The 71,546-nt window shown below is 50.0% G+C and overlaps 2 protein-coding genes across 2 annotated transcripts; one reads left to right on the plus strand and one right to left on the minus strand.

Annotated features, from left to right (window-relative positions):
* The first annotated feature begins 19,357 nt into the window (after positions 1 to 19,357).
* On the plus strand, positions 19,358 to 21,270 carry tomm6 (translocase of outer mitochondrial membrane 6 homolog (yeast)). The gene is made up of 3 exons (XM_078420484.1): positions 19,358 to 19,700; positions 20,330 to 20,434; positions 20,892 to 21,270. The coding sequence occupies exons 1-2, from the start codon at positions 19,513 to 19,515 to the stop codon at positions 20,421 to 20,423; spliced, it is 282 nt and encodes a 93-aa protein (XP_078276610.1). The 5' UTR covers positions 19,358 to 19,512; the 3' UTR covers positions 20,424 to 20,434; positions 20,892 to 21,270.
* A 5,804-nt stretch (positions 21,271 to 27,074) lies between these two features.
* Positions 27,075 to 52,493, minus strand: LOC144605607 (ubiquitin carboxyl-terminal hydrolase 49-like). The gene is made up of 7 exons (XM_078421046.1): positions 52,379 to 52,493; positions 52,123 to 52,265; positions 44,820 to 46,310; positions 34,812 to 35,010; positions 34,099 to 34,207; positions 32,682 to 32,902; positions 27,075 to 31,629 (listed from the first exon to the last, which is right to left on the minus strand). Exons 3-7 carry the CDS (start codon positions 46,245 to 46,247, stop codon positions 31,436 to 31,438), a joined length of 2,151 nt encoding a protein of 716 aa, XP_078277172.1. The 5' UTR covers positions 46,248 to 46,310; positions 52,123 to 52,265; positions 52,379 to 52,493; the 3' UTR covers positions 27,075 to 31,435.
* Between the last annotated feature and the right edge of the window lie 19,053 nt (positions 52,494 to 71,546).

The following is a 71,546-nucleotide window of genomic DNA, read 5'->3' on the forward strand; positions in this document are numbered from 1 at the left end:
GGTCTCTGTGTTTCTTGGCAGTAGCTACACGCATCGTTACAGCTGTCTTCATCTGTAATTTGGGATATTTTAGCGTTGCATTTGTTCTAACACTGGCACGAATCCAGGACAAAGTTTTGCAGGAACTAGGAAAAAGACTGCAGAACACAAGGACTGAGAGCAAAGAGGGAAGCGTTTTCACAATCACAATCATACTTTATTGGCCAAGTGTGTTTTGCAACATACAAGGGACTTCATTTGCCGTACAGTCACACCAATAAAAAGCACCAGGACCCACACAATACATTTTAACATGAACATCCACCACAGTGACTCCTCCACATTCCTCACTGTGATGGAAGGCGAAACAAAGTTCAATCTCTCCCCTTCTTTGTCCTCCAGCGGTCGGGGGCCTCGAACCTTCCGTTGACGGGACGATCTAAACTCCTGTGGCCGGCGGCAGGTCTTCCTCATCAGGGCGATCAAGCTCCTGCATCGGTGGGGGGGATCTCAGCTCCCCCGCGCCGGGCGAACTTGTCGAACGTCGTGCGGCTTCTGGAGCTCCCGACCGGTCTCGACCCGAGACTGCGAGCTCCGCGATGTTAAGGCCGCAGGCCGCGGTTTGGAGCGTCGATCCCAGGCAGGAGATCACGATGTTTTCACATTGCCCCAGGCAGCAGCCAAACACTTCAGCATTTGCTAATCTCTGGCCCAGTTTTATCCTTGTGCCTCTGAGACAGTGTGAATTGAGCTGCAGTCACCCGGTACAACAAACAGCCCTCCAACATCCAACACAAGGAGCAAAGAACCACAGACAGGCACGAAAAGCTGGAGTAACTCAGTGGCTCACGGTCACAAGGAAGAGGAGTAGAATTAGGCCATTCGGCCCATCAAGTCTACTCCACCATTCAATCACGGCTGATCTATCTCTCCCTCCTAACCCCATTCTCCTGCCTTCTCCCCATAACCCCCGACACCCGCACTAATCAATGTGTAGGAAAATAACTGGTTCAAATCGAAGGTAGACACAAAATGCTGGAGTAACTCAGCGGGTCAGGCAGCATCTCTGGAGAGAAGGAATGGGTGACGTTTCGGGTCGAGACCTTTCTTCAGACTGAGTGTCGGGGAAAGGGAAAACGAAAGATATAGAACAAATGAATGAAAGATATGCAAAAAAGTAATGCCGATAAAGGACACAGGCCATTGTTGGCTGTGGGCTAGGTGAAAACGAGTTATAGACAATGAGACTCAACAAGATGACTTTGAAACTAGTACAACGACTTGGGAGGGGGAGGGACGGAGATAGAGGGGATGCGAGGGTTACTTGATGTTAGAGAAATCAATGTTCATACCACTGGGGTGTAAGCTGCCCCAGTGAAATACGAGGTGCTGTTCCTCCAATTTGCGTTTGAAACGGTGGCGCAGCGGTAGAGTTGCCGCCTTACAGCGAATGCAGCGCCGGAGACTCAGGTTCGATCCTGACTACGGGCGCCGTCTGTACGGAGTTTGTACGTTCTCCCCGTGACCTGCGTGGGTTTTCTCCGAGATCTTCGGTTTCCTCCCACACTCCAAAGACGTGCAGGTTTTGTAGGTTAATTGACTGGGTAAATGTAAAAATTGTCCCTAGTGGGTGTAGGATAGTGTTAATGTTCGGGGATCGCTGGGCGGCGCGGACTCGGTGGGCCGAAGGGCCTGTTTCCGCACTGTATCTCTAAATCTAAACTATAGACACTGGTCATACATCGATATAGCTTGGAAACAGGCCCATTGACCCAGCCTGCGCACACCGGCCAACATGTCCCAGCTACCCTAGTCCCACCAGCCTGCGTTTGGCTCATATCCCTCCAAACCCGTCCTATCCATGTACCTGTCTAAATGTTTCTTAAACGATGGGATAGTCCCTGCCTCAACCACCTCCTCCGGCAGCTTGTTCCATACACACACTACCTTTGGTGTGAAAAAGTCTCCCCTATTAATCCTTCCCCCCCACCCCCCCACCCCCCACCCCCCCACCCCCGGTTCCGATAAAACTTATTTAGTTTGCATAGAGGATGCAAATGTGCCCTTTGCCCACTGAGTCATTCCCACTCTCACATCCACTCCCTACACACTAGGAGCAACTTACAGAGTCCAACTAACCTGAAACCCGCACGTCTTTGGGGTGTGGAGGAAAACCAGAGCACCCAGAGGAAACCCACGCAGTCACAGGGAGAACGTGCAAACTCCACACACAGACACACAAACAGCGCCCGAGGTCAGGGTTGAACCCGGGTCTCTGGCCCTGTCAGGCAGCGGCTCTACCCGCTACGCCACCGTGCCTCATTGGTGGGGTCCCAATCCTCAAATGAAAAGTCTAAGATGCCCACAGGGGTGGCACGGTGGCACAGTGGTAGAGTTGCTGCCTCACAGCGCTGGAGGCCCGGGTTCAATCCCGACTACGGGTGGTTTGTACGTTCTCCCCGTGACCTGCGTGGGTTTTCTCCGGGTGATCCGGTTTCCTCCCACACTCCAAAGACGTGCAGGTTTGTTGGTTAAGTGGCTTCTGTAAATTGTCCCTAGTGTGTGCAGGATTGTGTTAGTGTACGGGGATCACTGGTCGGTGCGGACTCGGTGGGCCGAAGGGCCTGGACTCGGTGGGCCGATGGGCCTGGACTCGGTGGGCCGAAGGGCCTGGACTCGGTGGGCCGATGGGCCTGGACTCGGTGGGCCGAAGGGCCTGTTTCCGCTCTGTGACTGTAAATTAAACTAAAAGCTCTGAATAAGGGTGTCTCAACCCGAAACATCATCCATTCCTGCTATCCAGAGATGCTGGTAGACACAAAATGCTGGAGTAACTCAGCGGGTCAGGCAGCGTCTCTGGAGAGAAGGAATGGGTGACGTTTCAGGTCGAGACCCTTCTTCAGACTGATTCAGAGCATCCAGAGAGGCTGCCTGTGCCATTGAGTTACTCCAGCTTCTTGGGTCTATCTGTCGGTGTAAACTAAGAGCTATTTCTTTCTTGCACCGTGGGAAACACAGCCATGAGTACAGAGCAAGGTCACACAATCAGTAACAGGATAAGATCAGGCGGAGGGAGGGAGGGAGGGAGGGAGGGAGGGAGGGGTGAGTGAGGATGGTCCGAGCTGGTGCAGAATGCTGACACAGGCCCAACAACAACCTAGTACAGTAGCAGCCTAGTCCACTACAACCTCCCCAGAGAGGCAGCAACTCCTGCAGAGTCAGACAAATCCAGCAGGGAAACAGGCCCTTCAGCCCATCCAGTCCTCATTGACCAGGCTCCCCTCCATTGACTCAACCTACACTTCGCCCTGCCTCTGAACAGCAGGCCACATAACCAGAAGGGTCTCGACCCGAAACGTCACCCATTCCTTCTCTTCCTGAGATGCTGCCTGACCCGCTGAGTTACTCCACTTTGTGTTTGAACCAGCATCTGCAGTTCCTTCCTACACCAAATCAAAGGGTGTTTTAAGTTTAGTTTACTTTAGAGATACAGCGCAGAAACAGGCCCTTCGGCCCACCGAGTCCAGGCCCTTCGGCCCACCGAGTCCGCGCCGACCAGCGATCCCTGCACACTAACACTATCCTACACACACTCACTAGGGACAATTTTACATTTATACCAAGCCAGTTAACCTACAAACATGTACGTCTTTACGGTGTGAGAGGAAAGCGGAGAAAACCCACGTGGTCACGGGGAGAACGTGCAAACTCCGTACAGACAGCGCCCGTAGTCAGGATCAAGCCCGGGTCTCTGGCTCTGTGAGGCAGCAACTCTACTGCTGCCCCACCTTGCTGCCCTAAGGTAAAGATTGATAAGTTCTTGATTAGTAATGGGTGTCAGAGTTTACAGGGAGAAATCAGGAAAATGAGGCCAAGATGGAAAAGTAAATCAGCCATGATTGAATGGTGGAGTAGATGGGCTGAATGGCCTAATTCTGCTTCTATGTCTTATGGTCTAAAGACGTGTCCCGCTCCGGTCATTCCCTCTTCTCCTCGCTCCCGCCCGGCAGAAGGTACAGAAGCTTGAAAGCGCGCACCACCAGACTCAGGAACAGTTTCTTCCACTCTGTTATCAGGCTTCTGAACGGCCCTTCCATAAGCTAGGGTGCTGTCCGATTCACCTCTACCCCATTGCGGACATTGGACTTTGTCTGTGGAACTGATGCGCTACAACGCTGAGAACTATATCCTGCACTCTGTATCTTCCCCTCTGCTCTGTCTATTGGACTTGAGTTCGACTTGATTGTATTTATGCTTTTTACTGTACCTCGGTACATGTGACAATAAAAACCAAAATATAGAGCATAGAACAGGCAAGAGGGACACAAAATGCTGGAGTAACTCAGCGGGGCAGGCAGCATCTCTGGAGAGACTACATTTTCCTTGGTCTACTTCCCCTTTGATATCTTGTTTTCACACCTCACGCTTCCTTACCTCCGTGTGTCCCTCTCCCCTGACTCTCAGTCTGAAGATGGGTCTCGACCAGAAACATCACCCATTCCTTCTCTCTCCAGAGATGCTGCCTGTCCCGCTGAATCACTCCATCAATTTGTTGTCTATCTTCGGTGTAAACCAGCATCTGCAGTTCCCCGCCACTTAGAACAGTGCAGCACATAAACAGGCCCTTCGGCCCGCAATGTAGAGGGGGGGGGGGGAATTAATGCAGGCAAGTGGGATTTGTATAGATAGGCATTGTGGTCAACAGAGACACGATGGGCCGAAGAGCCTGTTGCTGTGCATGTCTACGCCAATGGGCTATGTGGTGGCCCGTCGGTCTATCAAGCAGCACATCCATGGGACATGGGAGGAAAATAAATAGACATAAAGTGCTGGAGTAACTCAACGGAAGATACGAGGATCAGACATGTGAGGCTCACAACATGCTCACAGCACCAACTAACTCCCCCCCCCCCCTCCATCCACCCCCCCCCCAGTAATAAAACCATGAACACAGGGAGAGACAGAAACACAGACAGAGACACACACACAGACACAGACATGCACAGAGACAGCGACACAGACACACCCAGACATTGAGACACACACAGGCACAGAGATACACACACACAGACAGACACACACACACACACACACACACAGAGACACACACACACACAGAGACACACACACACACAGAGACAGACACACAGAGACACACACGGACACACAGACAGACACACACACAGAAAAACACAGGCACACCGACACGCATAGATATTGAGACACACAGACACACAGGCAGACACAGAGAGACACACACAGGCAGACACACAGACAGACACAGAGACATTGAGACACAGACACACAGGCACAGACACAGAGAGACACACACACACAGACACACACAGACAAATGCAAAGCATTAAACTCTCTACACCTGCAGTGAACAAGTTTAAAATAAGTAAAGAGGAGAGAGAACTGGGGATTTAAAAACACAAAGCAACAAGCTGCCTCCCCTCCCCTCCCCTCCCCTCCCCTCCCCTCCCACAGACAGTTCCCCATTCCCTTCCAGCCGGTGCCCTTCATCTCTCCGCTCACCTCGTCCAGCCTGGTGAATGGGGCTGTCTGTCTTGTGAATGGGACCTTTGTGAATGGAGCGCACCCCCTGGTCAGATGGTCCCAGCACACAAACCCCACCCACCTGTGAGAGACAGGATGATTAAACCCAGAGACAGGATGATAAAAATTTAACACTGCCTTTGTTAAGACACTGAGAGAATTATTGTGGACAGAGATAAGCTACACAATCAGCCACAATCTTAAGAAGGTGTCTACGCGGCAGGAAAGGGTTAAAATGAGTCATGTAGATAGCTACTGCGCTTGCTTAATGAGGTAAATGAATATTGCAAATACGCCCCTGATCCTGAAACTGCTAATTACCATTTACATGCGATGTATGACAATAGACAATAGACAATAGACAATAGGTGCAGGAGTAGGCCATTCAGCCCTTCGAGCCAGCACCGCCATTCAATCTCAATCAGTACCTCGTTCCTGCCTTCTCCCCATACCCCCTCACTCCGCTATCCTTAAGAGCTCTATCTAGCTCTCTCTTGAGTTACCCTGGGCGGTACAGAAGATTGTGCACCTCAGTGCTCTGATTGGAAGGAGCCCGAAGGGGAGGGGGATCCAACGAAGGGGAGGGAAATTCAAAGAAATAATATTGTATAAAAGAAGACACTGTCTGTGTCTCGGTTTGTCTCGATTTGGAGAGGCACTTGGCTCTGCAGACTCGTAAATAAATATTTCTTGTTACCACGACTTTGTCTCTGGCATCGTGATTGTGAACACTCACATTTACATCTCACAAGCTTGGGGGCTCGTCCGGGATCGCCACTCCGGCCGCTTGGCGGAGGCACGGATGGAAGGGAAGGTGCTTGCCATCAGCGGTTTGAGCGAGTAATATCCGGACAAGAGACTCGTGGAAACAAGAGGGAATCCGGAGTAAGGAAGGGATCAATCGAGCAATTTCTGTGCACAGGACCCGGGTAAGAAAAGTGACTATCAAGTATTACTCGGGCGATTGGGTTCTGTCGGACGGGAGAGGTCGGACAGGGAGGATGTGTTAAGCATAATGACCCAGGAGATAAACAATGTACTAAGGGAAAGGGACCAAGGGAAGAGGGTCCTCACATTCCACCCGATAGTCCGTTGGGGCGAATGTTGCAACTCTGGGGGGAAGGTGGCACTGGGGGTAAAAATAAGGAGACGATGATTAAGTTCTGTTATTTCGATTGGCCAAAGGAACCAATAAGAGGGAGTTCAGTCTGGTGGCCACGACTGGGCTCCGATGAGGATTGGGTGCGGCAGGCACTAAATGTGTTCGTTAATTCAAACGTTTCCCCTAATCTGGAGGAAAGTTGTTATGCAGGCTGTTGGGTTCCCCAGGTACGTTTACTAAAATTGACAGACAAGCAAGAACCAAATGCTCCCAAATGGAATCCTTTGGAACATTTGCCACCACCCTATACGGTCAGAAAAATATGAGGGAACTCCGGGAAATAATAATCAAAGGAATAAGGGAGGCCGTGCCAAAGGGACAAAATTTTGAGCGAGCATTTGAGAACCAGCAGGCGAAGGATGAGGCCCCCAGTGCCTTCCTACAAAGGCTAAGAAAGAACATGCAGCAATATTCAGGGGTCGACCCGGAGTCAGACGCCGGCCGGGCAACAACTTTTGAGGGCGAATTTTGTGACCAAATCCTGGCCTGATGTCCGGAAGAAATTAGAAAAAAATAGAGGATTGGAATGAGAAACCATGAAACCAATTATTAACAGAGGCACAGAGAGTATATGTGCGACGGGGTGAGGAAAGGCAGAAGGGGGAAGTCAAAATGACGATGCAGGCGGTAAAGCAAGTGGTTGAGCAAGACCGAGAAAGGGGACAGACGGAAAGAGACCAATAGAGGAAGAGGAAGAGGAAGAGGAATGAGGGGGAGAATGGGAAGCGAGAGGAGAGACATGGGACGCGATGGGGCATGGAGAACAGGACCTTCCAGGTGTTATCACTGTAATGAAGAAGGACATTTTAAAAGGGAGTGCCAAAAACTAAGGAGAGAAGTTCAGTCGTATTCCCTGATGGAAGAGGAATAGGGGGGTCAGGGGTTCCCCTCCTTGGGGTTAACAGGACACAAACGGGAACCCCTAGTAAATTTTAAAATGGGACCCCAGGGAGAGGACACAGTGTTCATGGTGGATTCGGGAGCTGAGAGATCAAGTGTGACCAGAATACCTGAAGGGATGGCAACTGGGAAAGGGGCATGTGCAGATTTCTGGAGTAGGAGGGAAAGCGATGATGGCCCCGGAGATAGAAGGAGTAAAAGTAAAGTACGAAAATAGGGAGGCGGTGGAAGATTTGATTCTAGTTCCACAGGCCGGAGTAAACTTAATGGGACGGGATCTGCAGATCCAGTTGGGAATAGGAACAGCACCTGTGGAAGGGCGGATAGTGGTCCAATTATATAAACTAAAAGAAGAAGACGAACAGAGGATCAATGATCAGGTCTGGGCTAAGGAAGGAAATAGGGGGGGGGAACTGAGGATACCACCCCTCCGGATAGTCCTCAGGGAAGGGCATGACACCGTGCGAGTCAGGCAATACCCCATCTCCATCGAGGGTCGAAAGGGGCTCCAGCCGATCATAGAGAATCTATTGAAGGAGGGAATATTGGAAAGTTGCATGTCCCCTTATAATACCCCGATCTTTCCCGTACGGAAGACGGACGGAACATTCCGGCTTGTACAGGACCTCCGAGAACTAAATAAGGTGGTCCGGACTAGGCATCCGGTGGTCCCCAACCCAAACACGATTATGGGACAGATACCCTCCAGTCACAATTGGTTCAGTGTAGTAGATCTAAAAGATGCATTCTGGAGTTGTCCCTTAGAAGAGGGGAGCCGAGACATGTTCGCTTTTGAATGGGAAAAACCCGATAACTAGAAGAAAGAAACAATATCGCTGGAAAGTACTTCCTCAGGGATTTACTGAATCTCCAAACCTGTTGGGCCAAATCTTGGAACAAGTGTTAGAGGAATACCCATGTCCCTTCCAGATCCAGCTCCTGCAGTATGTGGATGAACTCTTGGTCTCCGGAGAGGGAGAAGGGGAGGTGAGGGATGCCACTATAATATTACTAAATTTCCGGGGGAAAAAAGGGACTGAGGGTATCGAGGAATAAACTCCAGTTTGTGGAACAAGAGGTGAAGTACCTGGGCCACCTAATTAGTGGGGAAAACGAAGAATAAATCCTGAAAGAATCGCAGGAATCACAGGCTTGCCGATGCCTCGGAATAAAAAGGAAATTAGAACATTTCTGGGGCTAATTGGGTACTGTAGACTCTGGATCGATGACTACGCCAGGCAAGTCCGGTTCTTGTATAACAAGCTAGGAGATGAGAAAGATACGGTGGAATGGGACCCGAAAGAACGACAGGATTTCCACCAGCTGAAGAATAGCTTGATAACCGCCCCTGTCTTAGCCCTGCCGTCAATAGGCCAGCCCTACCATCTGTTTGTAAATGCGGAAAACGGAATAGCCCTCGGAGTATTGACTCAAAGGAGGGGGGGAAACCGGCAGCCCGTGGCATTTTTATCAAAAATATTGGACCCAGTGTCACGAGGATGACCTGTCTGTATACAGGCAGTGGCATCCACAGCGGTCCTAGTGGAGGAGAGCAGGAAATTGACCTTCGGGGGGGTTTTGGTGGTCTCCACCCCACATACGATGAGAACCATATTGACACAGAAATCTAGTAGGTGGTTGACAGACTCGAGGATATTAAAATATGAAGCTATCCCGATGGAAAGGGACGATTTGACCCTGATTACGGACAAAAACTTAAATCCATCTCAGTTTCTGTACCTGCCCGAAGAAAAAGAGAAGGAGAGAGGGAAGCCAGAACATGATTGTAGCGAAGTAATAGAACTACAGACCAAGAGTAGGGAAGACCTGGAGGAACAGCCTCTGGCCGAGGGAGGCCGATGGTTCATAGATGGGTCATCTCGGTGCATGGATGGATGGGAAAAGACACAGTGGATATGCCATAATTGACGGGAATACGTTAAGTGATACAGAGGCTGGGCGATTACCTGGGAGTTGGTCAGCCCAGTCTTGTGAGCTCTATGCCCTGATGCGGGCATTGGAGTTACTTGAAGGCAAAGAAGGTACCATATATACTGATTCAAAATATGCCTTTTGGGTGGTGCATACCTTTGGAAAGATTTGGAAGGAAAGGGGAATGATAACAGCAAGGGGGAAAAGAGTTAGCACATGAACAATTGATTGAAAAAAAACCTTGGAATCATTAACGAAGCCGGAGCAAATAGCAGTAGTACATGTAGCGGGACATCAGAAGGGAAATTCTCTAGAGGCCCGGGGAAACAGAGCCGCGGACGAAGTGGCAAAACGGGCGGCTCTACAGGGGACGGTAAAGATGATGTCTCTGATACCTCTCAGGGAAGGGATGGAGAAGATACCCGTGTTCTCCGAATTCGAGATAAATAGGATGAATGAGCTGGGAGTGAAAATAACAAACGATGGTATGTTGGCATTCATAGCAAGAGGATTTGAGTTTAGGAGCAGGGAGGTTCTGCTGCAGTTGTACAGGGCCTTGGTGAGACCGCACCTGGAGTATACTGTGCAGTTTTGGTCTCCTAACCTGAGGAAAGACGTTCTTGCCTTAGAGGGAGTACAGAGAAGGTTCACCAGATTGATCCCTGGGATGGCGGGACTTACATATGAGGAAAGACTAGATAGACTGGGCTTGTACTCGTTGGAATTTAGAAGACTGAGGGGGGATCTTATAGAAACATATAAAATTCTTAAGGGGTTGGAGAGGCTAGATGCGGGAAGATTGTTCCCGATGTTGGGGGAGTCCAGAACCAGGGGTCACAGCTTAAGGATAAGGGGGAAGTCTTTTAGGACCGAGATGAGAAAACATTTCTTCACACAGAGTGGTGAGTCTGTGGAATTCTCTGCCACAGAAGGTAGTTGAGGCCAGTTCATTGGCTATATTTAAGAGGGAGTTAGATGTGGCCCTTTTTGCTAAAGGGATCAGGGGGTATGGAGAGAAGGCAGGTACAGGCTACTGAGCTGAATGATCAGCCATGATCATATTGAATGGCGGTGCAGGTTCGAAGGGCCGAATGGCCTACTCCTGCACCTATTTTCTATGTTTCTATGTTTCTATGATGGACGGTGGTGGACGATGGGAAACAACTGCTAAATAAGGAGGTTATCAGAGAATTATTAGGAAGATTACATTCCCAGTCACACTGGGGGGCTCAGGCATTATGTGATACTCTTTTACGTACGTATGCTTGTAGGGGGATATACACTCTGGCTAAACAAGCAGTCTCAAGCTGTGTCATCTGTCAGAAGATAAATAAGAAAGTGATGAGGGCAACGCCGAGGGGAGGTCAACAGTTAGCCATCAGACCATTCCAGAGAGTACAGGTAGATTTTACTGAACTCCCCAGGATACAGAAATGGAAATACCTCCTCGTGGTGGTGGATCACTTTACCCGTTGGGTGGAATCCTTTCCCACAGTAAATGCCACTTCTCAGGCTGTAGCCAAACATTCTATTGGAACAAATAATCCCGCGTTACGGAATCATCGAATCTCTCGATTCAGATCGAGGAACCCATTTTGCATCAAAGGCCCATTTGCTCATCTGTGATGCCCTAGGGATAAAATGGAAGTTGCATACTCCCTGGCACCCGCAAAGTTCGGGAATGGTGGAGAGGATGAATGGCACCCTCAAGACACAAATTACCAAACTAATGGAGGAGACTAGACTACCTTGGACTAAGTGCTTGCCGATAGCCTTGCTTAGAATTCGAACCGCCCCACGAAAGGATATAGCAGTATCCCCCTATGAAATGTTGTTTGGGTTACCTTATTTGGGAAAGATAGAAGGAATACCCACCCTAGAGGGTGGTGATGTTTTCTTAAGGAACTATCTACTGGCAGTCTCTCGTTCTATTACAGAATTAAAAACCAAGGGGCTGCTGGCACAGAGTCCCCCTCTCGACTTTCCAATCCATTCCGTGAAGGCGGGAGAGTGGGTTCTTGTGAAATCGTGGAAGGAAGAAAAATTGCAACCCCGTTGGACTGGTTCGTATTTGGTACTGTTGACCACGGAGACTACAGTGCGGACAAAAGAGAAAGTGTGGACACACGCAGCGCGAATAAAGGGACCAGTGGAACCTCCAGCTGAGGAGGACTGGACAGTAAGGCAAGGGAGGAAACCACTGACTCTGATCTTTGAGAAAGGACAATTGAACTAGAAGATTACAATGCAGTGCATGGCACTGGTGCTCATGATGGTCGTCACTCTAAGTAAATGTATGGACAGCTGTGATAAATGTTACCACCCCATCAGGTATGGCGGACAAACCAGAAGGTCTTTTACCTATCATTCCCATGTGCATGACTCATGTTATACCCATAGGACCAGAACCAGCTGTAAGGAGGGGGGAGTAGAATACTACTTAATGCAGAATTTGGGATACACAGGAATGAGGATGTATAGGATCTGCCCCAAAGGACAGAGATGGCTTTGCTTATGGAAAGCCAAGCAATGGGGGATGGGGTCCCAATTGGGGAAGGAATATTCAGACAGGGAAAAGGAAATCCTAATAAACAGGCTAAAAGGAAAAGGGATGACCCAACCAGCCCCACCAGCCCCAACTAAGAGACCTCCAGTATCTGTATCCTTGTACGAAGAGATACAGAAGCAGATAGAAATTCCTGAATTGGGAGGGAATCTCTTTGTGGACCTGGCTACCAGGATTGCTCAGACTCTGGGTGTCAAGGACTGCTGGGTTTGTGGAGGACCTCTTATGAGTTCTCGATGGCCTTGGAGGGGATCAACTGTCGAAGTGTGGGACCTGTTTGAGTGGAACATCACGAAAGGGAGAGATCGAGGCCCCCAGGAATGGCTTTTGACTGACACTCCAATAGGGACGGAATGTATAGCTCGACCAAGGACTCCGGGGAAAGAAGAAGTCGGCATCAGTCCTTGTCAACGCATCTTAACCTTGTGGGAGAACCAGACACGGACCTGGTGGCCTGAGGAACCTAAATGGTATCTGGCCCACGAAGACTGGGGGAACTGTATAAACATCACCCCAGTCAGAAACAAAACAGACAATGAAAGTCGAATCTGGAACTGCACAGGGAACAACCCATATCAGGGGTTACCAATCTTACGGGACCTCTGGGAAAGTGACACGGTTAATGGACCTGCTCCAGAGGGATTACTCTGGATCTGTGGACATAAGGCCCACTCAGTACTCCCGGGGAGGTGGAGTGGAGCGTGTTTTATTGGGTTAGTGCAGCCAGGATTCTCTTTATTGCCAGCTGAAGGAGGACGAATGCTGGGCACCCCAGTGTTTGATGACCTACACCTACAAAGAAAGAAAAGGGAGTTAGAGATAGGAACCTGGGAGGATGATGAGTGGCCTCCGGCCCGAATCATTTCATATTATGGGCCAGCCACCTGGGCTCAGAATGGTTCCTGGGGATATCATACCCCAGTGTACATCCTAAACCGGTTAATACGCTTACAGACGGTATTGGAGGTGATCACTAATCGGACGGCTGCCGCACTAGAGATGTTGGCAAAGCAGCAAACGCAGATGAGAACAGCAATATACCAAAATCGATTGGCCCTGGACTACATCCTAGCCGAAGAAGGAGGGGTATGTGGGAAATTCAACCTCTCTAATTGTTGCCTGAATATTGACGATAATGGACAGGCAGTAATGGACATATCTGAAGGAATCCGGAAATTGGCACATGTTCCAATACAAAGGTGGAACTCATTTATGGGCGTTGGATGGTGGAATTCCCTTCTGGGAGGATCCTGGTGGAAAACGGTGGCACTGGTGATCTTATGTGCACTGGCTGGGCTGATCTTTATCCCCTGTTGTATACCTTGTCTTAGAGAGCTTATAACCAGGAGCATAAGCCAGATGCAGGCTGTAGCGATACCAATGGGGGCAAGAGGGGAGGAGCAGAAAATTATGATAATGCGACCAGGGGAGGTTCTGGATTCACAGAGAAAGGAAATTAGGAGAATGCTACATCAGTTGGAGAAAAAGGGGTTCGAAAATGGGGTTTAATCAAGGAAGCGTAGCAAAAGAAAAAGGGTGGTTTGTGAGAGACAGGATGATTAAACCACCAGAGACAGGATGATTAATACCTGAAGGAATGAAGGGGGGGGGGGGGGGGGGACTGAGGGTTTGTGAGAGACAGGATGATTAAACCTGGGAAGGTCTGAAGAAGGGTCTCGACCCGAAACATCACCCATTCCTTCTCTCCCAAGATGCTGCCTGACCTGCTGAGTTACTCCAGCTTTTTGTGAATAAATTGATTAAACCCAGAGACAGGATGATAAAAATTTAACACTGCCTTTGTTAAGACACTGAGAGAATGATTGTGGACAGAGATAAGCTACACAATCAGCCACAATCTTAAGAAGGTGTCTACGCGGCAGGAAAGGGTTAAAATGAGTCATGTAGATAGCTACTGCGCTTGCTTAATGAGGTGAATGAATATTGCAAATACGCCCCTGATCCTGAAACTGCTAATTACCATTTACATGCGATGTATGATCTGGGAGTTACCGTGGGCGGTACAGAAGATTGTGCACCTCAGCGCTCTGATTGGAAGGAGCCTGAAGGGGAGGGAAATTCAAAGAAATAATATTGTATAAAAAGAAGACACTGTGTCTCGATTTGGAGAGGCACCCAGCTCTGCAGACTCGTAAATAAATATTTCTTGTTACCACGACTTTGTCTCTGGCATCGCGTGATAGTGAGAGCCAAAGTTACATCCTGATTTCTCCAATTACAGGCAATCTCTCTCTCTCTCTCTCCCTCTCCCTCTCCCTCTCCCTCTCCCTCTCTCTCTCTCTCTCTCTCTCTCTCTCTCTCTCTCTCTCTCTCTCCCTCCCTCTCCCTCTCTCTCTCTCTCTCTCTCTCTCTCTCTGTGAAATTAGAGAAGTCACACATTCTCAATCGTCTGCACATTCCCTCCCCCACCCCCAGTCATCGTACTAGTCTCACTGTTCGTGTTCCATCGTTGTTACCTCTTCCACAGCCAACAATGGACCATTGTTGGCTCCTCCGCTCCTGAGTCTTCGGTGCGGGCTCTGATTTAGTTTAGCTGTTTAGTTTAGAGATACAGCGTGGAAACAGGCCCTTTGGCCCACCGGGTCCGCGTCAACCAGCGATCCCTGCATATTTAACTCTATCCTACACCCACTAGGCATTTTTACCCAGCCAATTAACCTACAAACCTGCACGTCTTTGAAGTGCGGGAGGAAAGCGAAGATCTCGGAGAAAACCCATGCAGGTCACGGGGAGAACGTACAAACTCCGTACAGACAGCACCCATAGTCGGGATCGAACCCGGGTCTCTGGCGCTGCATTCGCTGTAAGGCAGCAACTCTACCGCTGCGCCACCGTGACTGCCCTTTGTTCTGAACCTTTTCATATCTCCAGGAGCAAAGAAGACTGCAAAAAGCGGTGGACACTGTCCGTTCCATCACGGGTACTGACCTCTCCACCATCGAAGGGATCAAAAAGGCAGCTAGCATCACTACCCTGGCCACCCTCTCATTTCACCCCTGCGATTGGGAAGAAGGCACAGGAGCCTGAAAACTGTAACGTCCAGGTTCAGGAACAGCTTCTTCCCTGCACCCATTAGGTGTTCCAGCCTCCAAATAAACTCTGAACTACATAGACTTGGGGGCATTGGTTTTGGCTTTTGGTACTATTATTGTCTTTTTTATGTGACTCAGCGGGCAGGCGGCATCTCTGGAGAGAAGGAATGGGTGACTTCTTGGGTCGAGATCCTTCTTCATATATGCATTTGTATGTATGTATGTATATGTGTGTATTATGGCGAGTCCGAAACTTGTTGGTTGTGGAAGAAGTTTATTGCAGCCGCAATACTCGAATACAGAGTTTAAATAACAAGGTAAAGGACAACCAATACAAACTTACTGTCTTCCTTGAAGACTTCGCCGAACTGACTAAATCGGGCGCCAAACGCGCACATGACATCGCTGGCCAATCAGCGATGTCGCTCTCTGGACCAATCCCCATGGTCGCGTTCCCACGTGACCTCGCTGGCCAATCCGAGGGTTCGACGACCTGGACCATTCTCTATGGTCGCTACATGACCCCCCCCAGAACCCGAGGTGCGGAACCTAGCAGGGAGCCGGATTTCGCGACCATAACGAGTACGGAGAGGGACAGCCTGAACCACAGGAGCCGGAGGTTCCGGACTTGGCGGAACAGCCGGAACGAGAGGTTCTGGAGGAACTACCGGAACGGGGGGTCCTGGAGGGACTGCCGGAACGGGGGGTCCTGGAGGAACTGTCGGAACGGGGGGTCCCGGACTGAGCGGAACTAACGGAGGTCGGCCTCTCCTAGGGGTTTGACCGACCAGGACTGGTTGATCCGGGTCCAAATGGGCAGGTTTGAGCCGGGACACCGAGACGAGCTCACTCTTGCCGCACATGTCTACGGTGAAGGTAGCCGTTCCCTTACGTAAAACCCGGAACGGCCCTTGATAGACCCTCTGCAACGGGGCGCGATGGGCATCTTTACGCAGAAAACTCAACCGGATTCCCTGCAAGGCATTGGAAAAGCGGGCGCATGACTCGCGCCGCTGCCGGAACGAACCTATGGTAGAAATTAACCATGCCTACGAACTCCTGCAGCCCTTTTACTGTGGTGGGCCTGGGAAATGCCCGGATAGCCTCCACCTTCTCGGGCAAAGGGGAGGCGCCGGCAGGGGTAATTCTGTGCCCTAGAAAATCAAGAGCAGGAAGGCCGAATTGACATTTGGAGGGTTGGATAATGAGCCCGTGGTCTTGGAGCCGCTGGAACACGGTCCGCAAATGGGCCTGGTGTTCCTGCACTGAGGGGCTGGCGACCAGGATGTCGTCTAAATAAATAAACAAAAAGGGTAAACCCCGGCCCACGCGGTCCATCAGTCGCTGGAAAGCCTGTGCCGCGTTCTTTAAACCGAAAGGCATACGCAACCATTCAAACAACCCGAACGGAGTAATAGTTGCAGTTTTCTGTATGTCCTCCGGTCGCACCGGAATCTGATGGTATCCTCGCACCAAATCGATTTTGGAAAACACCACCGCTCCTTCCAGCCCAGATGAAAAATCCTGTAGGTGCGGTATGGGGTAGCGATCAGCCGTGGTGACAGCATTGAGACGCCGATAATCGCCACATGGTCTCCACCCCCCAGATGCTTTGGAGACCATGTGTAACGGCGAGGCCCACGGGCTATCAGACTGACGGACAATTCCCATTTCCTCCATCTTCCTGAACTCCGCCCTTGCCACCACCAGTTTGTCTGGCGGTAGTCTCCTGGCCCGAGCGAAAACGGGAGGGCCTTCGGTGCGGATGTGATGGACCACACCGTGCTTAGCCGAAGGTGTGTCAAGACGTTGGACGAGCAGCTCTGGAAATTCTGCCAGAATCGCAGCATACGAGTCGGGGGCCGCGACGACGGCCTGGACAGTAGGGCTGGGCGAGGAGGCGATTGTCGGAGCGACGTGCTCATCTTCGGCAGAGGGTCGGAGGTCGTTACCGCGGACATCAGGAACCAGTGAAAAAGCCCAGAGAAAATCTGCGCCCAGGATCGCTTGTTTGACGTCGGCTATGATGAATGGCCATTCGTACGTGCGGAGGCCTAACACAAGGGACATCTTCCGTGTACCGAAAGTGCGAATTGGGCTGCCATTAACCGCGATGAGGGTGGGACCTGTCTTACCCGATCTGGTTTCGAGGTCGGTCGGCGGCACTATGCTGACGATGGCTCCCCTGTCTACCAAAAATTCTGTGTCCGTGAATCGATCATGGACATAGAGGCGCCGGTTCTGGCCAATCGTAACTGCCCCTATGTACGATCGGCCGAGGCATTTCCCGCGAAGGTACAAGGCAAACGACAGTTGCGGGATTCGTTACCCCATCGTAGGTGATAATAGCACCAGCCGCGCTTGTGCGGATCTTTTTGGCGGGCTTTCGGAGAATTGGCGGGAGACGTGGCGCCATCTTGCCGCCGCTGTGGCGTGGTCACTGATGTCGAGACTTTGTTGATTGAACCACTTGCCTTGTTTTTTGCCGCTATGAGCGCGTCCGCTTTCGCTGCATATGCTTCGGGGTCCTTAAAAGAACAATCCGTGAGCAGCAGTCGGACATCCTCGGGAAGTTTCTCGCGGAATGCCTGTTCGAACATAGGGCAATCCGTATGCTCACCGGCTAGCATCATCATTTCGGCCATGAGGACGGAAGGCAGTTGGTCTCCAAGATCCGGTAGGTGCAGAAGTTTTGCCGCACCACCATGCTTATTAAACCCGAAGGTTCGCAGTAATACTTTCTTCATGGCCTCGTACTTGTTTTCCGCAGGTGGATTCACGATGAACCGCATCACGCGCTTGGTTGTGTCCGGCGATAGAGCGCTGACGAGGTAGTAGTACATCGTGGATTCGTCCGACACCTTCTTTAAATGAAATTGAGCCTCGGCGCGGATAAACCAAGCTTGCGGTGCGTGCGTCCAAAACAACGGAAGATGAACGCCTGCCGCGCCTGACTCCGGTGTGCCCTGCTCGGTCATCGTCAACGAGGCGTCGGGTTCCTGCTCAGTCGGTGATCGTCCAGATCACGTCGGGGTCACCAATATGGCGAGTCCCCGAAACTTGTTGGTTGTGGAAGAAGTTTATTGCAGCCGCAATACTCGAATACAGAGTTAAACAACAAGGTAAAGGACAACCAATACAAACTTACTGTCTTCCTTGAAGACTTCGCCGAACTGGCTAAATCGGGCGCCAAACGCGCACATGACATCGCTGGCCAATCAGCGATGTCGCTCTCTGGACCAATCCCCATGGTCGCTTTCCCACGTGACCTCGCTGGCCAATCCGAGGGTTCGACGACCTGGACCATTCTCTATGGTCGCTACAGTATATGTATAAACATACACACGCTGAACTTTATTATATTGTCTACAGTGTACCATGTTTACATATTCTGTTGTGCAGCTGCAAGTAAGAATGTCATTGTTCTATCTGGGGCACATGATAATAAAACACTCATGACAGGGGGAGAGAGGGGGAGGGAGAGAGGGGGAGGAAGGGAGAGAGGGAGAGGAAGGTAGAGAGGGAGAGGAAGGTAGAGAGGGGGGGAGAGAGACAGGGGAGAGAGAGAGAGAGGGGGAGGAGGAGAGAGAGAGAGATAGGTAGAGAGGGGGAGAGAGAGAGGCGGGAGGAGGGAGGTGGAGGAGAGGAAGGTGAGAGAGAGAGAGAGGGAGGGAGAGAGAGATAGGGAGGTAGAGAAGGGAGGGAGAGAGAGAGGAGAGAGGAGAAGGGAGGGGGGAAAGGGGGAGAGAGAGAGGCGGGAGAGAGAGTGGGAGAGAGATAGGGAGGTAGAGAAGGGAGGGAGAGGGGGGAAGAGGGAGGGGAGAGAGAGAGGGGGGGGAGAGAGAGGAGGTAGAGCTGGGAGGGAGAGAGGGAGGGAGGGGGAGAGAGGAGGAGAGGAGAGGAGAGGGAGATAGGGAAGAGAGGGGGAGGGAAGGGAGGGAGAGGGAAGAGAGGGAGAGGGAAGAGAGGGAGAGAGGAGAGGGGAGAGAGGGATGGAGAGGGGAGAGAGAGGTTAAGTGAACACCATTTGGCAGTTGAAAAAGGAAGACAGAAGTTTTTTAATTGAAAAAATTGAATTGAGGAGAGAGAGGAGGGAGGCCGGAACGTGAGTGCGTGGCACGGGTTTCCCTGCCGGCGGAGCGCTGTTTGTGCGGGGCACGGGTTTCCCTGCCGGCGGAGCGCTGTGTGTGCGGGGCGGTGCAGGGCGGCGCGGTCCGGCGGCTCAGTCGTCCCCGGGCAGCGGCGGAGCGCTGTGTGTGCGGCGCGGTGCAGGGCGGCGCGGTCCGGCGGCTCAGTCGTCCCCGGGTAGCGGCGGAGTGGGGATCGAAGCTTCCAGAGCTCCTGTGTTCTCTGTGCTGGCGATGGCGGCGGCGGCAGCGGTGATGGGTCGGCGAGGCGGCGGAGAGGTGGCAGCGGCGGGAGGAGGAGGAGGAGGCGGTGGAGGAGGAGGAGGAGGAGGAGGAGGGACAGAGGGAGGCCGGGGCCGCGGGCTGATGGCGGCGCTCAGGGCGGCGGCGGCCGCGGCCACCGACAGGAGCGACTTCCGCAGGTGTGTGGGGCTAGTATCGAGTGGCTGGGCCGAAGAGCCGCCCCACTCACTCACTTGCTGCAATTACTATCACATTAATACATAAAATATAACATTAACATAGAAAATATATTTTAAATTAATATATAAAATCTAACATGAAAAATTATATAAAATTATAAAATTAGTGTTTAAAATTAGAGTATAAAATGTTTTCTGTTAATTTTATATAATAATTTTATATAATTGTTACATTTTATATATAAATATGATATATAAAATGTTATCTGTGTTAATTTTATATTTTATATAATATAATTTTATATAATAATATAACTTTATATAATTTTCTACGTTAAATTTTATATATAAAATGTTTTCTGTGTTAATTTTATATTTTATAAATATAAAATTTAACATAGAAAATTATATAAAATTATGATATAAAATTATATAAAATCAACATAGATAACATTTTATATATAATATATGTATATATAAAATATAAAATGTAACATAGACAATTATAGAAAATCATATAATGGTTACCTCCACAATGGTCAGCATGGACCTGGAGGGCCGAAGGGCCTGTCCATGCAGTATCTGTCAACCAGTCGATTCTGACGTGAACCTTTCCTCTATCCCAACAGGAATCTAATTGTGAACATTGGGCTGTTTGCGGTGGGGGTCTACATCGCCCGGAACCTGTCTGACATCGACTTAATGGCCCCACAGCCCCTGTAGTAGAGAACTCAGTGAGTACCCCAGCAGTCAACCAGCATGACGTCGAGAGGGAGGGAGGAGTGGGGCAGGGAAGGGGGAAGTGGGACGAGAGGGGAGAGGGAGGAAGGGGCAGAGAAGGGAGGAGGGGGCAGGGAAGGGAGGGGGCAGGGAGGTAGTGAGACAGGAGGGGGTGGGAGGGGGCAGGGAAGAGGGTGGGAGGGGGCAGGGGAGAAAGGGGGTGGGGGTAGTGAGACAGGAGGGGGAGAGGGGGCAGGGGAGAGAGGGGGTAGATGGTGGGTAGTGAGAGGGCTGTGGAGGCCAAGTCAGTGGATGTTTTAAGGCAGAGATAGATAGATTCTTGAGTAGTACGGGTGTCAGAGGTTATGGGCAGAAGGCAGGAGAATGGGGTTAGGATGGATGATTGAATGGCAGAGTAGACTTGATGGGCCATAATGGGCTAATTCAGCTCCTACAATTTATGACCTTCAGTTTCCAGACACTGGGGATCAGTAGAAGCTGGAAGATCACCGTTATCAAGTGCTGAACACGAGAACCATCACTGCTGCCGACTGTGTGGAGGAGCCTTTGTCTTTTGACTGGAGCAGAGACTGAGATTCAGGATGAATAGATGTGCTTTTCAAGTGGCTTCTACTTTCTATTGACGATGTTTAAAGCAGGCACAATAATGACTGACACAAACTGCTGGAGTAACTCAGCGGGTCAGGCAGCAGCATCTGTGAGTTGGGTCAGCCTGAAGAAGGGTCCCGACCCGAAACGTCACCATTGCTTCCTCAATAATTTCCATTTTCTGGAATGTTGTCGAATAAATTAAATGGAGCAAATAATGAAATAAAGTAATTGAAACCAATTGTTGTTTGCAACCTGAGCTTAACACAAAATGATGTTACATGTGGGGCACAAAGATGCAGCGGTAGAGCTGCCAGAGACCCCGGGTTCCATCCTGACCACGGGTGCTATCTGTACGGAGTTTGTACGTTCTCCCCGTGACCTGCGTTGGTTTTCTCAGGGTGCTCCAGTTTCCTCCCACACTCCAAAGACGTGCTGGTTTGTAGGTTAATCGGATTGGTAAAATTGTCCCTAGTGTGGGCAGGGTAATTAATGTTAGTGTGTGGGGATTGCTGGTCGGTGCAGACTCTACCCCATTGCGGACATTGGACTTTGTGGAACTGCTGCGCTACAATGCTGAGAACTATATTCTGCACTCTTATCTTCCATTTGTTCCTCCTATTGTACTTTTGGCTGGACTGTGCTTATGTGCGGTATTACCAGATCTGCTAGGATAGCATGCAAAACAAAGCTTCTCACTGTATCTACAAGTGCTGTCTGCACGGAGTTTGCACGATCTCCCTGTGACCACGTGGGTTTCCTCCGGGTGCTCCGGTTTCCTCCCCCATCCCAATGACGCGCGGGTTTGTTGGTTAATTGCCATCTGTAAATTGCCTTTAGTGTGTATGATGGGAAAGCACAGAACTAGTGTAGACACAAGATGCTGGAGTAACTCAGCGGGTCAGGCAGCATCTGTGGAGAGAAGGAATGGGTGACGTTTCGGGTCGAGACCCTTCTTACAGATAGAGATCTTAGTGTATCTTACAGATAGAGATCGATGGTCAGCATGGACTCGGTGGGCCGAAGGACCTGTATTTCTAACCTGAACCAAAAGCTAATAGAACTTGCCGTGGGACTGCCGAATAGAATAGAATAAATTCTTTACACACAGGCATTCTATTACTGTTAAATTCTAAAGTTGTACTCTTTTATTTTTTTTTCTTCATTAGGAACTTTTCAACTTACAAAACAATAGGTGTAGAAAGACACGTTTAGAAAAATCATTTCTATTTAAAAAAAAATCATTTCACAGGATATGAAATGCAGGCTGGTTGATGTACCAAGACAGAACAGGTATGAGGCCCCTGATTCAGTGTGCCGTAATCTTTAATACCAAATCACATTCGCTAACACGTGAACAAAGTGCCCTAATCTAACATTGAAAACTCCTACCGAGACATCCAACATAACAGTAAGATCCATGAGTTCCAGCCACACCTTCGCTACCACAAATACCTTCAATGGACTTGATGGCATTATCTATCTTTTTTTTTCAAAAAACAACAAAAGAAAAGTTCATGCATGTGCTTAAAATAATTCTTTTTCCTCTTCTCAAAAAAAAAAGGACATTTTCCCCAGCCCCATTTACACAGGCATTTTATAAATATATTAGCAAACCTTGTCAGCCCGAATGGAGATTGGAATATGGAGTGTTCCTTCATGTTGTGTTGACAAGCCTAACTATCCCGATACACCGATTGTTCTGTGATTCAGGCTGGAGTTTTGATTACTTACTGCAGTTTAATTTTTAATTAACATATGATGAGCCTTTGAAGGCACTGGGTCTGTACTCGCTGGAGTTTAGAAGGAGCTCATTGAAACGTGAAAGGCCTGGATAAAGTGGATGTGGAGAGGATGTTTCCACTAGTGGAAGAGTCTAGGACTAGAGGACACAGCCTCAGAATTAAAGGACGTACCGTTAGAAAGGAGATGAGGATTAATTTCTTCAGTCACAGGGTGGTGAATCTGTGAAATTCATTGCCACAGACAGCTGTGGAGGCCAAGTCAATGGATATTTTTAAGGCGAAGATTGAGAGATTTTTGATTAGTGCGGTGTCATGGGGTGAAGGCAGGAGAATGGGATTGAGAGGGAGAGATATAAGAACATAACTGCAGATGCTGGTACAAATCTAGAGGGAGAGATAGATCAGCCATGATTGAATGGCGGAGTAGACTTGACGGTCTGATTCTGCTCATGGAACCCATGGACTTTGCTGCTGTGCATTTTTTTAAATTGCTCCCCTAAGCTTGTCCTAAAACTTCTCCTCAGCTAGAACCCTCTCAAACGCTCAAGAAAACAACCCTGAAGCAAAATCCTTGTAGCTTGAAAGCTAGTGTAAAGGTGTACCGTCCCTAGTTGGGGGATAATCCAGTTAGCCCTGCCTGTGTGCGGGATTAGCTTTCACGACTGATGCATCTATTTGAATTTACCTCGTCTTTTGCAGCTTTCAAACGCTTTTGAATATCCAGATCCTGACAAACTCCCAATTTATTTCTCACAGTGTCACTGGTAGGATTGCAAGTCATTGTTGTTTCTGGGTTACTGTGTGCACCTGAACACTGTGCGCCGATCCTGGTGGGTACGAGGGTGGCAAATACAAAAAGGAAAAAGGGAAGATTCTTTGCCCGACTAGAATGAAATGCAACGAATGGGTTTTTTTCAGCACAATGTTCCCCATGTTGGGGGGAGTCCAGAACCAGGGGTCACACAGTGTAAGAATAAGGGGTCGGCCATTTAGGACTGAGATGAGGAAAAACTTTTCCACCTAGAGAGTTGTGAATGTGTGGAATTCTCTGCCACAGACGGCAGTGGAGGCCAATTCACAGGTGTACTCAAGAGAGAGTTAGATTTAGCTCTTAGGGCTAATGGAATCAAGGGGTATGGGGAGAAAGCAGGAACGGGCTACTGATTGTGGATGATCAGCCGTGATCACATTGAATGGCGGTGCTGTCTGGAAGGGCCGAATGGCCTCCTCCTGCACCTGTCTATGTTTCTATGCCTGTGTAACTGGGGCTTCATACATGCAGGGCAACAACAGAACAATTGGAAGGGACTTAAACAGCTTCTCCCAGTCGACCTGCTAACGAAAGAGCGAGCCTGAGTTTAAAAAACTTTTTGCTTTTATAAAAACAAATGACATTTAAAAAAAACAGGACAATCTCTTGTTTCTTCTCTTAAAAAAAACGATCTTCGTGAATATATTACATTATGAAGTTCACAAAAAAATGTACACTAGGATTATAGGTGTTCTTTTTCTTTAAAATCTGCTGGTTATGAAGTTTATTGTTATCGATGCATTCAAGCAAGTCGGTACCATCACAGTAATGTGTTGTTGTTGTTGCTGCAAGAGTCCCGTGAAAGTCGAGTTGAAAGGAGGTGAAACTCGAGTTGAAAATCGAGGTGACACTGGGGAGGGGAGGGGAGGGGAGAGGAGGTTCTCCTTCAAAAAAAATCCGTCTCTTCCAGTCCAAACACACGCTGATCTCAGCTGCCCGTGGTATAGAGTGCAAGTGCATGAAAATAACGCAAGACAGTCTTCCAAACAAGAGACGTCACAACATACAATATAACCTGTAAAATATACCGTTCTCTCCTCTTTGCTCCAATTGTTGTAGTGTTCATGACGACGGAAACACTTAAATAAAGACATTTTTCCAACAAAAAAAATAAATCAAAACATCTACAAACTTTTAACCAAAAAATAAAAATAAAGTAGGAAAGGTTTCAGATGCCGAGAGGGAGCGAGAGCACAATTATACAGAGACCCGCAGGGAACCGAGACGTGCGACTGTTACCCAGATTATGTGGTGGGTGGGCGGTCGGTGTTGGGGGCAGATTTTCAATTTAGTCGTGGGGGTTGAGTGGGAGGCAGGGATGCATGCCCGTTAGAGATACAACCCAAGTCACCATTATCCGTCTGACCAAAGACTGGTCACCTTTCTTAAACCAACGTGAAGGCGCTAATGTGGTGGGAAGGAACTGCAGATGCTGGTTCAGATAGACACTAAGTGCTGGAGTAACTCAGCGGGTCAGGCAGCATCTCTGGAGAGGAGGATTGGGCGACGTCAGTCTGAAGGAGTTTCGGGTCCAGACCCCTCTTCAGACTGCAGAGTCAAAAGGCGATAATTCTCAGTTAGATATCAGTTTATACATCAAACAGTTTAAAGACTGCCATCCTCCACCGCAAGACCCGAGAGACGGGTTTAACGTGAAGGAAGGAACGGCAGATGCCGGTTTAAACCGAAGATAAGACACAAAATGCTGGAGTAACTCGGCGAAACAGGCAGCATCTCTGGAGAGAAGGAATGGGTGACGTTTCAGGTCGAGACCTTTCTTCCCATTGAGCTACTTGTCTAAAACGAGTTTAATATTTGGGTTTAATATACGGCTGTCAAACATTGTATTCCAAAAGACAGAAGGTGCTGGAGTAACTCAGCGGGTCAGGCAGCATCTGTGGAGAACATGGATAGGTGATATTTCACAATGTCAGTGGACTGGTTGGAACTAGCAACTCCAGATTCTTGTTTCAATCAGTCTGAAGAAGGGTCCCAACCTGAAACGTCACCTATCCATGTCCTCCAGAGACGCTGCCTGACCCGCTGAGTTACTCCAGCACTCTGTGTCCTTTTGTGTAAACCAGCGTCTGCAGATCCTTGTTTCTACACTCCAAGTATTGTCTTCGGGTGGGTAAGTGGGACTACCTTCCTCACTATGGAGCTTTGGGGACGAAGAGAATTAATCGCTGCGTTAATCTAACAATCAGCACAATGTCTTTCGTCAGAGGTAGGTAGGTAGAAGTCATCAAATCCATGATTCAATGCTCTTAATAGAGAGGAGAGGAGAGAGAGAGAAAGGAGAGAAGGGAGAAAGGAGAGAGAGACAGAGAAAGAAAGAGAGAGAGAGAGAAAGGAGATGAGACAGAAAGAAAGAGAGAGAGAGAGAGAGAGAAGGGAGAAAGGAGAGAGAGACAGAGAAAGAAAGAGAGAGAGAGGGGAGAGAGAAAAAGGAGAGTGAGAGAGAGAAATGAGAGAAAGGAGAAAGAGAGAGAGAGAGAAAGAAAACACGGAGAGAGAGAGAGAACACGGAGAGAGAGAGAGAGAGAGAGAGAGGGAGAGAGAGAGAGAGGAGAGAGAGAAAGGGGAAAGAGAAAGTGTGAGAGAGCGTAGAGGAAATCTGTTAAATAACCAATAAGGCCAGGCTCCCGATTGTACACTATGTTGTTAGTAATCAATACGGTTCCACCACTGAACCCTCGGTTCCATAGCTTTGCTGGAGTGTCCGTGTTGCCGGACCATCTACAGAGGTCAGGGTCTCCGAGAGGAGTCCCTCGGTACCTGAACGTTCCCCCTGGGCCGCCGAGGGGCCTCGGAGGTCGGCTATGGGAACGGATCTGCCGGCTCGGGCCGGGCCGGAGTTCCAGAGCCCCGGCCACAGGGGGCAGATTCCACCCGCCGATTGGACAAGGCGCCACATTGTCGGGGGGGGAGGGGATTTCAAGCCTTAATTAAACGGGGTCATTGATGCCGGATTAAAGGTGCCCGGCCACCAGTTGCTGGAAGGTCGGTGGTGGAAGCTGTATTATTATTATTGCTTTATCACACAGAACTTAGAAAGTTCGCTGCTGGCACTAAGTGGCCGAGATTATAAATCACAATGTTCCTGGACGATTTCTGTTTATAGGTGAGCCGCCCTTCTCCTTATGTATCTATCTACCCATCACTTGAGTAAAGCACAGAGTGCTGGAGTAACTCAGCGGGTCGGGCAGCATCTGTAGAGAACACGGATAGGTGATGTCCCGGGCCCCTTCTTCAGTCTGAAGGAGGGTCCCGACCCGAAACGTCGCCCATCCACGTCCTCCAGAGATGCTGCCTGACCCGCCGAGTTACTCCAGCACTCTGTGCTTTGCTCAGGGTTCCAGCGTCTGCAGTTCTTTGTGTATCCACCTATCACTTGCCTAGCTTTGTCTCGCCTCAGCCCCCAACCCCACCCTTTCCAGCTTTCTCCCCCCCCCCCCCAATTCAATCATTCTGAAGAAGGGACCCCCAACCAAAACATAACTTATCCAAAAGGCAAACTGGTTGTAAAACTATTGACATTGAGGAGGTGCAGAAAGTGTTAGTTTTACACATTTGTTTCAATGTCATGTACAAACTGAGACCATGATAAGCTTTAGACAGACTCAATCTCGAGCACCTGGCTTGTATCAAAGGTTTTGAAAGGTCCACCATCTCAATCTCAGTCTGTTGCCTCAATAAGCTGCTGCCCACCAACATTGTTTTACTCTGGGCGGCAGGCTGGAGATACTCAGCAGGTCAGGCAGCTTCTGTGGAGGGAATGGGCAGATGACATTTTGGGTGATAATCCCACTTCAGATGGATTTCACGAGGATGTTGCCAGCACTAGAGTGTGTGAGCTACAGGGAGAGGTTGAGTAGGCTGGGACTCTATTCCTTGGAGCGCAGGTGGATGAGGGGTGATCTTATAGAGGTGTGCAAAATCATGAGAGGAATAGATTGGGTAGATGCACAGAGTCTTTTGCCCAGAGTAGGGGAATCGAGGACCAGAGGACATAGGTTTAAGGTGAAGGGGAAAGGATTTAATAGGAATCTGAGAGATAGCGTTATCACACAAAGGGTGGTGGGTGCATGGAATGAGCTGCCGGAGGAGGTAGTTGAGGCTGGGACCATTGCAATGTTTAAGAGGTATTTACACAGTTACATGGACAGGACAGGTTTTGCCGGATATGGGCCAAACGCAGGCAGATGGGACTAGTGTAGATGGGACAGGTTGGTTGGTTGGGCCGAAGGGCCCATATGACTCTATGAAGGGTGCCCCAACGTGAAACATTGCCTGACCATTCCCTTCGCAAACGCTGCCCGACCCGCTGAGTTCCTCCAGCACTTTGCGTTTGGCTCAGGATTGCAGTATCTGCAGTCTCATGAGTCAGCAAGTGAAATTAAACATCGCTCTCCTGGAACACTGAACTCCCTTCCCTGCACCCGAAACGTCTTGCATTATCATACTTTGTGTTTAGAAGGATGAGAGAGGGGAGGGACACACACGACCTCATTCAAACTCACTGAATAGTGAGCGGCCTGGATAGAGTGGATGTGGAGAGGATGTTTCCACCAATGGGAGAGTCTAGGACCAGAGGGCACAGCCTCAGAATGAAAGGATGTTCCTTTAGGAAGGAGATGAGGAGGAATTTCTTTAGTCAGAGGGCGGTGAATCTGTGGGATTCTTTGCCGCACGAGGCCGTGGAGGCCACAAGTCAGTGGATATTTTTAAGGCGGAGATAGATTCTTAAATAGTACGGGTGTCAGGGGTTATGGGGAGAAGGCAGGAGAATAGGGTTAGGATGGAGAGATAGATCAGCCATGATTGAATGGCGGAGTAGACTTGATAGGCCGAATGGCCTGTTTCTTCTCCTATCACGTACGAACATGAGCATGAGCTTTGGGATGGAGATGAGCGAGGGGCATTGCCTGAAAACTATTTATCGGATAGTGTGGCCTGGCATCAGGTAGCCTCAGGTAGTGGGAGGTGTGGGATCGCAGGTACAGCGTGGCCTGGCATCAGGTAGCCTCAGGTAGTGGGAGGTGTGGGATCGTGGGCTCAGTGTAGAACTGACTTTGGAGTTGGAGAACCAGACTTTGAATACTGAAGAAGTCTGAACAGTCTGACGAAGGGTCTCGACCCGAAGAAACGTCACCCATTCCTTCTCTCCAGAGATGCTGCCTGACCTGCTGAGTTACTCCAGCATTTTGTGTCTACCTTTTGAATGCCATAAGACCACTTCAATAACAAATTCAAAATAACATTTGGAAACCCGGATAATTTTATAGTTAAACTAGCAGCCGTGAGAGACGTGAAGTTTGAGATTCATTGATCGTGCACTAGCCCACTCCCAAAACCAATGTGTGGCCGGAGGGCTTATTGATCCGAGCCGACACAGCCAGGGACCTGCAGATTCCCCAACTTCCACCTTCCCACTGGGTCTCCCGGCCTTTCTGTACGGTGCAGACAGCCGCCTGAGGCATCCCTGCCCGCCTGGGCCTGGCTCGCCGCTGGTTAACCCAGCCTCAGGCATGGCACACACCCGCCCCCCTCTCTCTCCCTCGCCACCCCAGTTTATCCCAGCATTAGGTATACCGGCTACAAAGCCGTCTCATTGAGTCTCATTGTCTGTAACCGGTTGTCACCTAGCCCACGGCCAACAATGAATGAACCGTTTCCTTTATCACCGTTACTTCTTTTGCATGCAGGTGTTCCCCGGCTTACGATGTTTCGACTTACGATATTCTCGGTTTACGATGGGTTTCTCCGAACGGAACTCCATCCATCGTAAGCTGAGGAGCACCTGTACTTTCATTCCTTTGTTCTCTATCTCTCTACATCACCGTCTAGGTCTCTCGTTTCCCTTTCCCCCTGACTCTCAGTCTGAAGAAGGGTCTCGACACCAAAACGTCACCCGCTCCTTCTCCCCAGAGATTTTAGATACAGATTTAGAGATACAGCGCAGAAACAGGCCCTTCGGCCCACCGAGTCCGCGCCGCCCAGCGATCCCCGCACACTAACACTATCCTACACACACTAGGGACAATTTTTACATTTACCCAGTCAATTAACCTACACACCTGTACGTCTTTGGGGATGCTGCCTGTCCCGCTGAGTTACTCCAGCATTTTGTGTGTGTCTAACTCCAGCCTTTGGGATACAAAGCTCAACGCCCTTTTGCTTTACTCAGTCTTTTACTTTAAAAGGTGATCGGGGCAGTAAAAAAAAAAAACGTAGCGTCCACTGTTTTGCTCTGAATGACGAGCTCTGCATTTTCTTTTTACAAAAATCCTCCAAGTAAACCGAAAAAATATACCGAATGCAGACTCTGGGTATTTCAGAAACAAACCCGGGGGGTATACGCACACGGTGGTATACTCCAGCATTGAGTGTCCACCTTTAATCTCCCCACATTTATTTTCAAAGAAAGTCTTAATTTACAATTGCAAAGCAGCGTGATCAGCTTCACACTCACTGCCGGTGGGGCAGAGATCCAGGACGACTCCTGCTCTCAAGACGAGTACCTGGTTGAGCCACCGTCAGCAGCAGGAGTGTGTGTGTGATACTTGGACCGCGCGGTTGGTTAGAAGCACGGCTGACTTGTGCTTCTCCTCGGGAGGGGATATCCCTGCGTGTTGTTTGGGAAACGGCCGCCAATGATCCCAAGTGGGAAGATCACAGGCGAGACGGTGATTCTCCACGACATCAATCCCTTAAACAATATATTAAACTGGTGTACCGGGGAGAGGAGATGGGGCGAGGGATATCTCTGCCTGGTTTCTTACTAGATTGGATGCAAATCGCAATGGAGTGTTGGGGGGAGGGGGGGGCAGAACGGACCAGTGGACGGTCGGCAGGCAAAAGCCGGGCGGCTCCGGCTGGATCAGCGGCCGCGGCGTTTCCAGATCAGTTGAAGGCCAGCTCGGTTTTGGGTTTTTTTGCACCACGAGGGGTGGGGGTGGGGGGGGAGAGAGCGTCGCTCAACGCGAGGAAGAGGGTCGGGCGCGCATACCTTTGACACCTGCGTACCTGTGTCACCTGCGTATCTGTGTCACCTGCGTACCTGTGTCACCTGCGTAACTGTGCCACCTGCGTAACTGTGCCACATGTGTACCTGTGTCACCTGCGTACCTGTGTCACCTGCGTACCTGTCACCTGCGTACCTGTGTCACCTGCGTACTTGTGTCACCTGCGTACTTGTGTCACCTGCGTACCTGTGCCACCTGCATAACTGTGCCACCTGCGTACCTGTGTCACCTGCGTACCTGTCACCTGCGTACCTGTCACCTGCGTACCTGTGCCACCTGCGTAACTGTGCCACCTGCGTAACTGGTCGCCTGCGTAACTGTGTCACCTGCGTACCTGTCACCTGCGTACCTGTGTCACCTGCATACCTGTGCCGCCTGCGTGACTGCGCGAACCGAGCGGCAAAGGAAGGCACCTTGCGGGAGGTAACGGGCGAGCCGTGGAGGAGTGCGTGGGGAGAGAGAGCGGACAATAGACGCCTGGTGGCGAGGCAAGAGAGGGCCACTCACGGCGGGCAGCAACACCTGGCGACGCCATGGTTGGCAGGGCGGGAGGTGACATCGACCTGTCCCGGGGCAGGCAGGCAGACAGTTTGAACAAACCACTTTAATTGACAAGTATGGAATTAAACCCTACCATAATATGCATAGGAAAGTTATATATGCTTCGGTTAAGGTGACGCAGGGCACCTACATGAGAACACAGCAGGGCTCAGACGGCTGCCAGACCGATGCCACTGGCTGGCGGGCGGGCGGGCGGGCGGGCGCGAGGTACGGAGGGGCTGGTTTGGGGGAATTCCAGTCATGGGTTGCGATCCCTGTCCTTTACGGGAAGGGCAGTCTCCTGCTCTTGTCCGCGTTTCTGCTTGGCACCTGAGGTTCAGAATGCATCCCGGTTACAAACTGGACGCTGCTGCGCACGGTTCTTTGAGTGTAGAAGAGAATGTAGGCCTGTGTCTTGCACACTTCCTCCACACTGCACACGTTCAGCTTCGAGTCGTTACAGTGGACCCAAAACTCTTGAGAGAAAAACACAAAAGCAGAGAGAAGATTAAAGGCACGCCACGTTCCTCCTGCACTTTGCATTTTGCTCAAGAGCACCGCATATTTCACTCAGCGGGTCAGGCAGCATCTCGGGAGGGAAGGAATGGGTGACGTTTCGGGTCGAGACCCTTCTTCAGACTGATGACAAATGTCCCGCCCCCTCCCCTGACATCAGTCTGAAGAAGGGTCCTCGACCCGAAACGTCACCCATTCCTTCTCTCCTGAGATGCTGCCTGACCTGCTGTGTTACTCCAGCATTTTTGTGTCTACCTTCGATTTAAACCAGCATCTGCAGTTCTTTCCTACTCGTATTTCACTTGGGCAGCTTACACCCCAGCGGTATGAACATTGACTTCTCTAACTTCAAGTAACCCTTGCTTCCCCTCTCTCTCCATCCCTCCCCCATCCTCCCATCCCAGTGCGTTGCCTGTGTTGTTAAAGCAATATTGTTCTCTGCCACGCTGCACTAATATCCTCCCGTAGAGAACTGTGAACAGCCTCCACTGCCTTCTGTGGCAGGGAATTCCACAGATGCACAACTCTCTCTCTGGGTGAAAAAGCTTTTCCTCATAGTCCTAAATGTCCCACCTACCCCTTATCCTTAAACTATGTGTGACCCGTGGTTCTGGGGACCCCTGGATCTGGGGACCCCTGGCTGTGGAGACCCCTGGTTCTGGGGACCCCTGGATCTGGGGACCCCTGGCTCTGGGGACCCCTGGATCTGGGGACCCCTGGCTGTGGAGACCCCTGGTTCTGGGGACCCCTGGATCTGGGGACCCCTGGCTCTGGGGACCCCTGGATCTGGTTCTGGGGACCCCTGGTTCTGGGGACCCCTGGATCTGGTTCTGAGGACCCGTGGTTCTGGAGACTCCTGGAGACCCCTGGTTCTGGGGACCACTGGTTCTGGGGAGCCGTGGTTCTGGGGACCCCTGGTTCTGGGGACTCCTCCCAACATGGATGGGGAAGGTTTTCCCTGCGTCTGGCCTGTCCAGTCCCTTCGACGGTGCCTTACGGGCTGGGAACTGACCTCCTTCGGTGTTGTAACAGTAGGCCGTGTAATGCCCTGAGCCGAAACCTTTCCCGTGATGCATCACCACTGCGGAGAGATCGTAGATGAAGCTTTCTCGGCCGAGGGAGGAGGAGGATTCTCGGCGACAGTAAGGTTCCATGTTTAACACCTGGTCAAAGCTGACATGCACCCCTATCTTCTCTCGATGGTTGCGGCCAGACCACCTAAAAACACAGTAGCTGCATCAAGGGGGAAATAAGGAACACGAGTATAGTGCATCAGTTCCCTGTAAAACACAGCTTCATATTCTATACACACACAGATAACACAACATAGCATCTTACACAGTAAACCTTCCTTATAACCGATCACAGTGGGGGGGGGGGGGGGGGGGGAGTGGGGGGGTGAATGGTGTCTGTAATTAGCGATCGACCACAATTTACAGGAGTAGAAAACGTGAGAGGAATAGATCGGGTAGACGCACAGTCTTTTACCCAGAGTAGGGGAATCGGGGACCAGAGGACATCGGTTCAAGGTGAAGGGGACTAGATTTAATAGGAATCCGAGGGGTAGCTTTTTCACACAGAGGGTGGTGGGTGCATCGAACGAGCTGCCAGAGGAGGTAGTTGAGGCTGGGACTATCCCATCGTTTAAGAAACAGTTGGACAGGTACATGGATAGGACAGGTTTGGAGGGATATGGACCAAGCGCAGGCAAGTGGGACTAGGGTAGCTGGGACATTGTTGGCCGGTGTGGGCAAGTTGGGCCGAAGGGCCTGTTTCTACACTGTATCACTCTATGACTCTATGAGTAGAATCAGGCCATTCGGCCCATCGAATCCACTCCGCCATTCAATCATGGCTGATCTCTGCCTCCCAATCCCATTTTCCTGCCTTCACCCCATAAACCTTGACACCCGTTCTAATCAAGAATTTGTCTATCACTGCCTGAGTTGGCCCCTGTAGCATCTGTGGCAATGAGTTACAATATCCGCTACATTTGTCCCGCCCCCCTCCCCTGACATCAGTCTGAAGAAGGGTCTCGACCCGAAACATCACCCATTCCTTCTCTCCCGAGATGCTGCCTGACCCGCTGAGTTGCTCCAGCATTTTGTGTCTACACTAGTGTGTGTTTCCATGCTGTGTGACCATGTGTGTGACCATGTGTGTGACCATGTGTGTAGACACTTTTTGTGTCTACCTAGTGTGTGTTTCCATGCTGTGTGACCATGTGTGTGACCATGTGTGTGACCATGTGTGTAGACACATTTTGTGTCTACCTAGTGTGTGTTTCCATGCTGTGTGACCATGAATCTATGTGTGCAGTAATGAAGTGACGATTGTTTTGTGGAGTGCTGGATTGGTACCAGGGTGACTGACGGTGGATGGGCACATACAGGTAGACAAGCGTTCGAAGCTGCACAGGTGCATCCTACCTGAACCGTTTAAGGTGCAATCTGAGGACCTGAGGTAGTCGGTATATCATTAGCTGTTTTTGAGCTTCTGTCAGGACAAGAGGCTTTGGTGAGGATTTCCGTCGTTTGCCTAAGGAACAACAGCAAGCGTTTTATCTTACAACCATAGCAAGAGGCCACTCGGCCCGACGTAGTACTGATGGCCAAAACGTCCCACCTCCCATCTCCAGTTCATGGAGTCATAGATACAGCGTGGAAACAGGACTTTCGGCCGAACTTGCCCACACCGGCCAGCAATATCCCAGCTACACTAGTCCCAACCTGCCTGCGTTTGGCCCATATCCCTCTAAACCTGTCCTATCCATGTACCTGTCCAAGTGTTTCTTAAACACTGGGATAGTCCCTGCCTCAACTACCTCCCCTGGCAGCAGTTTGCTCCATACACCCACCACTCACTGTGTGAAAAAGTTACCCCTCAAATTCATATTAAATCTTTCCCCCTTCAACTTAAACCTATGTCCTCTGGTCCTCGATTCCCCTACTCTGGGCAGGAGACTGTGTGCATCTACCCGATCTATTCTTCCCCTGACGTCAGTCTGAAGAAGGGTCTCGACCCGAAACGTCACCCATTCCTTCTCTCCCGAGATGCTGCCTGACCCGCTGAGTTACTCCAGCATTTAGTGTCTACCTGTTCTTCTGATGATTTTACACAGCCGATCGAAGAATACACTTACTGTTACACTGGTCGCAGGCGTAAATCCTCCCCTCCAAAGCCTCGGTTTCTGTAAACTTTGCCAGCATCTCTGTCAGCGTGCATTCCTTATTCGGTGCAGCACCTTTCTGTAGACAATGGTAGCGCTCCGGGAATTCCAAGGACAGATCCCAAAAGGGTTCCACAGTGTTGGATTTGTAGTTACACGTCAGGCACGTGACCTGTGGTGAGGAATAAAATAATGATCACCGCGAACGTGGCTAATGTTAGCTTAGAGTCATCGAGTCATGGAAACAGGTCCTTCAGGCCCATCTACACTAGTCCCACCTAGGGCGGCACGGCGGCGCAGCGGTAGAGTTGCTGCTTTACAGCGAATGCAGCGCCGGAGACTCAGGTTCGATCCTGACTACGTCTCCTGGTGCCGTCTGTACGGAGTTTGTACGTTCTCCCCGTGACCTGCCTGGGTTTTCTCCGATATCTTCGGTTTCCTCCCACACTCCAAAGACGTACAGGTATGTAGGTTAATTGGCTGGGCAAATGTAAAAATAAATAAAAAATTGTCCCTAGTGTGTGTAGGATAGTGTTAATGTGCGGGGATTGCTGGGCGGCGCGGACCCGGTGGGCCGAAGGGCCTGCTTCCACGCTGTATCTCCAAATCTAAAAAATGTACGGAGTTTGTACGTTCTCCCCGTGACCTGCGTGGGTTTTCTCCCACACTCCAAAGACGCGCAGGTTTGTAGGTTAATTGGCTTGGTGTAAATGTAAAAACAATTGTCCCCAGTGGGTGTAGGATAGTGTTAGTGTGCAGGGATCGCTGGTTGGCGTGTGACCGGTGGGCCGAAAGGGCCTGTTTCTGCGTCTGGGCCCATATCCCTCTAAACCTCCCCTATCCATGTTCCTGTCTAAATGTTTCTTAAATGTTGTGATAGTACCGGCCTCAACTACCTCCTCCGGCAGCTTCTGTGTAAAAACGTTGTCGGTCACGATTCCTATTTAACCTTTCCCCCCTCACCTTTCAGGTAACATCTGCCCGGTACCGATAAGACTTATTTCAGTTGCAGGCACAGCATGCAAACATGCCCTTCGGCCCACCGTTTCATGCCAGCCATCCATCACCCGTTCACACCCGTTCTATGCTTTGCATCCACTCCCAACAGACTTTGGGGGCAATTTAGTGATGTGGGAGAAACCCCAGGCGGTCACGGGGAGAACGTACAAACCCCGTACAGACAGCACCCGAGGTCAGGATCAAGCCCGGGCCTCTGGTGCTGTAAGGCAGCAACTCTACGAATGCGCCACTGTCTCGCCGAGTTACTCCAGCACTTTGTCTCTTGTTTTTGTAATTGTCCAGTGTAAATTGCCCCTGGTGTGTAGGGAGCGGATGAGCAAGTGGGATAACAGGCCACTGGTGCGAGCGGGGGATCGATGGTCGGCGTGGGCTGAGGGGCCTGTTTCCAAGCTGTGTCTTTCATACGTTCTAGGGGTAGCATAAGGCCATTCGGCCCGTCAAGTCTTCTCCGCCATTCAATCATGGCAGATCTATCTTTCCCTCTCAACCCCATTCTCCTGCCTTCTCCCCATAACCCCTGACACCCGCACTAATCAAGAATCTGTCAAACCCCATCTTAAAAATATCCATTGACTTCCACAGATTTACCACCCTCTTTGACTCATGAAATTCCTCCTCATCGCCTTTAATTCTGAGGCTGTGCCCTCTGGTCCTAGACTCTCCCACTAGTGGAAACATCCTCTCCACATCCACTCTATACAGGCCTTTCACTATTCGGTAAAAGTTTCAATGAGGTCCCCCCCACCTCATCCTTCTAAACTCCAGCGACTACAGGCCCAGTGCTGTCAAATGCTCATCATACGTAAGTTAACCCATCCATTCCTGGGATCATTCTTGTAAAATTTTAATCAATCATTAATCAATCAATCATCAATCAATCAATTAATCAATTAATCAATCAATCAATCAATCAATATCAACCAATATCAATCAATCAATCAATCAATCAATCAATCAATCAATCAATCAATCAATCAAAAACCAGCAAAGGGTGTCCACATCAAATCAATGATGTAATCCATCTGGCTGTAAAAGTTCACGATTCAGTTTGCAGGAAAGCAGGAAGAAAATGTTTGCTTTCCAGCCACTGCAGTTCGTGGTGTGGCCAGCAGAAGGCACCTGTGAGTTGTTTAAGGCAATGTGCTCAATGAAGGTGGATGGCGATTTAAAATGCAAGCTCATCGGATTTCAGTCCATTGAGTTCAGAGATATCACAGCAACACAGAGTCGTTCAGTTCAGCATCTCTTACTTCACCCACGCCGGCACGTTACTTGTTTGTCGAAGCAAACCAGCCTTGCTGGTAACGAGCATAGCTGGTCAGCACGGACTCGGTGGGCCGAAGGGCATGTTTCCGCGCAAAATCCCTAAACTAAACTAAACTAATCAGGCGGAAGAAGGGTCCTGACCAGAATCGGCCGCCCATTCCCTTCACAAGTGCTGCTTGACACGCTGAGTTCCTCCTGCAATTTGCATTCTGCTCAAGAGCACCTGATGGATATTAACTTCAAGGTACCTTTGCTTTCCCTCTCTCTCCATCCATCCCCCATCCTCGCGCGTTACTTGTTATGTTGAAGCAATATTGTTCTCAGTCACGCTGCACTAATTTCCTCTCAAGAGGGAACAGTGATCCAGGGAATACAAGGAAATGCAGACAAAATGTGCAGGAAGGAACTGCAGATGCTGGTTTACACCGAAGATAAGACACAAAATGCTGGAGTAACTCAGCGGGTCAGGCAGCATCTCTGGAGAGAAGGAACGGGTGACGTTTCGGGTCGAGACCCTTCTTCAGACTCAGGGGAGAGGGAACCGAGAGATATGGAAGGGTAAGGTGTGAAAACGACAGATCAAAGGGGGCGAAGCTCAAGGAAGATGAAGGATAGATCATTGTTAACTCGGGGAAGGTGACATCGAGGCGTACAAAGATAAAATGATAACATTTAATCAGGAGGACAATCAGGCTGGTTGGAGAACTAGGATGGGGGGGGGGAGAGAGAGGGAGAGCAGGGGTTACTTGAAGTTAGAGAAGTCAATTATCATACCGCTGGGCTGTAAGCTGCCCAAGCGAAATATGAGGTGTTCTTGAGCAGAATGCAAAGTGCAGGAGGAACTCAGCGTGTCAGGCAGCATTTGTGAAGGAAATGGGCAAGGATTCTGGTTGGGACCTTCTTCAGACCGATTAGTTTAGTTTAGAGATACAGTGTGGTAACAAGCCCTTCAACCCACCAAGTCCGCGCTGACCAGAGATCCCCGTGTATTAGTGCTGTCCTACACACACTAGGGACAATTTACAATTTTTACCAAAGCCAATTAACCTATAAACCTGCACGCCTTTCGATTGTGGGAGGAAACCAGAGGAAACCCACACTGTTACAGGGAGACAGGGAGTGTACTGTCTGTTTACAGTGTATTATGTTTACATGTTCTGTCGTTCTGCTGCAAGTAAAATTTCTGAAGAAGGGTCTCGACCCGAAATGTGACGTAGTCTTTTTCTTCAGAGACGCTGAGTTACTCCAGCTTTCTGTGTCTATCTGCAGGTCCTTCCTCTCCAGTAAACTTTCATTGGTCTTTCTGGGACATATGACAATATGTACAGACAGCACCCGTGGTCAGGATGGAACCCGGGTCTCCGGCGCCATGAGGCAGCAGCTCTACCGCTGCGCCACCGCGCCTCATCAGCATTTCAGGCCGGGTCTGAAGGAGGGCCGAGGTTGGCTGGAAGAGGTGCCCCTCCCTCCCCGTGACACAGAGGCGTGCTGGCGGGTGAGGGTCGGTGGGCTGAGCCCATCGAGGGTGACGGAGGAGGCCCGGCAGCAAGCCTGGGGCTCGCCTGGATCAGGGGCCGCTCCAGCACACCCAGCACGTGGACCGGACTTTGGACTTTGTGTAAATGACGCCAAAATGTGGCGAAATTCGTGCATGTGTGGGATATGCAAAAAGGAATTTCACCGTGCGCTGCCCACATGACAGTAAAGCACCATTGGACCACTAACCCACATCACAGGGGAGACGAGGAGAGAAGGCATCAGGAACACAGGCAGCAGAGGATGCATGCCACAGATCAAACCACAAGCTAAACCCCACAAGAAACACACTGCCACTTTTGGGCCACCTTTAAAACCATTTGTGACTTGATAGAATCCTGAATTAGCAAGTCCCAAGAGACAAGAGACACTAGAGTGTTTAATTGTCACATGTGCTAATAAGGGAACAATTACATTTTACTAGCGGCAGTGGTAACAGGTCTGTAAATACAATGCACACACACACACATAATATAATGTGTATGTGTGTGTGTGTGTGTGTGTGTGGGTGTGTGTGTGATATGTCCCAGATAGAACAATAAAATTCTTACTTGCTATATATATATACTAAGGTATATAGCTGTACCTTAGTATAAGAAAAGAACTGCAGACACTGGTACAAATCGAAGGTATTTATTCACAAAACGCTGGAGTAACTCAGCAGGTCAGGCAGCATCTCAGGAGAGAAGGAATGGGTGACGTTTCGGGTCGAGACCAGACTGATGTCAGGGGGGCGGGACAAAGGAATGATATAGGTGGAGACAGAAAGATAGAGGGAGATCTGGGAAGGAGGAGGGGAAGGGAGGGACAGAGGAACTATCTAAAGTTGGAGAAGTCGATGTTCATACCACTGGGCTGCAAGCTGCCCAGGCGAAATATGAGGTGCTGTTCCTCCAATTTCCGGTGGGCCTCACTATGGCACTGGAGGAGGCCCATGACAGAAAGGTCAGACTGGGAATGGGAGGGGGAGTTGAAGTGCTCGGCCACCGGGAGATCAGTTTGGCCAACGCGGACCGAGCGCAGGTGTTGAGCGAAACGATCGCCGAGCCTGCGCTTGGTTTCGCCGATGTAAATAAGTTGACATCTAGAGCAGCGGATGCAATAGATGAGGTTGGAGGAGGTGCAGGTGAACCTCTGTCTCACCTGGAAAGACTGTTTGGGTCCTTGGATGGAGTTGAGGGGGGAGGTAAAGGGACAGGTGTTGCATCTCGTGCGGTTGCAGGGGAAAGTGCCCGGGGATGGGGTGGTTTGGGTAGGAAGGGACGAGTGGACCAGGGAGTTACGGAGGGAACGGTCTCTGCGGAACGCAGAGAGGGGAGGGGATGGGAAGATATGGCCAGTGGTGGGGTCCCGTTGTAGGTGACGGAAATGTTGGCGGATGATTTGTTGGATCTGCTGGCTGGTGGGGTGGAAGGTGAGAACGAGGGGGATTCTGTCCTTGTTGCGAGTGGGGAGAGGGGGAGCAAGAGTGGAGCTGCGGGATGTAGAAGAGACCCTAGTGAGAGCCTCATCTATAATGGAGGAGGGGAAGCCCCGTTTCCTGAAGAATGAGGACCCTAGTCTGTGATCTACTTAAAGAGGTTACAGGGAGTTCTGATAGAGATAGTTTTAAATTATGAGGTGTTGATCCGCCCCCTCCCCTGACATCAGTCTGAAGAAGGGTCTCGACCCGAAACGTCACCCATTCCTTCTCTCCCGAGATGCCGCCTGACCCACTGAGTTACTCCAGCATTTTGTGTTTACCTTCGATTTTAACCAGCATCTGCAGTTTTTTTCCTACACAAGGAACTGCAGAAGCTGGTTTATACCGAAGAGACACAAAGTGCTGGAGTAGAAAGATGCTGCCTGACCCGCTGAGTTACTCCAGCACTTTGTGTCTATCTTGAACAAAGTTATCCTGACCCCACAAGCTTCTCTAGGCTGCTGAGGGAGTTAAGGTGGAGGGTGGAGAATGATTTGCCACGATCTTCCAATGGTCCTGAGATAAACGCCCGGTACTAACGGACTGGACAATTGTGAATGTGACACTCTTGGTCAAGGTGGAGTGCTCGGACATGCCTGATACAGAGAGCAGAGAAACTGGCCCTTCGGCCCAACTCATCTATGCTGACCAGAGCAGGGGAACAGACCCTTCGGCCCAACTCATCCATGCTGACCAGAGCAGGGAAACAGGCCCTTCGGCACAACTCATCCATGCTGACCAGAGCAGGGAAACAGGCCCTTCGGCCCAACTCATCCATGCTGGCCAAGATGCCCCCAGCTGATCTCGGCCCATTTGCCTGCGTTTGGCCCGTATCCCTCTAAATCTTTCCTATCCAAATTTGAAAGTTTTAGTTTAGTTTTAATTTTAGCCATACAGCATGGAACCAGACCATTTGGCCCACCGTGTCCGCGCTGCCCACCAATCGAGGGCGGCGCGGTGGCACAGCGGTAGAGTTGCTGCCTTACAGCGATTGCAGCGTCGGAGACCCGGGTTCGATCCCGACTACGGGCGCCGTCTGTACGGAGTTTGTACGTTCTCCCCGTGACCTGCATGGGTTTTCTCCGAGATCTTCGGTTTCCTCCTACACTCCAAAGACGTACAGGTATGTAGGTTAATTGGCTGGGTAAATGTAAACATTGTCCCTCGTGTGTGTAGGATAGTGTTAGTGTGCGGGGATCGCTGGGCGGCGCGGACCTGGTGGGCCGAAGGGCCTGTTTCCGCCCTGTATCTCTAAACTAAACTAAACTAAAAATCATCCCAGACACTAGTCCTATCCCACACTCCAGGGATAATGGAGAGAAGCCAATTAACTTACAAACCTACACAGCTTCGGGCCGTGGGAGGAAACCCAGCGGTCACGGGGAGAACGTACAAACTCCACACGGACAGCACCCGAGGTCAGGATCAGTAGACAATATCATATCATATCATATCATATCATATCATATATATACAGCCGGAAACAGGCCTTTTCGGCCCACCAAGTCCGTGCCGCCCAGCGATCCCCGCACATTAACACTATCCTACACCCACTAGGGACAATTTTTTTATTTTATTTTTTAACATTTACCCAGCCAATTAACCTACATACCTGTACGTCTTTGGAGTACAGGAGGTGCAGGAGGAGGCCATTCGGCCCTTCGAAGCCGGGGTCTCAGGCGCTGAGAGGCAGCAACTCTACCGCTGCGCCACCGTGCCGCCACCCTATGTTATCCCACTTTCTCATCCACTGCATGCAGGACAGGAGAATTGCGGGGCTTGGGTCGGCCCGCTGCGGATCTTTCACCGTCCGGCGCGGCCTGGAACGCGGCAACTTCAACAGCCTGACCGCGGGAGAAGACGGCAGAGGAAGAGAAAAGACATTCTGGCCTTCCATCACAGTGAGGAGGTGACTGGAAGATACTCACTGTGATGGATGGTTCTTTTGTTTGGTGTTGGTTTGTGATTGTGTGTGTTATTGCTTATTTTTATTGCTCTTATTATTGGACTGTGGGTAACGGGATTTTGTCCAAAAGACTTGTTTTTTTAGGTTATTAGACAATAAAGGTTATTCTGATTCTGATTTAGAGGCCAATTAACCCACAAACCTCCACATCTTTGGAATGCAAGAAGAAACCAGAGCACCCGGAGGAAACCCACGCGGTCACAGGGAGAACGTACAAACTCCATACAGGCAGCGCCCATAGTCAGGGTCTTGCCCGGGACTGGTGCTGTGAGGCAGTGGCTTTACCAGCTGCGCCCGTGGTCTGTTTGAAGTCTCCGGACTGCTTGAAGCTTCTTGGCAGCTGCAATGTTTGAACATTGTTTTTGTGGGGACAGTGCCAATTATCACACACAGAGGGTCACAATGTTGTGATCTCCAGCACCCAAGACTTGCTTCTATGCTTCGCCCTCTGGACCTCAGATCAAAAAAACAACCTGCTTTTACATTTCTGAAGTCACTTCAACTTGTGCCATTAAGCTGGAAAGGGAGCAGAGAAATCCTGCAAGAATGCTGCCAGGACTCGGGGGCCTGAGCTGTAGGGAGAGATTGGACGGGCTAGGACTTTATTCCTTACAGGGCAGGAGGTTGCCATCTTATAGAGATGTATAAAACCATATATGTTCCAAGAGTGCAGCCAGTTGGGTCCAGGCAACATCCTCGTAAATCTTCTCTGCACTCTGCCCAGCCTAATGACGATTATAGACAATAGACAATAGGTGCAGGAGGAGGCCATTCGGCCCTTCGAGCCAGCACCACCATTCAATGTGATCATGGCTGATCATTCTCAATCAGTACCCCGTTCCTGCCTTCTCCCCATACCCCCTGACTCCGCTATCCTTAAGAGCTCTATCGAGCTCTCTCTTGAATGCATTCAGAGAATTGGCCTCCACTGCCTTCTGAGGCAGAGAATTCCACAGATTTACAACTCTGAGTGAAAAAGGTTTTTCCTCATCTCCGTTCTAAATGGCCGACTCCTTATTCTTAAACTGTGGCCTCCTGGTGCTTTGCTTTCCCGCCACATCCCAAAGAAGAGTGGATCCGGAGCTTAATTGTTACCTGTAAAACGAAAGCTGCCCCTAATAGAGATATAGAGTAAGTTTGTAGCGTGTGGGAAGTGGATGAGAAAGTGGGATAACACAGAGCGAGAGTGAACCAACCGGTGGTCGGCACAAACTCGGTGGGCCAAAGGAGCTTTTAGTTTAGTTTAGTTTAGATATACAGCGCGGAAACAGGCCCTTCGGCCCACCAAGTACGTGCCAACCAGCCATCACCCCGTACACTAGCACTATCCTATGCATGAGGTTACAATTTACAATCTTTACCTAAGACAATTAACCTACAAACTTGAGTGTGGGAGGAAACCGGAGCACCCAGGAAAAACCCACACGGTCATGGGGAGAACGTACAAATTCCATAGACAGCACCTGAGGTCAGGATTGAACCCGGGTCTCTGGCGCTGTGAGGCAGCAGCTCTACCCGCTGAGCCACTGTGCCGGCCTTAGTACCCCAGCATTCTTTAAATGCCAGATCTCCAAACTAAAACTAAAAATTATAATCGGTTTCAGTTCGATTTCTGAAAAGGCTAATTACTGAAAAATCGAAACCCAGAAACAGATGATAAAAAAAAACAAATCGAGGTTTCAACATAAAAGAACCTTGAGAGTTTGCACTGCAATTTGACAGAAGGCAACAGTAGAAGGAGAAAGCTTTGACTTTGGTTCTTAGCGCAGGGGGGCTTGGCACGGCGGCACGGTGGCGCAGCGGTAGAGTTGCTGCCTCACAGCGCCAGAGACCCGGGTTCCATCCCCACTATGGGCGCCGTCTGTACGGAGTTTGTGCGTTCTCCCCGTGACCTGCGTGAGTTTCCTCCGAGATCTTCGGTTTCCTCCCTCATTCCAAAGGCATACAGGTTTGTAGGTTAATTGGCTTGGTGTTAAATGTAAAATTGTCCCTCGTATGTGTAGGATAGTGTTAATGTGTGTGTGCGTGTGTGCGTGTGTGTGTGTGTGTGTGTGTGTGGGGGGGGGGGGGGGGGGGGGGCAGGAGAGGGTCGCTGGTCGGTGCGGACTCGGTTGGCCGATGCTCTTGTTTCTCTGCACCGCTAAACTAAACGAAAAGTCCCTGGACTCGAGGTGCAAAGCGTTCATTCTGCCCCACTGCTATCGCTCATCCTGAACAAGCCGAGTTCCCGAATGAGGAGGAAAGAACTGCAGATGCTGGTTTAAATCGAAGGTAGACACAAAACGCTGGAGTAACTCAGCGGGTCAGGCAGCATCTCTGGAGAGAAGGAATGGGTGACGTTTTGGCGGCGAGACCCTTCTTCTTCCCCTCTTCCATTGTAGATGAGGCTCTCACTAGGGTCTCTTCTACATCCCGCAGCTCCGCTCTTGCTCCCCCTCCTCCCATTCGTAACAAGGACAGAATCCCCCTCGTTCTCACCTTCCACCCCACCAGCCAGCGTATCCAACAAATCATCCCCCAACATTTCCACCACCTACAACGGGACCCCACCACTGGCCATATATTTTTTATCTCCTCTCTTACTCAGTCTAAAGAAGGGTCTGGACCCGAAACGTCACCCATTGCTTCTCTCCCGAGATGCTGCCTGGCCCGCTGAGTTACTCCAGCACTGTGTGACTCCCCATTGCCGAGTGAGGAACCAGATTAAGGTGAGACCGTTGCTGCCGTTTACCTGGCTGAGCAGCTGCCCGTGGAAGATGGTGTTCACCACCTTGAGAACCTGCTTGGTGAGCTTCCTCTGGGAGAAGGGAATGAGGATCCTGTGCTTTGTGCCTTCTGACTCCAGCTCCTGCTGCACCTTGTCCAACAGTTCGCAGAGAAATTCCTGAGCGTCTTGCTGCCCGTAGCCCCGGAACGCCGGGATCAGACTCCACACAGAGTGCAACATGGCGAAGGGGGAGACCAGCGCCCACTTGCCCGACCACATCACCCGGAACAGCGTGTGGAGTTCGTGGCAGAGGGAGATGTGCTTGGAGCTCGGCTCCTTGGGCTGGATCAGTTCCAGGCTGCGAGCGATGGAGGCCCCGCCGTTCAAGCCGGCAGGTGCGTTGTATCTCCCCGCGGGCGCCAGGTGGTCGCTCCTGTCCGCGGAGCAGGGAGCGGCGGTGGCAGGGCGCAGCCCCAGGGTGACCTTGTTGGACAGTCTGGTCTTGCCGTTGGCCGTCCTGGCCAGCAGCTCCTCGGTCTCGCAGAGGTCGAGCGTCAGGAAGCACTCTCGGAACTTGTGCAGGTGGCTCAGCACTTGCAGGATGGAGTTCATGTAGCAGGTGTTGCCCAGGTTGCGCAGACCAGTGACGCCAGGGGTGACCACGGGCTTGCGCCTGGCAGCGTGGTAACGCTTAATCTTGTTCCGTTGGCGCTTTGAGGTAGGGGCCGTCTGCAGTGCCTTGTGGGCGGGGGCGGGCGGCTTCTTGCACTTCCTCGAGGCGTGTTCCTCCTGGCGGATCTGGAAGAGGATCCTGGCGCTCTTGCGCGGCGGCGCGCTGGCCAGCTCCTCCATGAACCTGCGCTTCAAGTCCCTCCGACGCAGCCTCGCCTCCTCCCTCCTCCTCTCCACCTCCTCCTGCAGCCGCCTCTCCTCCAGCCTGCGCCTCCCGCTGGCCGTCTGGTCGAACCAGGTGCGGACGGCCTTGGCAAGCAGCGACTGGCGCCGGTGCCACAGGGCGGTGAACATCTGCTCCGTGCTGTGCGGCTGCCCGCCCCTGCCCTTCTGCAGCGAGCAGGGGGACTCTCCGCACGCCAGGGACCGCAGCGCCCTGCCATTGCGGGACGCTGAGCCGCACGCCTGGCTCTTCACCGCGCTCAGCGTGCTCCGCAGCAGCTTCAGGTCCCCCGTGGTGTTATCGTTCAGCACGTAGTCGTCGCACAGGTAACAGAAGACGTAGAGTTCATTGACCTCCATCGCCAAGGGGTGCCTGGTCTCCTGAAAGTGTTTGAGGGCGTGCTCCTCGATGTAGCGGCCACAGGCCACGTTGGAGCACTTCAGGCAGGCCCACACCGACTCGGTGGTGTTGCAGTCGACACAGTGCCACTTCTGGGGGTTCAGTATGGAGTGGTTCTGGGCCAGTCTCAGACGCCCCACATGCTTACATCTATCCATGGCTTTCAAAGCACTCAGAAATATTCTGGTTGTAGCAACCTCGAGGCGCTGCACTTCGTTAACCTGCGGGAGAGGAATGCAAGTCAGACTTCAGCCACTGACATCTCCATTCAATGAAGTGCAAGACGATAACTGCAGATGCTGGTACAAATCAAAGGTGTTTATTCACAAAATGCCTGGAGTAAATCAGCAGGTCAGGCAGCATCTCAGGAGAGAAGGAATGGGTGACGTTTCGGGTCGCCCATTCCTTCTCTCCTGAGATGCTACCTGACCTGCTGAGTTACTTGGTCTCCACCCGAAATGTCACCTATTCCTTCTCTCCTGAGATGCTGCCTGACCTATTGAGTTACTCCAGCATTTTGTGAATAAATCCATCCAATGAAGGTTCTACTCTATTGTCACGTGTAACCAGGTACAGGGAAATCCCTTTGTTCTCGCACGCAACTCACTTGGTGGCGCAGCGGTAGAGTTGCTGCCTCACAGCGCCAGAGACCCGGGTTCGATCCTGACTACGGGTGCTTGTCTCTACAGAGTTGGTACGTTCTCCCTGTGACCGCGTGGGTTTTCTCCAGGATCTCCGGTTTCCTCCCACACTCCAAACACGTGCATGTTTGTAGGGTAATTGGCTTGGTATAATTGTAAATTGTCCCTCGTGTGCGTAGGATGGTGTTCGTGTCCGGGGATCGCGGGGTGGAGTGGGGTGGGGTGGGGTGGGTCGAAGGGCCCGTTTCCGCGCTGTATACTCTTAACTAAACTTTCTGTTAAGCTGTAAAGCATTAATTCAGAAGGCAGTGTTAGTGAGTTTGGACAAACGGCATGGAAACAGGCCCTTCGGCCCTCCGGGTCCACGCCGACCATCGGTCACCCGTTCACACTAGTTCTACGTTATCCCACATTCCATAACACGGGGGGCAATTTTACAGAGGGGCCAATTAACCTACAATCCTGCACGTCTTTGGGATGTGGGAGGAAACCGGAGTACCCGGAGGAAATCCACACAGGTCACGGGGAGAATGCGTAAACTCTGAGATACGCAACTCGAGGTCAGGATCGAACCCTGGTCTCTGGCGCTGCGAGGCGGTGGTTCTACCAGCTGCGCCATTGTGGCGATCACAGTTCAAAGCTCTTGCAAACGCCCTGCTTACAATGAGTTCATGCACATACCAGTAGGGATGGCCCCTGGAGAGACACTGAGGGAGACCCAAGTATGTACAATTATGAGGGGCATGGATAGAGGGGAGCGTCGAAGAACCTTTATTCCAGGGTGGAGATAGCCGAGACTAGACGTTTTGGGTCGAGACCCTTAAGGGTGAACAATGAGTTCATGCACATACCTTAAGGGTCTCGACCCGAAACGTCACCCGAAACGTCAGCCGGTCAGGCAGCATCTCAGGAGAGAAGGAATGGGTGACGTTTCGGGTCGAGACCTGTCTTCAGGAATGGGTGACGTTTCGGGTCGAGCCCCTTCGGGTCTCGACCCAAAACCTCACCCATTCCTTCTCTCCTGAGATGCTGCCTGACCTGCTGAGTTAAGGTGAGTAAGAGCAATGTATTTTTTTTTTACACAGAGGGTGTTTAATGCTTAAAGAAAAACACAAAGTGCTGGAGGAACTCAGCAGGTCACACAGCCTCTGTGGAGGGAATGGGCAGGTGGCGTTTCGAATCGGGACCCTCTTCAGACCAGAGAATAAAAAGGATCTAGCAATAATTTTCACCAAACATTCTACTCCAGAGGAATAAACAGCTGGCAACACAATATTCCTTGGGGGGAAAAGGAAATGCGTCTTTTTTTAAAAAAATCACAAAATAGCTGGCATCAGTAAATTTGAAAGTAAAGGAAATCATAAGATCATACAAAAATAGGAGCAGAATTAGACCATTTGGCCTACTGAGTCTGCTCCGCCATTCAATCATGCCTGATCTATTCTTTCCTCTCAACCCCATTCTCCCCGTAGCCTTTGACACCCTTACGAATAAAGGACCTTTCAATCTCAATAGACAATAGGTGCAGGAGGAGGCCATTCGGCCCTTCGAGCCAGCACCGCCATTCAAGGCTGATCATTCTCAATCAGTACCCCGTTCCTGCCTTCTCCCCATACCCCCTGACTCCGCTATGCTGAAGAGCTCTATCTAGCTCTCTCTTGAATGCATTCAGAGAATTGGCCTCCACTGTCTTCTGAGGCAGAGAATTCCACAGATTCACAACTCTCTGACTGAAAAAGTTTTTCCTCATCTCCGTTCTAAATGGCCTACCCCTTATTCTTAAACTGAGGCCCCTGGTTCTGGAACTTTAAAAATTCCAAATGACTTGGCCTCTCTGTGGCAATGAATTCCACAGATTCACCACCCTCTGGCTAAAGAAATTTCCCCCCTCATTTCCATTCTAAAGGTACGTCCTTTTATTCCGAGGCTGTGCCCTCTGATCCTAGACTCTCCCACTAGTGGAAACATCCTCTCCACATCCACTCTATCCAGGCCGCTCACCATTCGGTAAGTTTAATTCCCTGTGATTAGTCCTGATGAATCTGGGTGAAAACAGGTCAAATGACAGGGTCTAAATCAACATGGATTTTTGATGACATAGAAACTAGGTGCAGGAGGAGGCCATTTGGGCCTTCGAGCCAGCACCGCCATTCATTGTGATCATGGCTGATCATCCACAATCAGTAACCCGTGCCTGCCTTCTTTCTCAACTTTCCTCATTGGATTTTTCATACGAGAGATAATATGGATTAGTTTAGATGGATTTTCAAAAAGGGCTTGATTTGAGAGTTAGGGCAATGATCACGACACAACGAATTATGACCTTGGTTTCCTCTAGAAGCAACGTTTCTGAAATGTTTTTAGAAAGCTCGGTAGTACAGAAAGCAAACTCAACGCTAGCATTTAATTCAAGAGGGCTTGTATACAAAGACAGGGATGTAATGCTGAGGCTCTATAAGGCCACATGTGGAATATTGTGAGCAGTTTTGGGCACCGTATCTGAGGAAGGATGAGCTGGCCCTGGAGAGGGTCCAGAGGAGGTTTACAAGAATGATCCCAGGAATAAGGTTAACCTATGATGAGCGTTTGTCGGCACTGGGCCTGTACTCGCTGGAGTTTAGAAGGATGAGGGGGAGACCTCATTGAAACTTACAGAACAGTGAAAGGCCTGGATAGAGTGGAAGTGGAGAGGATGTTTCCACTAGTGGGAGAGTCTGGGACTAGAGGTCACAGCCTCAGAATTAAAGGACGTTCTTTGAGGAATTTCTGAATAGTCAGAGGGTGGTGAATCTGTGGAATTCGTTGCCACAGAAGGCTGTGGAGACCAAGTCAGTAGATATTTTTAAGGCAGAGATAGATAGATTCTTGGTTAGAACGGGTGTTTAGGGTTACGGGGAGAAGGCAGGAGAATGGGGTTAGGAGGGAGAGATAGATCAGCCATGATGGAATGGCGGAGTAGACTTGATGGGCCGAATGGCCTAATTCTGCCCCTATCAAAATCACCCCTCACTTGCAAATCAACTGCAAGTGTACTGAAAAGGTTTGGAAAGATGGCCAGTGTGTGAACTATTACAATGAACATGTGTAAGGGCAGAATGCATTAGCAGATAAAGAGGCATAAAACCCAGGTATTTAATAAATAGTTTTAATAACACGCTCATTCCTACTCATGGATGAATCAAATGCACTGTATTTTTCCCAGGGAGAAAAAAAAAGACACATATCTCTGATTCATTTGTTCTACATCTCTCTCCATCACCGTCTCTCTCTCTCCCCTGACTCTCAGTCTGAAGAAGGGTCTCGACCTGAAACGTCACGCATTCCATTCTCTCCACAGATGCTGCCTGACCCGCTGAGTTACTCCGGGTTTTTTTGTGTCAATCTTCTGTGCTTGTAAAGCGTTCAGTTCAGTTTAGTTTATGTACCAGGGTACAGGGAAAAGCTTCCAAAGTGCAATTGCAATGCCTTCCTGCCTGTGACTTTACCGTTCTTAATTCCAGTCCAATCGCTTGCCTCTGTCGTCCGTCTCTAGCCAGTGGGAGCCCAGCTGTGACACATAGCCATTAAGTTATTCACTTCATTGTTAAACAGCAAAACACAGAGTGCTGGAGTAACTCAGCGGGTCAGGCAGCATCTGTGGAGAACATGGATAGGTGACGTTTCACAGAGTGCTGGAGTAACTCAGCGGGTCAGGCAGCATCTGTGGAGAACATGGATAGGTGACGTTTCACAGAGTGCTGGAGTAACTCAGCGGGTCAGGCAGCATCTGTGGAGAACATGGATAGATGTACGTTTGGGGTCGGGACCCTTCTCAGACTGATTGTGGGGGGGTGGGGGGGGGGTGGGGATAATTTCCAAGGTTTCCACGGTGCAAAAACGCACACCTCCAGATTCAGGGCCAGTTTCTTCCCAGCTATTATCAGGCAACTGAACCTACCTATCACTAACTAGAGAGCGGTCATGAGCTACTATCTACCTCATTGGAAACCCTCAGACTATCTTCAATCGGGCTTTACCTTGCAGATATTTATTTCATGTAAAATATGAAATAAGATGTAACCAGACGGTTTAGAATTTGAACGATTGAAAGATACCGCATGGGAACTGGCCCTTTGGCCCGACGAGTCCACGCCCACCATCAATGAAGTCTGAGGAAGGGTCTCGACCCGAAACGTCACCTATTCCTATTCTCCAGAGTTGCTGCCTGACCTGCTGGTAATACGAATATCACGGTCCAGCTGCCCCTCAACGTACGATGCTTCGACTGATGATGGTGCAAAACCGATACACATTCAGTGGAAACCGTACCTCGAACTTTGAATGTTGATCTTTTCCCAGGCTTTTCCCCGGACTGGCTGACCTGTCCGCTGCTCAGACTGGCAGCGTCTTCCGCGGTATGATACTCTCTGGTGATGCTGGCCAACGGCAGCGAGCCACAGCTCCCAGTCAGCCACGGTTGGGAGCGGTCACGGCTGTGATGTTGGGTAGGTTAGGTGGGTCTGATGTTGGGTAGGTTAGGCTAGGCTATGATGTTCGGTAGGTTAGGTGGCTGTGATGTTCGGTAGGTTAGGCTACGCTATGATGTTCGGTAGGTTAGGTGGCTGTGATGTTCGGTAGGTTAGGTGGCTGTGATGTTGGTAGGTTAGGTGTATTAAATGCATTTTCGATTATTAAGGGGTTGGACACGTTAGAGGCAGGAAACATGTTCCCAATGTTGGGGGAGTCCAGAACCAGGGGCCACAGTTTACGAATAAGGGGTAGGCCATTTAGAACTGAGATGAGGAAAAACTTTTTCAGTCAGAGAGTTGTGAATCTGTGGAATTCTCTGCCTCAGAAGGCAGTGGAGGCCAATTCTCTGAATGCATTCAAGAGAGAGCTAGATAGAGCTCTTAAGGATAGCGGAGTCAGGGGGTATGGGGAGAAGGCAGGAACGGGGTACTGATTGAGAATGATCAGCCATGATCACATTGAATGGCGGAACTGGTTCGAAGGGCCAAGTGGCCTCCTCCTGCACCTATTGTCTATTGTCTATTGACTTGCGATATTTTCGATTTACGATGGGCTTATCGGAACTTAACCCCATCGTACGTTGAGGAGCACCTGTACCTTAATTGGCACAGGTGACAATAAAAGACCTTTGAAACCTTTGAGTTACTCCGGGCATTGAGAAACACAGGTATTTATTCACAAAGTGCTGGAGTAGCTCAGCAGATCGGGCAGCATCTCGGGAGAAGGAATGGATGACGTTTCGGGTCGAGACCCTTATTCAGACTGAGATTGAGAGACACAGACTGTGTCTCGACCCCCCACCATCACTCAGTGTGAAGACAAAATCAGATTTAACGCCAAGGTTGGTGGGTAAACAAGTCAACGAGAAAGTAGCGATACTTACTTGGACATTCTCAAATCTTCTTCCAACGACACAGAGGTCAACGACTGGGAAAATACCATCTCAGCGAGCAATCTTTAAAAGTCGGCAGCTCCACGATACAAAATACGTCAGGACACCATATTATAGGCAGACAATCTTACACTCTGGGGAAACAAAAAGAAACGGCGCCTTTCAGCAGAAAGTACGGTGGAGGCCGATTCCCCGAAGAGAAGACATTTGTTTTCAAGTCCAAAATATTTTCTGTTAGTGAACGAACCTGCCTGTAAAATTGAGACAATTGGACTGGGCTGTGCTTGGCATGGTGAAAGGGAATCTTAATCTGCCAGCATCTGCTGTTCCTGCACACTGCTTCCTGGCAGCATCGGCATTCCCTTCGGTACTTCCCTTTCTACCCCGAGTAATCTCTACAGCTGTGCAGGACTGCCTTTTCATCAATTCAATACGCAGAAACCCCTACACTCTCTGCCAACATGGCTGTCACAATTCATTTGGTGGAACTCTGATGTAAAGATTCTTGCATGCAAATCATCACGGCCACTGCAAAGAGAAAAGAACCGTGAACACTAAAAAAGGGAAGCAAATATATACAATCTCTCTCTTTTTTTTTTTTAATTATCAGCCAGCCGCCGGGTTTTAATTGCACATGTGGACAGCTGTTGTTAGAGAGCTGCATCTCTCACTGAAGCCCGAGCACAAGAGTGATTTACAGTGTCTCTGACTCTGAGCGAGAATCACAGCAGAGTGCTGCTGACATTACTGGGTGCTGCTATTTAAAAATGTCATCCTACGAGTTCGGGAATCAAAATAACTCCCCCCCCCCCCCCCCACACCACTAAGCCAGGGTATTCCGTTAATGCGTTAGCAGGTTAGAATACCCTGCTCGTCTGTGCACTCCTGTGCTGTCTCATGTTCATCGCATCTGCCACACCTCAGCTGCCTGGTCCGCACATTAGTTAACCCCTTGGTGTCAAACGTGAGAGAGAGAGAGAGAGAGAGAGAGAGGTGGGAATCAGGAGAGGGCAGGGGCAACAAACCCTGCCGATCAGCAGAGGGGGGCACACTCAGGAGAGCGAGGTTTGCCTTTATCCCAGAGAATACACTTGAGGAAGCTGCAGCGAAATGTCTCTAAACACGTTCGTGTGTGAGAGTTGGGGGGGGGGGGGATGTGGGGAGAGAATAAAGGCAGTGGGCTGGAGGAAGCCTTTTCAAAAGAGAAGAAACACAGCGGGTTAAGTAAGGCAGTGTGGGGGTTGGGGAATTGAGGGGGATAAATAAGAAGAGATCTCGGTCGGGGACAGGAGTAGAAAAGCATTTCCAGGCCAGATCTTCAGACAGCAGGGTAGACAATCTGTGAGTGCACGCGAGGTGAAATTGTTGCAATGGTAAAATCAAAACACGATCAAATTATCAACATCCTCCCCCCTTCCCCCCCCCCCCCCCCCCCCCTCAAGCCTGATCACGTTTGTTAAACAGAGGAAACTGCAGAGGCTGGGGACGGGGGTGTGCAAATCATGCATTAAAGTTGGCCCTTCACCATTGATCAATGACAGACAGAGATGAATGGGAGTTCCAAATGGGTGATTTGATCAACCTGCACAAAGGGTGCACATTGAGAAAGTGTGAGGGGGCTTTAACACAATTTACATGAATCACAGACGCGTCATCTGTAGGCCGGGGGGGGGGGGGGGGGGGGGCGGGGGGTATTTTTTATTTTCTCTCCCAAGCAGTTAAACCACAATTATAAGCACCTGACAAAAACACTGCAATCGAAAGTCTCTTAAATGTTTAAAAAGAAAATCTACTCCGCAAATCATCATGAGACTCATTTGGGAAAAGTGAGGGGGGGGGGGGGCGGGGGGGTGAGGGGTTGTTCTTGAGTGGTGATGGGGGGGGGGGGGGGGGGGGGGGGGAGGGGGGGAGGGGAAACAAGGAGAAACAAAAAATCCTTACAGAATGACAGCTCTGCCACCGACCGCTAAAGCTAAACACTAACTCTGCAGAATAATTGGTCTCGGGGAAAAACCTGCACTTCATATTCATCGAAGCTCTCAAATGTGGAGCACATCTTGAATGCTAATGGATTTCAACATTTTAAAGAAAAACACTTGAGGAACAAGCCCACACAAGAGGAATGTGTGCATTTTTTAAAACCCTTTTATAGAGGAGGGCGGCCATTCTAACATACCCACTAAAACACAAGCATATCAGCGCCCAATGTTTGATGCAAGGCTGGAACTGAGAAGTATTAAAAATGAGCCAGCTATCCGCTGAAGTGATCGGCTCCAAAAGGATTCGGAATGGAGACCAGGCCACACGGAGAAGCCGGAGGCAGTGGAATCTGCATGGTTACAAATCCCTGATACAAAACAAAACGTTTCCACAGATTTTTTTCCCCTATATTCCAGCTTTCCACATGCACTCTGTACATTCCATCTTACTCTCAGCATGCAAACTTTGTTCCCCCGCAGTGACAAATCCTGCACTATTTCCTTAACCACCATGCTGAGATTCCTCCCTGACCTTCAAAATAAGCTGACAGCCCTGAATTAGAACCATCTAATAAGTCACCAATCAGTAATGTGTCACCTTCACAACATTTAACTCACACATTCCTTCCTCCCCCCCCCCCCCCCCCCCCCCCCACCCCCCCCCCCCCCCTAATTTCTTTGTAGGAAAGAAAACTGCAGATGCTGGTTTAAACCGAAGGTAGACACAAGATGCTGGAGTAACTCAGCGGGTCAGGCAGCATCTCTGGAGAGAAGGAATGGGTGACGTTTCGGGTCGAGATCCTTCTTCAGACTGATGTCAGGGGAGGGGGGTGGGACAAACCATGCCGACCAGCGATCCCCGCACACTAACACTATCCCACACCCACTCGGGACAATTTTTTTAAAATTTACCCAGCCAATTTACCTACAAACCTGCACGTCTTTGGAGTGTGGGAGGAATCCGAAGATCTCAAAGAAAACCCACGCAGGTCACGGGGAGAACGTACAAACTCCGTACAGACAGCGCCCGTAGCCCGGATGGAACCTGGGTCTCCGGCGCTGCATTCGCTGTAAGGCGGCAACTCTACCGCTGCGCCCTTGACAGTACAACGTTCTTGTAGTGAGGAAATATAGACACAAAGAGCTGGAGTAACTCAGCGGGTCAGGCAGCATCACTGGAAAACATAGAACAGTACAGCACGAGAACAGGCTCTTCGGCCCACAGTGTCCATGCTGAACATGATGCCAAAGCCAGCTCTTATCTACCTGCATGACATACGTCCTGCCTCTTGTCTGCGTGGGATTTACATGTTCTAACTGTGGCTGCATGGGTTTCTTCTGTATTCATAGAACACAGTAGGGTGCAGCACCAAAGCAGGCCCTTTGGCCCACAAAGTGGGTGCCGGAAATAACGCCAAGACCAACTCTTTTCCACCTGTACATTATCCATAGCCTTCCAATTCCTACATATCGATGTGCTTATCGAAAAGCCTCTTAAACGCCACCGTGACATCTGCCTCCACCACCACCCTTGACAGTGTTCACCACACACACTCTGTACAAACACATTGCCCTCCAAAGCTCCTTTTTAACTTTGCCCCTCTCACCTCAAAGCTATGCCCCCATGGAATAGGTGACATTTCAGGTCAAGACCCTTCTTAGTCCCGACGCGAAACGTTACCTACACATGTTCTCCAACGATAGAGCTCTTAAGGATAGCGGAGTCAGGGGGTATGGGGAGAAGGCGGGAACGGGGTACTGATTGAGAATGATCAGCCATGATCACATTGAATGGTGGTGCTGGCTCGAAGGGCCGAATGGCCTCCTCCTGCACCTATTGTCTATTATCTATTGTCTATTGATGCTGACTGACCCGCTGAGTTACTGCATCTGCAGTTCATGTGTCTCCATTCTGGCAGTGAGACTATTTTAAAGGATGGGTTCTAACCTACAGGAGGGGTTCTACCATAGTCAGGCCAGTCACACTGTGATCCAGGACAGTGGTAGAGTTGCTGCCTCACAGCGCCAGAGACCCGGGTTCCATCCTGACTACTGGTGCTGTCTGTACGGAGTTTGTACGTTCTCCCCGTGACCTGCGTGGGGTTTTCTCCGGGTGCTCCGGTTTCCTCCCACACTCCAAAGACCTGCAGGTTTGTATGTTGAAGGTAGACACACAATGCTGGAGTAACTCAGCGGGTCAGGCAGCATCTTGGGAGAGAGGGAATGGGCGATGCTTCGGGTCGAGACCCTTCTTCAGACTTCTAGTCTGAAAAAGGTTCTCGCCCCAAAACGTCACCCATTCCTTCTCTCCCGAGATGCTGCCTGACCCGATGAGTTACTCCAGCATTGTGCGTCTACCATTGATTTTAACCAGCATCTGCAGTTTTTTTCCCTACAGGTTTGTATGTTAATTGACTTGGGATAATTACAAAACTGTCCCTAGTGTGTGTAGGATGGTGCTAGTGTACTGGGGGTTGCTGGTCGGTGCGGACTCGATGAGCCAAAAGGCCTGTGCTATAACTCTAAACTAAACACAACTAAAACTCAAGACAGCTGGCATTTTGATCGGAGTGTTAGTACCAGTGGCGATAAGCAGCTGCTTTCAAAGCTTTTACTTCAGATTCCAGAAGGTTAGAATCAGCAAGGAGACTCCCAGCATTTAGTAGATCCAGCTGCCCAATCACACCAACACTCACTAAACTCAGCCGAAAAGACCAAGAGTACAATTCATTGTTGGCACGGTGGTGTGGTGGTAGAGTTGCTGCCTCACAGCGCCAGAGACCCGGGTTCAAACCAGACCACAGGTGCTGTTTGTACGGAGTTTGCACGTTCTCCCTGTGACCTGCGTGGGTTTTCTCCGGGCGCTCCGGCTTCTTCCCACATCCCAAAGACGTGCGGGCTTGCAGGTTAATTGGTCTCTGTATATTGTCCCCTAGTGTGCAATGAGAAAGTGGGATAGCACAGGACTAGCGAGAACGGCTGAACGATGGTCAGTGTGGACTCGCTGGGCTGAAGGGACTGTTTCCTTCTCTGAACTAAATTAAACATTCCTGGAATATAAATGTAAATCAAAATGGAAGCATCTCACAAGGATGGATTAAAGCTGGATTATACAACTGCCACTGGTACGCGCGTTCTCCCAAGTACGCACATTCCTGACAGCATCAATCTGAAGAAGGGTCCTGACCCAAAACGTTGTCTATCCGTATTCTCCAGAGAATCTGCCTCTCCTACAGCACTTTGTGCTTTTTTTTTAAACAGTACATGCAATTCCTTTGGGGCGGCATGGTGCCACAGTGTTAAGAGTTACTGCTTCACAGTGCCAGGGACCTGGGTTCAGTCCTGACTATTGGTTCTGTCTGTGCGGAGGGCGTACGTTCTCCCTGTGACTGCGTGGGTTTTCCCAGGTGCTCCGGTTTCCTCCCAGACTCCAAAGGCGTACAAGTTTGTAGGTTAATTGGCTTCGTTAAAGATTGTAAATTGTCCCTAGTGTGTGTGGCACAGTGCTAGTGTACAGGGTGATCGCGAGACGGCGCAGACTCGGTGGGCCGAAGGGCCTGTTGCCGTGGTGTATCACTAAACTGAACTATTCCTCGTGTAGCAAGGAACTGGTTTGATGCTGGTTTAAAGCGAAGATAGACACAAAAAGCTGGAGTCACACAGCAGGCCAGACAACATCTCTGGAGAAAAGGGATAGGTGACGTTTCAGGTCGAAACTGGAACATCACCCTAAACAATTCCTTGTGTCTAGATTCATAGAAACATAGAAAATAGGTGCAGGAGTAGGCCATTCGGCCCTTCGAGCCTGCACCGCCATTCAATATGATCATGGCTGATCATCCAACTCAGTATCCCGTACCTGCCTTCTCTCCATACCCCCTGATCCCTTTAGCCACGAGGGCCACATCTAACTCCTTCTTAAATATAGCCAATGAACTGGCCTCAACTACCTTCTGTGGCAGAGAATTCCACAGATTCACCACTCTCTGTGTGAAAAAAAACGTTCTCATCTCGGTCCTAAAAGACTTCCCCCTTATCCTTAAACTGGGACCCCTTGTTCTGGACTTCCCCAACATCGGGAACAATCTTCCTGCATCTAGCCTGTCCAACCCCTTAAGAATTTTGTACGTTTCTATTCCTGACACTGCCTGCTAAATTTCCAAAGGATCTGGATGAAAACATGAAGGCAATGTTGGCAGCTTTCCAAGTGCTACCTGTCTGACTCTCACGGTCCACAGTGAAAAGGTTACTTGCCACAATTCTTGGGTGTGACGCACTGCGACCGAGGTACTGGAATCTGTCAAATACTCTAGAAGTGTTCAAATCCTACACGAGCGGCTGGAGAAACTAAATCTCGGAAATTAACCACTAAAATCAGAGATGATAATCATAAAACTAGTGCTTTGATGCAAAGGAAATTCACATCTCTGACTCCAGGCCAACAGCAACATGAATGAACGGTAGACACAAAATGCTGGAGTAACTCAGCGGGTCAGGCAGCATCTCGGGAGGGAAGGAATGGGTGACGTTTCGGGTCTCGACCCGAAACGTCACCCATTCCTTCTCTGCCGAAATGCTGCCTGACCCGCTGAGTTACTTTGTCAGTCTGAAGAAGGGTCTCGAGCCAAAACGTCACCCATTCCTTCTCTGCCGAGATGCTGCCTGACCCGCTGAGTTACTTCGTCAGTCTGAAGAAGGATCTCAACCCGAAACGTCACCTATCCCTTCTCTCCCAAGATGCTGCCTGACCCGCTGAGTTACTCCAGCATTTTTGTCTACCTTCGATTTAAGCCAGCATCTGCAGTTCTTTCCAGCAACATGAATGATGCTTAAATGCCATGAAACATTTCCTGGGAAGTAACTCTGTTCAGTCATCAAGTCTTATAGACAATAGACAATAGGTGCAGGAGTAGGCCATTCGGCCCTTCGAGCCAGCACCGCATTCAATGTGATCATGGCTGATCATTCTCAATCAGTACCCCGTTCCTGCCTTCTCCCCATACCCCCTGACTCCGCTATCCTTAAGAGCTCTATCTAGCTCTCTCTTGAATGCATTCAGAGAATTGGCCTCCACTGCCTTCTGAGGCAGAGAATTCCACAGATTCACAACTCTCTGACTGAAAAAGTTTTTCCTCATCTCAGTTCTAAATGGCCGACCCCTTATTCTTAAACTGTGGCCCCTTGTTCTGGACTCCCCCAACATTGGGAACTTGTTTCCTGCCTCTAACGTGTCCGACCCCTTAATAATCTTATATGTTTCGATAAGATCCCCTCTCATCCTAGGGTGATTCAGCATGGAAACAGGCCCTTCGGCCCAACTCTCCCACGCCGACCACGATGCCCCATCTAAGCTAGTCCTACCGGCCCATATCCCACTTAAGGTTCCCTATCCATTGACCTGTCCAAATGTCTTTGACGTGCTTTTTACACAGTACCGCCACAACTACCTCTGGCAGCTCGTTCCATCTACTCGCCACCCTCCAAACGAAAACATTGCCCCTCAGGTTCCTATTAAATCTTTCCTCTCTCATCTAAACCTATGCCCTCTGGTTCACGATTTCCCTCTTCTGGTTTACAAAAAAAACCACATGCATTCATCCTATCTATTCCCCTCACGATTTTATAAACGGTTATCCATCAGCCCTCAGCACCCTGCCCTCCAAGCTCCAAGGTTCGGATCAATCTTGGGTCTCTGACCCTGCGAGACAGCAGCTGATCTAGCACTGCACCTCAGTATTTGGTTTCATTGTCATCGGCCGGTTTAGGTACATATGGCAATTAAACACTCTTGACTCTTTTGCTATCCCACACGGTAGCAAATAGACAATAGACAATAGGTGCAGGAGGAGGCCATTCGGCCCTTCGAGCCAGCACCGCATTCAATGTGATCATGGCTGATCATTCTCAATCAGTACCCCGTTCCTGCCTTCTCCCCATACCCCCTGACTCCGCTATCCTTAAGAGCTCTATCTAGCTCTCTCTTGAATGCATTCAGAGAATCGGCCTCCACTTCCTTCTGAGGCAGAGAATTCCACAGATTCACGACTCTCTGACTGAAAAAGGTTTTCCTCATCTCCGTTCTAAATGGCCTACCCCTTATTCTTAAACTGTGGCCCCTTGTTCTGAACTTCCCCAACATTGGGAACATGTTTCCTGCCTCCAACGTGTCCAACCCCTTAATAATCTTATACGTTTCGATAAGATCCCCTCTCATCCTTCTAAATTCCAAATTCCAATTCTAAAAGACAGACACAGGGCACGCAAAAAAATATTTTGCTCTCTATTTCAGTGGCCTGCAAAATGTGAAAGATCTGCTGCCTCACAGCGCCACAGACCCAGGTTCTATCCTGACTACGGGCGCTGTCTGTACGGAGTCTGTACGTCCTCCCCGTGACCTGCGTGGGTTTTCTCCAGGTGCTCCGGTTTCCTCCCACACTCCAAAGACGTGCAGGTTAATTGGCTTGCTAACATTGTAAATGGTCCCCAGCATGTAGGATAGTGTTAGTGTGCGGGGATCGCTGGTCGGCGCGGACTCGGTGGGCCGAAGGGCCTGTTTCCACACTGTACCTCTGAACTAAACTGAAGGCTAAACTTTATTAGATGGAAATCCACCTGGCAGCATGTTCTTGTTCGCAACTACGAAAGCTTCGAGGGTCATACAGAGATTCTAACCTCTATTGCTACGACATTGCCTTTTGCAGTATAAACAATGATAAAACTGATCTTATTACAATCATTGTGGGCAGTAAAGATCCAATCTTCCACAGGGTACACGGTAGATATGTACTCTGTTGCCACATAAATTTCAGCATCAAAATGAGACGCTTGTTACAATTCAGGTTCAATGGTCCTTAGGAAATATAATCGTCATAATCAAAACCCTTTGAATGCTCCTTAGAATGGGGCAAGGTCTCGAGTAATCAGTCACCATGGAAGAGCCCAGCTGGGTTCCTTTGCTTGATTGCCACTCAGGAGAGCTGTGCTGGAAATGTTCATGTAGATGTTGGCTGGCGACAAGGTCAGCCTTTGTTTTGAAGGCTCCTGCGTTTGGGTTCCAACTTTCCGCCTCTCACGAGCGGACGTATCAGCACAGAGCCTTCTCCATGGCAATTAAGGATGGACACTGCTTTAGACTTTAGAGATACAGAGTGGAGACGGGCCCTTCGGCCCATCGAGTTGGCGCCGACCAGCGATCCCCCCCGCACACTAACACTACACACCCTGGGATAAGTCACAATTTTACTGAAGCCAATTAACCCTAAGTCATTGGAGTATGGGAAGAAACCAGAGCACCTGGGGAAAAACCACGCGGTCACAGGGATGATGTAGAAAGTCCGCACGGCTACCGCCCATAATCAGGATTGAACCTGGGTCTTTGCCGCTGTAGGGCAGCAAATCTACCGCCGCGCCACCGTGCCACCCCATCTGTCCTCTGGATTTTGATTCCCCTACTGTGGACACAAGACTGTGCATTCACCTAACTATTCCCCCCATATCGTCTGCTTTAAATGGTGGAGAACTGCCAGGAAAGTTCACGGGTGCTTTGGCTTGTTATCCTCAGTCCACACTGTGCACTGCAGCACCACTCAAATGGCAGGCGTACACTCATGCATTTGTTTGCTATTCATAATTCACCCGTTCAGGCTCCCAGTCCCTGCTTGCTAGGAAAACAGAGCAGCAACAGAGAACCTGCTGACCTCGTCTGTCAAAGGCTCGATGTCTCAACACTCATCTGGAGCTACAGAGGGAAGAACATTACATTGCAAGGCTGGATGACTTCGTTTTCAGTTTTAGTTTTAGAGATACAGCGCAGAAACGTGCCGATCAGCGACCCCCGTACATTAACACTATCCTACACACACTGGGGACAATTTTTTACATTTATACCAAGCCAATTTGTTTGTGTGCGTAGGATAGTGTTAGTGTGCGGGGATCGCTGGGCGGCGCGGACTCGGTGGGCCGAAGGGCCTGTTTCCACGCTGTATCTCTAAATCTAAATCTAAATCTACTTACATACCTGCACGTCTTTGGAGTGTGGGAGGAAACCGAAGGTCTCGGTGAAAACCCACGCAGGTCACGGGGAGAACGTACAAACCCCGTAGAGACGGCGCCCGTAGTCGGGATGGAACCCGGGTCTCTCACGCTGTAAGCGCTGTAAGGCAGCAACTCTACCGCTGACCACAGTAATTTCTGTAGCAGGGTAAAATGTATACTTCTGGCTAATGGTTATGTCATAGAGTGATATAGCATAGAAACAGGCCCTTCAGCCCAACTTGCCCACACCGGCCAGCCAACATGTCCCAGCTACACTTGTCTCACCTGCCCGCATCAGGTTCATATCTCTCCAGACCTGTCCTATACTTGTCTAACTGTTTCTTAAATGTTGGGATGGTCCCAGCCTCAACTACCTCCTCCGGTAGACACACAATGCTGGAGTAACTCAGCGGGTCAGGCAGCATCTCTGGAGAGAAGGAATGGGTGACGTTTCGGGTCAAGACCCTTCTTCAGACTTTGATAGCAGAGGGGAAGAAGCTGTCCCTGAGTTTGGTGGTGCGCGCTTTCAAGCTTCTGTACCTTCTGCTGGACGGGAGCGGGGGGGAAGGAGGAATGACCAGGATGGGACAAGTCTTTGATTACGTTGGCTGTGTAAAGTGTGCATGGTGTCAGTGGTAGGAAGTTTGCTGTGTGAAAATGTGTGTGTCTTTTTCTTAAAGCCTAATAAACGTAACTATTGTGTCTGCCTCCACCACCACCCCCAGCAGCATGTTCCAGGCACCCACCGCCCTCTGTGTTAAAAATAACTTGCCCCACATATTTCGTTGAAACGTTATGTGTAGGAAGGAACTGCAGGTGTACGCCGAAGATAGACACAAAATGCTGGAGCAACTCAGCTGGACAGTGGGAGTCTTCAAGAAGGGTCTCGACATTTAGAAGGATGAGAGGAGATCTTATCGAAACGTATAAGATTATTAAGGGGTTGAACACGTTAGAGGCAGGAAACATGTTCCCAATGTTGGGGGAGTCCAGAACCAGGGGCCACAGTTTAAGAATAAGGGGTAGGCCATTTAGAACTGAGATGAGGAAAAACTTTTTCAGTCAGAGAGTTGTGAATCTGTGGAATTCTCTGCCTCAGAAGGCAGTGGAGGCCAATTCTCTGAATGCATTCAAGAGAGAGCTAGATAGAGCTCTTAAGGATAGCGGAGTCAGGGGGTATGGGGAGAAGGCAGGAACGGGGTACTGATTGAGAATGATCAGCCATGATCACATTGAATGGCGGTGCTAGCTTGAAGGGCCGAATGGCCTCCTCCTGCAACTATTGTTTATTGTCTATTGTCGACCCCAAAACGTCACCCATTCCTTCTCTCCAGAGATGCTGCCTGTCCCGCTGAGTTACTCCAGCATCATGTGTCTATCTTCCTTAATACTTTGCCCGTATCACCTTAAAGCCAGCCAGCCCCGGCCCGGGGTCCGATCGTCCGGCGCGGGGGAGCTGAGATCCCCCGATGCGGGAACTTGATCACCGCGACGCGGTGGGCCCGACCACCGGCTACGGGAGCCAAGATCGTCCCGTCAACAGAAGACTCGAGGCCCCCGACCGCGGGGGAACAAAGTAGGGAAGAGATTGAACCTTTTTTCATCTTCCCTCACAGTGAGGAATGTGGAGGAGTCACCGTGGTGGATGTTCATGTTAAAATATATTTTGTGGGTCTTGTTGCTTTTTATTGGCATGACTGCATGGCAAATCAAATTCCTCGTATGTTGCAACACATACTTAAAGTATGATTATGATTATGTTTAGATTTAGATTTAGAGATACAGCGCGGAAACAAGCCCTTCGGCCCACCGAGTCCGCGCCGCCCAGCGATCCCCGCACACTAACACTATCCTACACACACTAGGGACAATTTTTACATTTACCCAGTCAATTAACCTACAAACCTGCACGTCTTTGGAGTGTGGGAGGAAACCGAAGATCTTGGAGAAAACCCACGCAGGTCACGGGGAGAACGTACAAACTCCGTACAGACGGCGCCCGTAGTCAGGATCGAACCCGAGTCTCCGGCGCTGCATTCGCTGTAAGGCAGCAACTCTACCGCTGCGCCACTGTGCTATGCCATGTAGTCTTTGACATTCTGGGAGAAAGATTCTGACTCTCTACCCTATCTATGCCTTTCATTATTGTATATCCTTTAAAAAAAATGTAATTGTTCATTAATTCTAAACGGGTAATCGTAATGTTCCACAGGGATTTGGGTAGGCACTTGAGGAGCACTAATTTACAAGGCTGTCGATAAGAGTGGGATGATGTAACTGATTAATTTGCTTTTCGAGGAGCTGATACGTATCTGCGAGACAGCAATGATTCTATGAGCTGATTTCTTGCAAGTTTTGAATTCGGAAAACACGACGTGGGATTAGCAATGGATTTTGAAGACGTTCGTTGTATTTCAGATTCCTTTTTTTAATCAGGACTCGACAGGGAGAGTTTAAGTAGGCTGGGACTCTATTCCTTGGAGCGCAGGAGGATGAGGAGTGATCATATAGAGGTATACAACATCATGAGAGGAATAGATCGGAGTCTCTTGCCCTGAGTAGGTGAATCGAGGACCACGGGTCATAGGTTTAAGGTGAAGGGGAAACGATTTAATTGGAATAGCTTTTTCACACAAAGGGTGGTGGGTGTACGGAACAGGCTGCCAGAGGAGGAAGGAAAAAAACTACAGATGCTAGTTTAAATCGAAGGTAGACACAAAATGCTGGAGTAACTCAGCGGGACAGGCAGCATCTCTGGAGAGAAGGAATGGGTGACGTTTCGGGTCGAGACCCTTCTTCAGGCAAAGTCCCGCCCCCTCCTCTGACATCAGTCTGAAGAAGGGTCTCGACCCGAAACGTCACCCATTCCTTCTCTCCCGAGATGCTGCCTGTCCGCTGAGTTACTCTAGCATGGCGTGTCTACCTTCGATTTTAACCAGCATCTGCAGTTTTTTCCTACATACTTAGTTAAGGCTGGCATGGACTAAATGAACTATTCCTGTGCTGTACTGTTCTACAGAAGGGTAATTTGTGATCAATGGCCAGAAAATCCATTGGTAATAGTATTGGTTTAGTATTGTCACGTGTATTGTCCTGCTGTTGAGGGCGTGCAGCGTAGGTTTACTAGATTAATTCCCGGAATGGCGGGACTGTCATATGTTGAAAGACTGGAGCGACTAGGAATACACTGGAATTTAGAAGGATGAGAGGAGATCTTATCGAAACGTATAAGATTATTAAGGGGTTGGACACGTTAGAGGCAGGAAACATGTTCCCAATGTTGGGGGAGTCCAGAACCAGGGGCCACAGTTTAAGAATAAGGGGTAGGCCATTTAGAACTGAGATGAGGAAAAAAATTTCAGTCAGAGAGTTGTGAATCTGTGAAATTCTCTGCCTCAGAAGGCAGTGGGGGCCAATTCTCTGAATGCATTCAAGAGAGAGCTAGATAGAGCTCTTAAGGATAGCGGAGTCAGGGGGTATGGGGAGAAGGCAGGAACGGGGTACTGTTTGAGAATGATCAGCCATGATCACATTGAATGGCAGTGCTGGCTCGAAGGGCCGAATGGCCTCCTCCCGCACCTATTGTCTATTGTATCACGTGAAAAACTTTAGAGATACAGTGTGGAAACAGGCCCACCGAGTCGGCACCGACCAGCGATCACCCTGTACACTAGCACTATCCTATGCATTACGGACAATTTGCAATTTTACCAAAGCCAATTAACCTACAAATCTGCACATCTTTGGAATGGGGAAGTAAACCGGAGCGCCCGGGTTGAGAGGGAGAGATAGATAGATCAGCCACGATTGAATGGCGGAGTAGACTTGATGGGCCAAATGGCCTAATCCTGCTCCTATCACTTATGAACTAGAAGGATTACTCACGCATCTCTTTGTACGCCTCACTATCGATACATGACTTCACACACTTGCCAAAACCTAGGGTTGAGCAGTGTCTTGATCACAGAGTTTCGTCTCGAGATGCGAGATGTGTAATGAGAAACAAGGAGATGTCAAAAGATAAAGCATTGCATCACAGCGAAACAAGGTTCTGTAAAATCACACGGCTCTGAAACAGACCAAATCTACAACATGTACGTCCGGTCCTTCAGTGCAGATCAACTTTGATCGAAACATTCAAAGCAGGGCGGCACGGTGGTGCAGCGGGTAGAGCTGCTCCCTCACAGCGCCAGAGACCCGGGTTCCATCCCGACTACGGGTGCTGTCCGTACGGTGTTTGTACGTTCTCCCTGTGACCATGTGCATTTTTCTCAGGGTGCTCCCACACCCCAAAGACGTGTGGACGTGTATGGTACGGCTTAGTATCATTGTAAACTGCCGGTCACGGTGGCGCAGCGGTAGAGTTGCTGCCTTACAGCGAATGCAGCGCCGGAGACTCAGGTTCGATCCCGACTACGGGCGCCATCTGTACGGAGTTTGCACGTTCTCCCCGTGACCTGCGTGGGTTTTGTCCGAGATCTTCGGTTTCCTCCCACACTCCAAAGACGTGCAGGTTTGTAGGTTAATTGGCTGGGCAAATGTAAAAATTGTCCCTAGTTTGTGTAGGATAATGTTAGTGTGCAGGGATCACTGGGCGGCGCGGACCCGGTGGGCCGAAGGGCCTGTTTCTGCGCTGTATCTCTAAATCTAAATCTAAAAAAAATTGTCCCTAGCGTGCGTGTGGGATAGCGTGCGTGTACAGGGATCGCTGGTCGGCGCGGCAGCCTTGGTGGGCCGAAGGGCCCGTTTCCGCACTGTATCTCTAAACTAAACTAAGTTGTCGAGTGGCCAGTCTAAAAAAGACACGGAAGGTAGACACAAAACGCTGGAGTCACTCAGCAGGTCAGGCAGCATCTCTGGAGAGAAGGAGTGGGTGACGTTTCGGGTCGAGACCCTTCTTCAGACTGGGGGTATAAAAAAGCCACAGCTCCTGTGTAAAGCCACTGACACCATGAGACATGCGGACAGCTGGAGAAAAATCTGCTTACTGATCAGCAACAGGGCTGGCACAGAAGATGGATTATCTACTAAATCTCCACACTAATCAGAATTAAGAGGCAGAATTTTATCAGGCTAGACTGACCTCATGTTGGAAATATCACAGCAGAAAATAATTTCATCACACGAGTCTGAAGAAGGGTCTCTACCCGAAACGTCACCTGTTCCTTTTCTCCAGTGATGCCGGCTGACCCGCTGAGTTACTCTGGCATTTTGTGTCTCTCTACTTACAAACACACATGCAATTCTGCAGGAAGAAATGCAATGGTGGTTTTTTTCCCCCTGGATGGACACAAAGTGCTGGAGTAACTCAGCAGGTCAGGCAGCATCTCTGGAGAACAATCATGGATAGACACAAAGTGCTGGAGTAACTCAGCAGGTCATGCAGCATCTCTGGAGAACGTGCATGGATAGACACAAAGTGCTGGAGTAACTCAGCAGGTCAGGCAGCATCTCTGGAGAACAATCATGGATAGACACAAAGTGCTGGAGTAAGTCAGGAGAAAAGGAAGGGGTGATCTTTCAGGTCAGAATCCTTCAGGCGGAAATCTCTTTGCACCCGGCTCAGTCTGCACAAGGGTTAGGACCCAAAACGTCTATTCGGGGCGGCACAGTGGAGCAGCGGTAGAGTTGCTGCCTCGCAGCGCCAGAGACCCAGGTTCGATCCTGACCATGGGTGCTGTCTGTACGGAGTTTGTACGTTCTCCCCGTGACCTGCGTGGGTTTCCTCCCACATTCCAAAGAAATACAGCCTTGTAGATTAATTACGTGGCTTCGGCAATTGTACATCGTTCCTAGTGCTAGTGTACGGGGATCGCTGGTTGGCGCGGACCCGGTGGGCCGAAGGGCCTGTTTATCTCTAAATTAAACGAAACTATCCCTTTTCTCCAGAGATGCTGTCTGACCCGCTGTGTTACTCCAGCACTTTGTGTCCATCTTCGACACGTACAATTCTGTTTATAGCAGGGGATGCCTTCACCCACTCAAAAAGGTATACAGAGGAAGGAACTGCAGATGCTGGTTTACACCGAAAACAAGACACAAAATGCTGGAGTAACTCAGCGGGTCAGGCAGCATCTCAGGAGAAAAGCGATAGGCGAATAGTGAAGGGTCGAGACCCTTCTTCGGTCTCGACGCGAATTTATACAGTCGCTGTGCTTATGATTCAATACAAAGAGGACTGAACAGAACAGAAACTGAAGGTAGACACAAAATGCTGGAGTAACTCAGCGGGTCAGGCAGCGTCTCTGGACCTTTGGGGTCTCGACCCGAAACGTCACCCATCCCTTCTCTCCACAGATGCTGCCTGACCCGCTGAGTTACTCCAGCACTCTGTGAAACGTCACCTATCCATGTTCGCCACAGATGCTGCCTGACCCGCTGAGTTACTCCAGCATTTTGTGCCTACCTTCAATTTAAACCAGCATCTGCAGTTTTTGTTTCCCTACAGAACAGAAACTGAATTCACAATTATAATTAACAAGGTCGGATCTACACAGCAGCTTAGCTTTGCCACTCCACTATTAAACAGCAGAGACCAGATAGACTCGATGCAGCGTGTTCCTCCATAGTAATCTACCGTACACTTTTGAGAAAAGTAGGTTCACCAGGAGGCCATGAACTTGCAGAGGGTTCGAGCAAACTAAGGCTACGGCTGACGAGGGAGGGAGGGAGGGAGGGAGGGGGTGGGGGGGGGTGGGGGGGTGCTGTCTTTCACGAGGTGGCTGGGGCAAAACAAACACTGCGCTGTGTTTCCACTCTGAAACGTGATCTTGGCCGGGACATTCCAGTCAGGGAGTTAAGCTGCCTTCTGGAAGTCAGCAAACGCACACTCTCTTTGTTACAAATGCTTGGCAAACATAAAAGAAGCTCGGAATGGCACTCACAAGCACGCCTTGCCAGCGCCACCCGACAACACACGGCAGCTTCGCTCTCTTCACACCAACACTGGGGACTGATCACACAGCCGAGTCTGGCCAATGTCCGCAACTCAAAGCCTCGTACCAACGGGGGCACAAAATATCACTTCGGTAAACGAGGAGAGACCATGTCGATGATTAAAACCAGCGTTTCCGACGATGAGAAAAGACAGGGAGAGATGGAGGTGGGGAGAGAGAGAGAGAGAGAGAGAGAGAGGGGGGGGGGGTAGAGAGAAAGAGAGAGGGGATAGAGAGAGAGAGAGGGGATAGAGAGAGGGAGGGGTAGAGAGAGAGAGAGAGGGGGAAGAGAGAGAGAGGTAGAGAGGTAGAGAGGTAGAGAGAGAGAGAGAGAGAGAGAGAGAGAGAGAGAGAGAGAGAGAGAGAGAGAGAGGGAGGGGGGGGGGGTGGGGATAGAGACAGAGAGAGAGAGAGGGGGGAATAGGGGGTCAGAGAGAGAGGGGGTCAGGAGAGACAGGGGGGGTAGAGAGAGACAGAGAGAGAGAGGGTGGGGATAGAGAGGGTGGGGATAGAGAGAGGAAGGGGATAGAGAGAGGAGGGGATAGAGGAGGGGAGGGGAGAGCGGGGGATGGGGAGAGAGGGGGGATGGGGAGAGAGGGGGGATGGGGAGAGAGGGGGGATGGGGAGAGAGGGGGTGGATGGGGAGAGGGGATGGGGAGAGGGAAGAGAGGTGGAGTAGAAAGCAGTGCTGGCTTGAAGGGCCGAATGGCCTACTCCTGCATCTATTGTCTTTTGAAAGAGAGAGGGTGGGGAAAGAGAGATGGTGGATTGGTAAGAGAGAAAGAGAGGGGAGAGTCAGAGTAACACACACACCACCCAGGAAAAAAAGATGCTGACTGTCCACCATATCTACACCTCTCACATCGTTTCTACGTCTAGCAGGTCTGCTCCCAACGTCCCGGGAGAACCATCCATGTTTACGCAACCTCTCATGGCCAATACCTCCTCCTCCCCACTCCCGCCCGGCAGAAGGTACAGAAGCTTGAAAGCGCGCACCACCAGACTCAGGGACAGCTTCTTCCCCTCTGTTATCAGGCTTCTGAACGGCCCTTCCATAAGCTAGGGTACTGCCCAATTCACCTCTACCCCATTGCGGACATTGGATGTTGTCTGTGGAACTGATGCGCTACAACGCTGAGAACTATATTCTGCACTCTGTATCTTCCCCTCTGTTCTACCTATTGGACTTGAGTTTGGCTTTGTATTTTAAGTATAGTATTTGCTGATCAGGTTGGATAGAAGGCAAAATAAAGCTTTTCACTGTACCTCGGTACATGTGACAACAACCAACCCAAGACAGACACAGAAAGCTGGAGTAACTCAGCACAACAGGCTGCATCTCTGAAGAGAAGGAATGGGCGCCGTTTTGGGTCGAGACCCTTATTCAGTCTGAAAAAGATTCTCGACCTGAAATGTCACCCATTCCTTCTCTCCAGAGATGCTGCCTGTCCCGCTGAGTTACTCCAGACATCCGGAAGCTGCAACGGATCGTTCGCACAGCCGAGAAGGTTGTTGGCTGCAACCTTCCCCCCATTGACGAACTGTACACTGCAAGAGCCAGGAAGCGAGTGGGCAAGACCACCTCTGACCCCTCTCACCCTGGTCATAAACTCTTCGAAGCACTTCCCTCTGGAAGGCGACTCCGGACTGTCAAAGAAGCCACAGCCGGACATAAAAACAGCTTTGTTCCACGAGAGATAGTTCTACTCAACAACCAAAGTCTGTAGTCTCTTTGTTGCTCTGGTTTATTTTCACCCACATGTTTAGACCGTAATGGTGTTTTGATGTGTTTATGCTTTATTCTTAATTGTTGACTATATGTTTGTGTTGTCATTTGTGAGCGGAGTACCAAGGCACATTCCTTGTATCTGCACATACTTGGCCAATAAACTTATTCATTCATTCATTCATTTTGTGCCTAAATAGCTACTGTGGCTTTTGTTTTCCATTTCGATCCCAATTCTGGAAGAGATTTCAAGGTTAAAATCTAATCTTCGTGGTGCATGTGACTGTCATAAACGCCACTTGATCTTTGCCCCTGACAATTCGATATCAGCTGAACTCTTCAAGCAGATAAGGCCCATAATTATCCCCAGCTATCTATGAATCTCGCCGGAAATTTCTTTCCTTAAACAACGATTTTTATTCATTCATGGGATGCGGGTGTCATATATGATAGGAGCATAGAAACATAGAAAATAGGTGCAGGAGTAGGCCATTCGGCCCTTCGAGCCTGCACTGCCATTCAATATGATCATGGCTGATCATCCAGCTCAGTAACCTGTACCCGCCTTCTCTCCATACCCCCTGATCCCTTTAGCCACAAGGGCTAAATCCCTTTAGCCACAAGCAGAATTAGGCCATTCAGCCCATTGAAGGTAGAGACACAAAATGCTGGAGTAACTCAGCGGGCCAGGCAGCATCTCGGGAGAGAAGGAATGGGTGGAGACCCTTCTTCAGACTCTCG

This window comes from Rhinoraja longicauda, chromosome 24 (assembly GCF_053455715.1).
Source record: "Rhinoraja longicauda isolate Sanriku21f chromosome 24, sRhiLon1.1, whole genome shotgun sequence".
NCBI lineage: Eukaryota > Metazoa > Chordata > Chondrichthyes > Rajiformes > Arhynchobatidae > Rhinoraja > Rhinoraja longicauda.

Bases quoted from the DNA above. Each gene is read 5' to 3' on its own strand.
- LOC144605607 (XM_078421046.1), bottom strand. From the start codon at position 46,247: ATGGATAGATGTAAGCATGTGGGGCGTCTGAGACTGGCCCAGAACCAC. The intron at 35,011-44,819 runs GTAAACGGCAGC...TCCTCACCACAG, and splicing joins ACGGGCAGCTGCTCAGCCAG to GTCACGTGCCTGACGTGTAA. The intron at 34,208-34,811 runs GTAAGTGTATTC...GTTGTTCCTTAG, and splicing joins CGCCTGCGACCAGTGTAACA to GCAAACGACGGAAATCCTCA.
- tomm6 (XM_078420484.1), top strand. From the start codon at position 19,513: ATGGCGGCGGCGGCAGCGGTGATGGGTCGGCGAGGCGGCGGAGAGGTG. The intron at 19,701-20,329 runs GTGTGTGGGGCT...CTATCCCAACAG, and splicing joins GACAGGAGCGACTTCCGCAG to GAATCTAATTGTGAACATTG.